Source organism: Bos indicus, chromosome 9 (assembly GCF_029378745.1).
Source record: "Bos indicus isolate NIAB-ARS_2022 breed Sahiwal x Tharparkar chromosome 9, NIAB-ARS_B.indTharparkar_mat_pri_1.0, whole genome shotgun sequence".
Lineage (NCBI taxonomy): Eukaryota > Metazoa > Chordata > Mammalia > Artiodactyla > Bovidae > Bos > Bos indicus.
The window spans coordinates 22,877,199-22,949,287 of record NC_091768.1 but is presented as its reverse complement, the minus strand read 5'-3'; the positions used below and the strand labels follow the sequence as shown (position 1 = coordinate 22,949,287).

The 72,089-nt window shown below is 41.1% G+C and overlaps 1 long non-coding RNA gene and 1 other non-coding gene across 3 annotated transcripts; one reads left to right on the top strand and one right to left on the bottom strand.

Annotated features, from left to right (window-relative positions):
- The first annotated feature begins 15,899 nt into the window (after window positions 1-15,899).
- Window positions 15,900-69,968, top strand: LOC139184885 (uncharacterized). Of its 2 annotated transcripts, XR_011568391.1 has the most exons (4): window positions 15,900-18,896; window positions 43,299-43,341; window positions 49,392-49,530; window positions 65,524-69,968. It is a non-coding gene; the product is annotated as an uncharacterized lncRNA (long non-coding RNA). The 2 variants fall into 2 exon arrangements; XR_011568390.1 differs by lacking the exon at window positions 15,900-18,896 and having other exon boundaries at window positions 41,674-43,341.
- On the bottom strand, window positions 56,658-56,730 carry TRNAV-UAC (transfer RNA valine (anticodon UAC)). Its single transcript has one exon. It is a non-coding gene; the product is annotated as a tRNA-Val (tRNA).
- Window positions 69,969-72,089: the final 2,121 nt, after the last annotated feature.

The following is a 72,089-nucleotide window of genomic DNA, read 5'->3' as shown; positions in this document are numbered from 1 at the left end:
TCCACTTTTCTTGATGGAGTTCTGCTTATTTGAACCATGAATTTGTGTTATTTTTGATGTTTAAATTATAAAATAAGGAAGTGCATAATGAAACTATTTTCCCTCCTCCACCTACTGCTCCCTAGTCTGACCTCTTGGTGTACATCTTTCCAGGCTTTTTATGCATAAACTCACATCTAAACGTATGCTTTTGTATTTAAATGATATTTTAACACAAAACTGATCATATTACATATTTACTCTCTGCAACTGAGAGGCCTTTTGCTTAGGACTCAGTCTTTGTATACAACTCCTAATGTAACTATATACTTCTTTCATTATTTAATTTTTAAATTATTATTATTTTATTTTGCCTGCATGGGCTCTTCACTGTGGTACATGGGCTTTCTCTAGTTGTGGTGCATGGGCTTAGTTGCCCCACAGCGTGTGGGATCTTACTTCCTCAGTCAGGTATTGAACCCATGTCCTGTGCATTGAAAGGTGGATTCTTAATCACTGGACCATCAGAGAAGCTCCTATACATATATTTCTAAGTTTATCTTCCCTACCAGACTGTCAGTCCCTTAAGAACTGTTACTCTCCAATGTACACTCACATGGTACTTAGCACAATTCTAGGCCCATCAGAGTCCCTTGACTAATATTGATTGAGTAAGTGAATGAAAAACATTGTCACTGTCATCACATTATGGACATCCTTTTATGAGTGCCTTGAACTCCCCTCTGTCCTTCTGACATCCTCCAGGATCCCGTTGCACAGACACGTTACTGCCTATTGGAGAAGATACTTTCAATTCTCTGTGGTGAGCACCCATCTTCATCTCTTCTCAGTTTAAACTAGGGCTTCCCTGGTGGCTCAGAGGTTAAAGCGTCTTCCTGCAATGCGAGAGACTGGGGTTCGATCCCTGGGTTGGGAAGATCCCCTGGAGAAGGAAATGGCAACCCACTCTAGTATTCTTGCCTGGAGAATCCCGTGGATGGAGGAGCCTGGTGGGCTACAGTCCATGGAGTCTCAAAGAGTTGGACACGACTGAGCGACTTCACTGACTTCACTTCACCTTATAAAAGTTAAAATTTTATTTAGGCATGTCGTGGTCCATTCAGACTGCTGTAACAACCTGTGTAGTTTATAAAAAACAAATTAATTTTTCACAGTTCTGGAGGCTGGAAGTCCAAGGCCAGGTTGAGATTATGGTCTGGTGAGGGCCCTTTTTGGGTTGCAGGCTTCTCACTGCGTCCTCATGTGGCTGAAGGGCTAGGGAGCTCTGTGGGATCTCTTTTGTAAGAGCACTAATCCCATTCGTGAGGGCTCCACCCTCATGACATATTCACCTTCTGAAGATCTCACTTCCCAATAATAATAAATAAACCCCTACCTTTGAGAGTTAGGATTTCAACACATGAATTTTGGAGGGGATACAAACATTCAGACCATAGCAACATAGTAAAAACTTATTCAAAGCTTATGCTTTGAATTTAATTCTCTTTCTCAAAGAGAATACTAGTGCTACTTTTGACTACTTTTGTTTTATATTTATTGTTTTATATATTTATTTTATATTTATTATTTTTATATATTTATTTTTTATATTTTATACTTTTGTTTATATCTTTTGGTTCATCCTTTATAATTTAAATAAGGTATTATGGTTCATAGCTCATAATTCACAATTTGGATGGCACCTTTTAATTCTCAACTATGGAATATGAGGAAGTTATTATATATGTACCTCAACCACAATCCCCTCAACTTTCTACTTTCAAAAAGTTTTATTCTTATTTTTTATGATGAACGTATACATTTACAATATGATCGATAGCTAGAAATCAACATTCCCTGATTTATCTTTAGATTGACCTAAAATTTGAAACTCAAATAAAAATAGCATTTACAATATTAAAATATACTTTATTGCCAAGTTTTCTTTTTGCTCTAGAAAAACAAAATCTGTGTCTCTGAACTCTTAACTACTGGGAAAAGAATACCCAAATTGACCCTCCAAAAAATGGATTTGAATCTTCAGTTTTATTTTCATTGTTTAGGAAATACTCAGTTGCCATGATTTCTTGGATCTCATGTCATATTCTTTCTTGTATCCCTTTCTTGTTTTGCTAAAGTTTTCCTATTTATTTACTTTTGGCTGCGCCAGTCTTTGTTGCTTTATGAGGGTTTTCTCTAGTTGTGTTGAGTGGAGGCTACTCTTCCCTGCAGTGCAGCAAGCTTCTCACTGCAGTGGCTCCTCTCGTCGTGGAGCACAGTCTCTAGGCACATGGACTTCAGTAGTTGTGGCACACAGGCTTCATTGCTCTTTGGCAGGTGGAATCTTCCCAAACCAGGGATCCAACCCACGTCCTCTCCATTGGCAGGTAGATTCTTACCCACTTTGCCACCAAGGGGGTCCTGAAGTTTTCATATGAGATATCTGAATGTAAACTTTCTGAACCTGTATACAGTTGAAAACTTTTTATTCTCATCAAATTTGATAACTCATATAGGTATAAAATTCCAGGTTGAAAATTATTTTTTTCTTGACCTTTGGAGTTGTTGCAACTTGGTACTCTAGTAACCAATGTTGCCAGTTTATTTCTCATTTCTTTGTAGGTAGGTGTGCATCTTAAAAAAAAATTTTTTTTATTAAAGTAGTTCATGATTTCCTCCAAATTATTGCTGTTGATTGAGAGTCAAGTAGCTCTAAAAATCTTATTAAGTAACATGTTTTACTGCCACTTCTTGTTTTTTGTTTGGGGAATTATCTATTAACTTTTTATCATGGAAATTGAAGATCAATCATTCTTTCATTAATTCTACATGCAGTCTCCCATTCCTCTTGTCTTTCTGATGAACTTAAGCACAATTTTGTTTCAATCAATTCTATATTTTTATGATTATGCCCATGTTAACTTTATTTTAAAATATTGCACATATTTTTGCTCTCACTGGACTTATTCATTCCTTTTTCATTTTAGTTTTAAAAATACATTTATCCTTAATTTAAGCTCAAACTTTTTGCAAATTATTTAAATATCCTTTATACATAGATTTGTGTGCATGTGGTATACTATCAATTTTGTCTCTTTGGAGAATTCTTTACTGGAAATTTCTGAACTTCTCTAATTTGGACCTATGTCTTCCCAGGCTTGTTGCCTAGCTGGTTCTCCTCTCACCATCACTTTGGGAATTTCCTCACCTCACTTAGGTTCAGTTTCCTGTTCCAGGATCTCACTGACTTGTTTCACATATTCATTCTGGAGGAATACCTCCTCCAGTAGCTTCCTGAGAAACAGTACATCATGCATTGAATACACATTTTGACATGTTACATTTCTGAAAACATCTTCATTCTGTCCTCACACTTAATTGAGTATTAGCTAGATTTGAAATTAATCCTGTGTTGGAATCCATTTCTTGCAGACTTTTTGAAGGCATTTCTTTATTCTCTTTAAGTTTCCACTTTGCCTTTGAGAAAGCTGATGCAATTTTGATTACTATTATTATTATTACTTTGTACACAACCATTTCTACCCTCTGAAAGTTTTTAGAATCATCTTTGTTCCCAGTGTTTTGACATTTATCCATCATATATGTAATTTTTAATATATGCCTTTTTGCTCTGGAACTCCTTATTAAAGCATCCTAATCTTATTCTATGGATGTAACATTTTGTTATTTCTGCAAGAATATTCATGACAGTATTTTTTTAAAGTTTTCTTTAAAACAGACTGTTTCTCCCAACTTTATTCATTCTGGATGTAGCTTTGCTCTTTCCTATTAGGCTTTCCTCAGATGTATATTGATCCCTGGTTCTATGTTCTTTTAAGAATGGGGCATTTTAGTGATATTGATCAGACAGTTCAATTCCTAGGTCTGTTCTTTGGGGCTGTTCTAATTTCCCAGAGGATCTCCTAGGTTTTTGTCTGAGGATTAAAACATTACTGAAAACATTCTGAGATCCGTTTGGGAACAGGGCAAGTAGTCTCAAGATTCTGCATGCACCTCGAATTTCACTCATTCCTCTGTTTTTCATGGAGTAACCCATCCCTCAGCTGAATCTTGTTCCTCTCAATAAAGAGACTGTTTTAGCCTCAGGTATGCTAAGTCATAGGAAATAGATGGGGAAACAGTGGAAATAGTGTCAGACTTTATTTTTCTGGGCTCCAAAATCACTACAGATGGAGACTGCAGCCATGAAATTCAAAGACGCTTACTCCTTGGAAGCAAAGTTATGACCAACCTAGATAGCATATTCAAAAGTAGAGACATTACTTTGCCAACAAAGGTTCGTCTAGTCAAGGCTATGGTTTTTCCTGTGGTCATGTATGGATGTGAGAGTTGGACTGTGAAGAAGGCTGAGTGCTGAAGAATTGATGCTTTTGAACTGTGGTGTTGGAGAAGACTCTTGAGAGTCCGTTGGACTGCAAGGAGATCCAACCAGTCCATTCTGAAGGAGAACAGCCCTGGGATTTCTTTGGCAGGAATGATGCTAAAGCTGAAACTTCAGTACTTTGGCCACCTCACGCGAAGAGCTGACTCATTGGAAAAGACTCTGATGCTGGTAGGGATTGGGGGCAGGAGGAGAAGGGGACGACAGAGGATGAGATGGCTGGATGGCATCACTGACTCGATGGACGTGAGTCTGAGTGAACTCTGGGAGTTGGTGATGGACAGGGAGGCCTGGCGTGCTGCAATTCATGGGATCGCAAAGAGTTGGACAGACTGAGCGACTGAACTGAACTGAACTGAAAGCAAATTCAGCAGGTAGGAAACCTAACACTATTTTGGGGCAGATGGTGGTGAAAGTCAAAGTGAATAAAGAAATAAAGAAACTTTTTGGCAAAGTGATGCCTCTGCTTCTTAATGCACTGTCTAGGTTTGTCATCAGAGAAGGCAATGGCACCCCACTCCAGTACTCTTGCCTGAAAATCCCATGGACAGAGGAGCCTGGTAGGCTGCAGTCCATGGAGTTACTAAGAGTTGGGCACGACTGAGCGACTTCACTTTCACTCTTCACTTTCATGCATTGGAGAAGGAAATGGCAACCCACTCCAGTATTCTTGCCTGGAGAATCCCAGGGACAGAGGAGCCTGGTGGCTGCCATCTATGGGGTTGCACAGAGTCAGACTTAGCTGAAGCGACTTAGCAGCAGCAGCAGCAGCAGCAGCAGGAGGTTTGTCATAACTTTTCTCCAAAGGAGCAACAATTTCAATTTCATGGTTGTAGTCACCATCTGCAGTGATTTTGGAGCCTAAGAAAATAAAGGCTGCTATTGTTTCCATTGTTTCCCCATCTATGTGCCATGAAGTGATGGGACTGGAGCCATGATCTTCATTTTTTGAATGTTGAGTTTTATGTCAGTTTTTTCACTCTCTTCTGTCACCTTCATCAAGAGCCTCTTTAGATACTCTTCATTTTCTGCCATAAGAGTGGTGTCATCTGCATATCTGAAGTTATTGATATTTCTCCTGGCAATCCTCATTCCAGCTTGCAATCCATCCAGCCTGGCATTCCCTGTCCATAACCAATGCCCGGAGCTTTCTCAAATTTGTGTCCATTGAATTGGTGATGCCATCCAACCATCTCATGCTCTGTTGTCCCCTTCTCCTCCTGACTTCAGTCTTCTGGAGGCACCAGGGTCTTTGACAGTGAGTCAGTTCTTCACATCAGATAGCCAGAGGATTGGAGCTTCGGCTTCAACATCAGTCCTTCAGGATTGATTTCCTTTAGGATTGACTAGTTTGATCTCTTTGCAGTCCAAGGGACTCTCAAGAGTCTTCTCCAACACCACAGTTCAATAGCATCAGTTCTTCAGCACTCAGTTTTCTTTATGGTCCAACTCTCACATCCATACATGACTACTGGGAAAACCATTGCTTTGATTATATCAACCTTTGTTGGTAAAGTAATGTCTCTGCTTTTTAATATGCTGTCTAGATTGGTCATAGTTTTTCTTCCAAGGAGCAAGCATCTTTTAATTTCATGGCTGCAGTCACCATCTGCAGTGATTTTGGAGTCCAAGAAGATAAAGTCTGTCACTATTTCCAATGTTTCCCCATCTATTTGCCATGATGTGATAGGACTGGATGCCATGATCTTTGTTTTTCTAATGTTGAGTTTTAAGCCAACTTTTTCACTCTCCTCTTTCACTTTCATCAAGAGGCTTTTTAGTTCTTCTTCACTTTCTGCCATATAAGGCTGGTGTTATTTGCATATCTGAGGTCACTGATATTTCTCCCAGCAATCTTGATTCCAGCTTGTGCCTCTTCCAGCCTGGCATTTCTCATGATGTACTCTGCATATAAGTTAAATAAGCATGGTGACAATACACAGCCTTGATGTTTTCCTTTTCCAATTTGGAACCAGTCCATCGTTCCATGTCTGGTTCTAACTATTGCTTCTTGATCTGCATACAGATTTCTCAAGAGGCAGGTAAAGTGGTCTGGTATTCCCACCTCTTCAGGAATGTTCCACATTTTGTTGTGATCCACACAGTTAAAGCCTTTGGCGTAGTCAAAGAAGCAGAAATAGATGTTTTTCTGGAACTCCTTTGCTTTTTCTATGATCCAACGGATGTTGGCAATTTGATGTCTGGTTCCTCTACCTTTTCTAAATCCAGCTGGAACATCTGGGAGTTCTCAGTTCACATACTGTTAAGGCCTCGCTTGGAAAATTTTGAGCACTACTAGTGTGTGAGATAGTGCAACTGTGTGGTAGTTTGGACCTTCTTTGGCATTGCCTTTCTTTGGGGTTGGAATGAAAACTGACTGTTTCCAGTCTTGTGGCCATTGCTGAGTTTTCCAAATTTGCTAGTGTGTTGAGTGCAGCACTTTCACAGCATCATCTTTCAGGATTTGAAATAGCTAAGCTGGAATCCCATGACCTCTTTTACCTTTATTCATAGTGATGCTTCCTAAGGCCCACTTGACTTTGTACTCCAGGATGTCTGGCTCTAGGTGAGTGATCACACCATAGTCTTTATCTGGGTCATTAAGAATTTTTTTGGTAAAGCTCTGCTGTGTATTCTTGCCACCTTTTCTTAATATCTTCTGAATGGATTTAGTGCTCTCTAGATATGAGGAGATGCAAGGATTGAGATCATAAAATCTGTTCCCGAAAACATTCAACTATCTAAAGACCTGTGCCACCAGATTCCCTGGTGAAGAGAGTGCCTCACTCCACCCTGAATTCCCTCAGAGGTTGTTGAAGGTCAGCACCATGGGGTTCAAGCTCCATAGAGACAGATGGCAGATACCTTTGTTGTTCAGTCATTGGCAATGTTCTTCTCAAGGGCCAATTTGTAGTTGACAGTCTTTTAGGATTTGAAGTAGCTCAGCTGGGATTCTGTCACCTCCACTAGCTTTGTTCCTAATGATGCTTCCTAAGGCCCATTTGACTTTGTACTCCAGGATGTCTGGCTCTAGGTGAGTGATCACATCATCATGGTTATCTGGGTCATGAAGATCTTTTTTGTATAGTTCTTCTGTGTATTCTTGCCACCTCTTCTTAATATCTCCTGTTTCTGTAAGGTCCATACCATTTCTGTTCTTTATTGTGCCCATCTTTGGATGCAATGTCCCTTGGTATCTCTAATTTTCTTGAAGAGACCTTTAGTCTTTCCCCTTCTATTGATTTCCTCTATTTCTTTGCACTGTTCACTTAGGAGGACTAAGTGAATGCGAATCAGACAGTGTCAGCCAAGGAGACTTAATGAAGCCCATTTCCTACAAGGTGTGCAGGCAGTGGGTGGGGATGGGTGGGTGACTGGGGGTGAGTGGGGGACTGGGCAGACACAGGAAGGATTTGTCCCCAGGAGCCCCACAGAGTATCTTCTCGGCTTCATCAGTTGACATACCTTGAAGTTTTTACTGAGCACTACTTTTAGATGTTGTTTTCCCTACTTTTTCTTGTTTGTTTGGCCATATTTGCTTTCTTTCCTGCTGTTTCCTTCAGCCTTTCTGTTCTTCTGTTTGATTCCTTTCTTGCTAACACTGTTATAGGTCCATTTAAAAAACAACCAACTTTTCTTCCTTTGCAATAAGACACAAGAGGAGGAAAGGTAGTCTGGTGTGTGTCTTTCATCTTGAATCCAAGTGCTATTCTGTGAATTGCCACACTTTTCAGCAAATGTCGGAGTGTTATTTGTGGCCATTGGCAACAACACAGCATTTTATCCCTGCCTATGGCACTGAATCACAGCTTTGTTATTTTGGGGGGGGGGGTTCATTTATTTGTTTGTTTTAATTTGCTCACATTTCTGTGACTCACAGTTTCTTTTTTCTGTGGCTAATCACACAACAGAGTGGATATTTATGAAACTCAGCCACACATTCAGACCAGAATATTGGCACTTCCCAAACTTCTGCCATAAGGGTGAGCAGCGGGTTCTGTTTCCAAGCTAGGCTGCTCGGTGTCTCACAACGCTGCACATCCTGTTTCTCTCCAGTTCATAACTAGGAAAACATGATTCTTTCAGGAAATTTTTCTTGTGTCTCTCCAAGAGCAAATACAAAGTCTAGGATTAAATAAATCTCTTTAGTTCAAGCTAAGATGGAAAAGAGCAAAAAGAGAGAGAGTGTAAAAAATTCAGACTGATCTCATTTATTAGATTAGAGCCACTCACTGATTTGAAAAGGCCCATTTTAGAAGAGAGTGAAGCAAGCTCTATTAATGGATAGCATTCTGTGTAGTAAATACTGCAGCCTGTGTATTATTAACGCTTGCCTTTTATAAATAGAGTTTGCATAGAAGTGAACTTATGACTGAAAATAGTTGTGTAGTCACTTTTACTCAATAGTTAAAAGGGTTTGGCTATTATGTGTCGAGCTGGGGAAGATTTGGGGGGCTACAGAGGATTCGTGCAGATATATTCTGTCTGCTTCCAACCAAGTAAAGAGGGTCTTTCTCTTGCCTGAAATGTCATAATCTTAGATTAATCAATGTGGAGCACATTTCTATAAGTAAAGATAGTCAATCTGAAGAGAAATATAAATAGCTCCTGGAAAGCTATTATCCAGATTCTTAAAACTATAGTTTCAGCTCTAACTTTTTTTACAAAAGACATTGATTTCACATCTGTAATTATGAAGGTGTATAAATAGCCCCCAAATTAAAGCATAGTACTTTCTTTATTCCTTCCGCTTGGGAGATTGAAGTAAACTTAACCCCAGGGCAAGGCCTCATCTATAATACACTCATGTCACTGTGCCTGCTTGGCTCAATATAGATCCAAAAGAATTGAATCTGTCTTTATAGTCTTCTGGAAGATGTCTGCAGCTAGGTGCTAACCATTAGATGAATTTAAACCTACAGAATATTGAATCTGGCAGTTTTGCTCTCTCTTTTTTTTAAATTGAAGTATAGTTAATTTACAAACTTGTGCTAATTTCTGCTATACAGCAAAATGATTCAGCTTTACATAAATACATTATTTTTTCATATTCTTTTCCATTATGCTTTATCATAGGGTACTGAATATGGTTGCCTGTGCTATACAGTAGGACCTTATTTTTTTTTTATCCATTCTATATGTAATAGTTAGTATCTGCTAATCTTAAACTCCCAATTCATCCCTCCCCCAGAGTTGTGAAAACCACAACTGCGTTCTCTATGTCTGAGAGTCTGTTTCTGTTTCATAGACAAGTTTGTTTCTGTCATAGTTTTGACTCCACATATAAGTGATATCATATATTCATCTTTCTCTGTGTTATTTACTTGACTCAATATGATAATCTCTTGTTCCACCCATGTCGCTGCAAATGGCATTATTTCACTCCTTCTTTATCCATTCATCTGTCAGTGGTCATTTAGGGTGCTTCCAGTAGTCATGTATGGATGTGAGAGTTGGACTATAAAGAAAGCTGAGTGCTAAAGAATTGATACTTTTGAACTGTGGTGTTGGAGAAGACTCTTGAGAGTCCTTTGGACTGCGAGGAAATCCAACCAGTCAATCCTAAAGGAGATAAGTCCTGAATATTCATTGGAAGGACTGATGCTGAAGCTGAAACTCAAATACTTTGGCCACCTGATGCAAAGAACTGACTCATTTGAAAAGACCCTGATGCTGGGAAAGATTGAGGGCAGGAGGAGAAGGGGATGACAGAGGATGAGATGGCTGGATGGCATCACTGACTCAATGGATATGACTTTGAGTAAACTCTGGGAGTTGGTGATGGACAGGGAGGCCTGGCATGCTGCAGTCATGGGGGTCACAGAATCAGACACAACTGAGCAACTGAACTGATGTTGTGGCTCTTCTGAATAGCACTGCTATGAACATAGTGGATGCCTATATCTTTTCAAAGATAAGATTCCTATGTCTTTTATAGTTCCCCCCCCCTCAGGAGTGGGATTACTGGATCATATGAAAACTCTGTTTTTAGGTTTTTTTTTCTTTGAGGAACCTCACACTGATTGCTGGGAGAAATATCAATAACCTCAGATATGCAGATGACACCACCCTATGGAAGAAAGTGAAGAGGAACTCAAAAGCCTCTTGATGAAAGTGAAAGAGGAGAGTGAAAAAGTTGGCTTAAAGCTCAACATTCAGAAAACAAAGATCATGGCATCCGGTCCCATCACTTCATGGGAAATAGATGGGGAAACAGTGGAAACAGTGTCAGACTTTACTTTTTGGGCTCCAAAATCACTGAAGATGGTGATTGCAGCCATGAAATTAAAAGATGCTTACTCCTTGGAAGGAAAGTTATGACCAACCTAGATAGCATATTCAAAAGCAGAGATATTACTTTGCCAACAAAGGTTCGTCTAGTCAAGGCTATGGTTTTTCCTGTGGTCATGTATGGATGTGAGAGTTGGACTATGAAGAAGGCTGAGTGCCGAAGAATTGATGGTTTTGAACTGTGGTGTTGGAGAAGACTCTTGAGAGTCCGTTGGACTGCAAGGAGATCCAACCAGTCCATTCTGAAGGAGATCAGCCCTGGGATTTCTTTGGAAGGACTGATGCTAAAGCTGAAACTTCAGTACTTTGGCCACCTCATGCAAAGTGTTGACTCATTGGAAAAGACTCTGATGCTGGTAGGGATTGGGGGCAGGAGGAGAAGGGGACGACAGAGGATGAGATGGCTGGATGGCATCACCAACTCGATGGACATGAGTCTGAGTGAACTCTGGGAGTTGGTGATGGACAGGGAGGCCTGGTGTGCTGCGATTCATGGGGTCTCAAAGAGTCGGACACGACTGAGCGACTGAACTGGACTGAACACTGTTTTCCATAGTGAGAGTACCAACTTACATTCCCATCCACTTTTTCTCTCCTGTGCTCAAATCAGAAATACCCTATGTGACCTCCATTTATGTCACTCACCACCAAACCAATACTAAGGATGGGCTACCAAGTCAGGTTAAAATAAATCCCACCTTGAGCCTTTTTAAATTAACTGACCCAAGACAGTATTAAAGATCACAAGAATTTGAAATAAAATAAGGGGGCAGATCTCTGTTTGGTTGTGACTTCTCAATAGACAGTGGTCCTATTGGTTTTTAATGTCCTGATTTTCCCAGGATTTTATGTATTTTCATTTGGCTGATGAAAGAACAAGATCACAGTCATGAGTACTGTGGCAGAATATTCCTGGCAGCTCTCCTACCATAGAATGGAAAGGCTTGTTTGTCTCTTTAAGAACACAAGTTTTCAAACAAACGTAGGGATTTCTGGGAGTTATCTGAGGGGATTTAGGGGAATATGGAGCAGGTTGGTCATTGGAGAGAAGACAAACTGGCTGGAGGCCAGACCCTATCTCGTCCCAAACTCACAAGCCTTCATCATCATGTACACCCAAATTTTACTGAGAGACTATGCTTCAACATAAGATTTCAGTTTAATAAAGCTTGTCTTCCTTAGTACAAAATAACTAAACCCCTTTATGTTTGGAAACTGGTGCTTTCAAAGAAAATGTGTGGTTCTTTGCTTTCTGAGAATGAAGTTATGTCTAAAAATTTTGAGATCTTCTAAAGGAAAGATCAGTCAGATGAACTGAAAACACCCATTCTCTGAATGTGACTCCAGGGATATGGGGTGGCATGAGGGCTGTGAGGAAATTGGAAGCCACGTGTCTTGCCTTCAAGAAGTGGACACGTCTGCCTTCAGATTCAATTCAGATTCAGATTCAACCATCAGTTACATTTACATGCATCTTGTTGTACATCTTGCTGTGAGTTTTTATGCATTGCATTTTATCCTTTCCTCATAGCACTTTAGAGGTATGTATTATTATCCTTATAATTGAGGAAACAAAGGCTCATGGAGGATAAATGTTTTGTGCAAAAATGCATAGCTCATAAGTAACAGAGCCAAGATTTAAACCTATCTCTTGATAGTTTTCTAGTTTAATATGATTTAGCTCTTAGACTTTAAAACTCTGAGGGTTTATATAGTCCATCCTATTTCCATATTATTTGCACTGTTTGTGATTAGAATTATATTATTATCCTTCAGTAGGTGAATGGATAAACTGTGATACATTGAAATCCAAACAATGGAATATTATTTGATGCTAAAAAGAAATGAGCTATTAATTCATGAAAATACATGGAGGAAACTTAAATGGATATTACTAAGTGAAAAAATGGGCTTCCCTGGTGGCTCAGCTGGTAAAGAATCTGCCTGCAATGCGGGAGACCTGGGTTCAATCCCTGGATTTGGAAGATCCCCTGGAGAAGGGAACAGCTACCCACTCCAGAATTCTGGCCTGGAGAATTCCATGAACTATATAGTCTGTGGGATCACAAAGAGTTGGACATGACTGAGCAACTTAAAGTTGCTACTCAAAGGGTCCTACTCTTTGCGACCCCATAGACTATACAGTCCTTGGGATTCTCCAGGCCAGAATACCGGAGTGAAAGAAGCCAGTCTGAAATGGCTATGTACTGCATTGTTCCAAGGCAAAACCGTGAAGACACTGAAAAGATCAGTTGTTGCCAGAAGTTGGAGGTGGGGAGTAGGCGGGATAAGGATCAATAGGCAGAGCACTAAGGCAGTGGAAATACTCTGTATGATGCCATGACGGTGGATATATATACATATACATACATGTGTTTGTCCAAACCCATAGAACATACAAGCCCTAGTGTGAACTATAGTGCAAATATAGACTTTGAGTGATTGTGACTTGTCAATGTAGGTTTATCCATTGTAAACAATCTACCACTCTCAGGGGGAATGTTGATCAGTGGGGAGGAAATAAAATTCTATGTACTTTGAGTAAGTCACTTATATAGTGATTCCACAAGGATGCCTTTGGATTTCCAAGGCCTTCCTTTCCTTACAGCAACAAGGCATTAAAACCTGGGCATTTCTGGGAAGTCAAAATATAAGGATACCCAGGTTTGAGAATTCAAGGGAATATTCTAGGGGATCCAAGAAACTACTTGTAACTCCTCTCCCTCAACTTCTTCATTTTAGGAGTTTTCAAATGGGTCCAGTATAAGTTAATGCATTTTAAAAGGGCTGATTTTAACCTGAAAGCAGTTGTCTATCTAGTTTGTAAGCAAGTTGTAATAAAAGATAATTTTTATTTATGAGTGTTTTGTTTAGCTTCTTGAACGTTTTCTGATTTCTCAATATGATTATATTTGATAATGTCTTTGTGTGTATTTTCTCAAGTGCTAAGATAATAACTAGCCAGACTGTATTCAGAAAAGTTATACATCAAATATATTGTACCAAATGATGGTGCTTTCTCAGCACTATTCAGTATTATCGTGTGTTCTTGCATCTTTTAAAAAAAGTATTCTTATTTTGTATTCTTATTTTGAATTTATGAAACACTGAGCACAAGCTGGCTTGTGAAATATAAGAGATACTGCAAACATTTCTTTGAAGAAATGAAAAGCCTGACTCAGCAATGGTGCAGCAGAGTTGGAATCACATGGAGGCTGAATTTATTTTCTCTCTCCTCTACCATTATTGAATAGTCTGTGCTTTGTTCTTGAATGTCCCTGAATGTCACTGCAGATTTTTTATCCCTAACCTACCTACAATTTTCTTAGACAAAAAGATTATAGTTTAATATACATACATACATATGTGTATGTTACATATGTACGTATTGTATAAAAATATGAATTGTTCAAATCAGACAATAGTTTCCTGGGCAGCATGTGATGGTGGGAATCATGTCAGTTCTTAGCTACCAGATCCAGAAAAATAAAGCCCATATCATGGAATCATTATCTGTATTACTAAGAAATACGTATCTTGGGTTGGTAAAAAGTGCCTTGGGTTTAAGGTTCTGTTTCTTATTAATTGAATGGCCTCGGGCAATTCCATCCTCCCTTTATGCCGTAATTTCCTCTTATGTAAAATGGTAGTATTAGTCCATAACTTAGAGGGACCTAATACTGCGGCTAAATGAGTGCTTTCTCCATGCCAGTCCCAGTGGAAAAGCCTCTAATCTGTTAGAACGTTTAATCTTCCCAACAGTTCTGCAAGGTAGTGTTCTTAGCTGACTTTCATGGGTCTCAGAGAAGTTAGTCAGCTTTGTCCAATGGCACATGGCAGGGAGTCCTGACTGAGATTCAAACACAGACTCCTCTCTCTGGGCTCCCAAGCCCATGTGTCAGGGCAGCTGTGGAATTGCCTTAGAAACTGGAAAGGTTTTCATGGATAAGTTATTTTCTTTGGGGGAAGGAGGGTAAGGAAGGTGGAACAGGGGTGGACAGGACAGGAGATAAGAGAAGAGATCAAGGAGCAGGCAGACCTGAGCAGGGGCTCCCGTTTCTGAGTTCACGTTCTGCAAATGAGCCTGCCGGAGGACTAGGGGATGGACAGTCCGGGGGCTGGCTGCTGCTCATGTATCAAGTGCCCACAGTGTCTTAGGACAGTTTCTCTCAGCACATTGTGTGCACCTCGGTAGGCAGTTAGCCCCTTTGGAAAGGATGCTAAACTCTAGGTGCCTGGATCCCACCCTGCTGGGCCCCAATCTGCCAGCTTTAAGCTGAGGGTGTCAACTGCTTCCTCTGAGAGTCCAGACAGGAAACAGGACCCATGGAAAAGGAAACATTCACAAAGGTCCTGCTCACATGGGAAAGTTATTCATCAGAGCCTGTGTATGAGGAGAGAGTGTTCACTGCTGCTTCCAGAAGGCCAGGCCTGGCCCAGTGTGGAATCTTCACACAGTGGATAATTTCCAAGGGCCTTTTCCCATGGATATTTGAAGTTCTAATGTATAGCTAGAAACTGGTCACCTGAGCAAAATATTCTAAAGATCCTTGCTGCTGCTACTGCTGCTGCTAAGTTGCTTCAGTCGTGTCCGACTCTGTGCGACCCCATAGACGGCAGCCCACTAGGCTTCCCCGTCCCTGGGATTCTCCAGGCAAGAACACTGGAGTGGGTTGCCATTTCCTTCTCCAGTGCATGAAAGTGAAAAGTGAAAGTGAAGTCGCTCAGTCGTGTCCGACTCCAGCGACCCCATGGACTGCAGCCCACCAGGCTCCTCCATCCATGGGATTTTCCAGGCAAAAGTACTGGAGTGGGGTGCCATTGCCTTCTCCGAAAGATCCTTGAGGACTACTATATTAAAACTTTCCTATACAAGAGGCCAGGGCGGAGCGGGGAGAGCCGGTGGTGAGCGCAGCTGCCCTGCGACATGGACGGCCCCTCGCGCTGCTGCCGCTGGTCCAGGACACAGGGGTCGTGACGGCAGCTCTTGGGCAGTGTCCTCTGCACCCCGGCCCCTTCGGCTCTCCACGCACCCAGGCGGGGCCACCTCCTCCAGGCTCTGCTGGGACACTGCTCTTGGTTCTGCAGACAAAGTATTTAAAAAAAAAAAAAAAAACTTTCCTATGATCTGCATTAATATTCTTAGTTTTCTTATACTTTATTGATTATAAATAAATAATGAATATTCTTGGAAGTTTTCTGATTTCTTAATATGATCATATTTGATAATGTCTTTGTGTGTATTTTCTCAAGTGCTAAGTTAATAACTAGCTGGACGTATTCAGAAAAGTTCTTTTCTGGATACACCCAAGTGCTCCAAAAGGAAGTGACTTCTTGAAAAATAATTTCCATTTATAGAGGGGGAAGAGGAGGACTTTTGTCTCTTTCCATTGCAGGTCAGGGCTTGTCTCTTTCCGTTGCAGGTCAGGGCTGCATGAATAAGGAAGCCTTAACAAGCTGAGTGATCAGTCACCAACAACTGGGTACTTTAGTGTTCCAAGAAAACTATACCTGAAACTGTGGCACTTTACAGAGACCAGGAAGTGTCCTATAAAAACAGTAACCAATCACTGATATTTACATAGTGTTATTGGGTTAATGTTTTCACAAGTCTCATGTAATTCTACCTTCAGCATTTAATATGATTTTTTAAAGGTAATAGCTAGCAAAGAAAGGCAATGCCAAAGAATGCTCAAACTACTGTACAATTGCACTCATCTCACATGTTAGTAAAGTAATGCTCAAAATTCTCCAAGCCAGGCTTCAGCAACGCGTGAACCATGAACTTCCTGATGTTCAAGCTGGTTTTAGAAAAGGCAGAGGAACCAGAGATCAAATTGCCAATATCCACTGGATCATGGAAAAAGCAAGAGAGTTCCAGAAAAACATCTATTTCTGCTTTATTGACTATGCCAAAGCCTTTGATTGTGTGGATCACAATAAACTGTTGAAAAATTCTGAAAGAGATGGGAATACCAGACCACCTGACCTGCCTCTTGAGAAATCTGTATGCAGGTCAGGAAGCAACAGTTAGAACTGGACATGGAACAACACATTGGTTCCAGATAGGAAAAGGAGTACGTCAAGGCTGTATATTGTCACCTTGCTTATTTAACTTCTATGCAGAGTACATCATGAGAAACGCTGGACTGGAAGAAACACAAGCTGGAATCAAGGTTGCCGGGAGAAATATCAATAACCTCAGATATGCAGATGACACCACCCTTATGGCAGAAAGTGAAGAGGAACTCAAAAGCCTCTTGATGAAAGTGAAAGAGGAGAGTGAAAAAGTTGGCTTAAAGCTCAACATTCAGGAAACAAAGATCATGGCATCCGGTCCCATCACTTCATGGGAAATAGATGGGGAAAAAGTGGAAACAGTGTCAGACTTTATTTTTGGGGGCTCCAAAATCATTGCAGATGGTGACCGCAGCCATGAACTTAAAAGATGCTTACTCCTTGGAAGGAAAGTTATGACCAACCTAGATAGCATATTCAAAAGCAGAGACATTACTTTGCCAACAAAGGTCCGTCTAGTCAAGGCTATGGTTTTTCCTGTGGTCATGTATGGATGTGAGAGTTGGACTGTGAAGAAGGCTGAGCACCAAAGAATTGATGCTTTTGAACTGTGGTGCTGGAGAAGACTCTTGAGAGTCCGTTGGACTGCAAGGAGATCCAACCAGTCCATTCTGAAGGAGATCAGCCCTGGGATTTCTTTGGAAGGAATGAGGCTAAAGCTGAAACTCCAGTACTTTGGCCACCTCATGTGAAGAGTTGGCTCATTGGAAAAGACTCTGATGCTGGGAGGGATTGGGGGCAAGAGGAGAAGGGGACGACAGAGGATGAGATGGCTGGATGGCATCACTGACTTGAGGGACGTGAGTCTGAGTGAACTCTGGGAGTTGGTGTTGGACAGGGAGGCCTGGCGTGCCGCGATTCATGGGGTCACAAAGAGTCGGACACAACTGAGTGACTGAACTGAACTGAGCATTCTTTGAGTCATATTATGTGTCAGGCAGTTATAAACCCAATAATCAATTATCTCATTCATCCCCGAGACAACGTTATGCTGCTTCCATTTCACAGATGAGAAACTGAGGCTCAAAGCTGTTCATGATTCCCCAGGTAAGACATCAGAACATGGCGACTTTCTAGCTCTTCACATCCACAGCAGGAGGCTCTGGTGGAATCATCACCCAAGAGACTAATGCACACTTCTGTACTAGGCTTGTCTTGGAGGATATTGCTCTTTAACCTGCACCACCCTATGTTCTGGAAACTGTCGGTTCTGTGGGGTGCCAGGTGTTGCAAGGAAAAAATGCTCTGTGGTCAAGTGAGTTTTTGCACTGTTGCATTACACAAGCTTTGTGGGCTTCCCAGGTGGTGCTAGTGGTAAAGAATACAGCTGCAATGCAGGGGATGAGGGTTCCATCCCTGGGTCTGGAAGAACCCCTGGAGAAGGGAGTGGCAATCCATTCTAGTATTCTTGCCTGGAGAATCCCAAGGACAGAGGAGTCTGGCGGGCTACAGTCCATGGGGTCACAAAGAGTCAGACATGACTGAAGTGACTTAGCATGCACATCAGCAAGCTTTTTACATTTTGAAAAAAAAAAATACTTTCTAGGAGGCTTATTTCCCTAAACATAGTTTGGGTGGATGCTGATCTGGGTTATGCTCCCCAGGAAAGATGTTCCAGGGACTTCCCTGGGAGTCCAGTGGTTATGATCTCACTTCCAAAGCAAGGGGTGCAGCTTCAGTCCCTGGTTGTGGAGCTAAGACCCCCACAGGCCAAGGGGCCAAAAAACCCCAAAACATAAAACAGAAGCAAGATTGTAACAAATTCAATAAAGACTTAAGAAAAAAACAAAGGCTCTAAAGGCAGAGTTAGAAGGTGAGTCTCTTTGGTCTCTTAGGTTCTATAACCCATTCCTCTTTCTATCCTGAAAGATAGTTGGAAAAATCCTGAAATGAAAGCTGCTTCACATAGAAAAAGCAGATTAAAAAATATTGCTGCTCAGAGCCACCCCATGTATCTGTTGTCTTCCCCAGCTCCAACATCAGCTTCCATGTTCTGGGTCAGAGCACCACTCAGAGCTCACCTGACCTCCCCAAGGTGGTGCCATCGTGGGACAAGATGTGGGAAGGGGGAGATAACCCACAGATGGAGTCTGAAGGGGTTTCAGACTCCATCCCACCCCTGCCACCCTCCAGCACTGGGACTTGGGTAAGTTATTTACCCTCTGGGCTTCTATTTCAATATCTACAAAATAGAAATAGTAATACTTTCTTCATGTGGTGTTTGTGCAGATTAAGATTTATTTAGCAAGGCAGCTAGTATGAAGTCTGGCACAGAGCCCCGTGATCAATAAAGGTAGCAACCCTGGCAGGCTAGAACAAGAGCCTTCAAAATAAAAGCTGAACTGTGCTGTGGTCTTGGCCCTGGCATTTAAAAGGGGCTTAGTAAATATTTGCTTTGCTGGCTCCTTCTTGCGTGCAATGTACATTGAGTGATATTCAGCAGTTTTTATATTAGCCACCAATCTCCATGTTGTCGCTTAGCCAAAAAAGTTAAAAACATAGTGTATTTTTCACAGACAGCAGTGGGTTTGTATAGGGCAGTCCTTAGGGGAATCCTTTTGTAGGTCCTTGTATGTGATTCTAAGTGGATTTAGGAGAAACATGAACTAGAACAACCATCCCCTCTAATTCCACAGCCTGGCACCACTTGTACGCACCTTGCATCTTCACTGCCAAACCACCTGTCAAGGTGAAATCTCACTCGCACATGGAGCTTCATCCCACTCAGCGGCTTTAGAGAAGGGGCCCAAGCCCTTCTCCTCAGGACACACCTTCCAGTCTCTGACAGCAGCTGTCATGTCCTCCCCATGACCTCTTTCCCGTGTGTGTGTGTGTGTGTGTGTGTGTGTGTGTGTGTGTTAGTCGTTCAGTCGCATCCAACTCTTTGTGACTCCATGGATTGTAACCCACCAGGCTCCTCAGTTCATGGAATTCTCCAAGCAAAAATACTGGAGTGGGTACCCATTCCCTTCTCCAGGGGATCTTCCTGGCCCAGGGATTGAACCCTTGTCTCCCGCATTGCAGGCAGATTCTTTACTATCTGAGCCATCACAGAAGCCCTCCTCCCCATGCGTAGATACAGATGACAAGAGAAAGACATCTGGATTGTTAGAATGAGCTTCTATTTACTCTACTGCCAGTACTTAGGTCTGTATCAGAGGGATTTTTCCAAAATACAGAGAAAAACTCCTGGCTCTACTGTATCCCAAAGCCTGCTGAATGAACCAAATTCCTTGGCAAGGCCCTCAGAGCAGTCACAACCTATCTTTCAAGTTATTCTCTCTGGTCTCTCCTCCCCTATCAGCTCTAGTAGATCCACTCTCTCATCAGAGTAAATTCACTCTCTCTTTTCTCATATGATATCTGGTTTTATATCTTCGTGTCTTGTTCAAAGTATTTCTTTGGCATGAGTATTTGATTCCCCTGGTCTTTCATGCATGCTCCCTCCATTCTCAAGGCTCAGCTGAAATGTCACATCCTGCAACTTCTCTAGGCAGTTATTTACTTCTTGCTGTGCCTGCCCATGGCCTGTGAGTACATTACTGCAAATGTAGGACTTATGACACTCTGAATCAGTAATTCTGTTTATAATTGGTCTATCTCACCTGCAAGGTATGGGTCGGGACTTACTCATCTTTGTGCCCCCAAGCCCTTGGTGCAGTGTCTGAGGCAATTGGTAGATGCTTGATAAATGTCTGTCAAATAAATGAATGGAGCATAGAGGAGTGAAAGAATCTTTCTGCCTTGTGAATTGACCACCAGCCAGGGGCTCATTGGAGTTGGGAGAGGCTGGTAATTTGAGACTCTCCTGTTCTGAGTGGAGTCATTCATGTTGGAATAGTCGTGTCCCAGATCCAGCAATACCAGGAGAACCTGTGGATGAAAGTGAAATCGCCAGCTGAAACCGCACACCTCAGACTGAGACTTGCACCAAGTCATACCTCAGATTGGGGCCTGAAACAAGTTACACCTCAGATGGGATTGGAACCCAGCCCAAACTCAGATTGGAATTTGAGCCTGCAGGCTAAGACTCAACCTACTCTCTTTTAATTAAAATTACACACCCAGTCTCAGAACTTAACTGAAGATCAGATTCTTTATGTCTCAGCACAGAAGGGATTGAGCAGAGGCAAAGTAATAGGCAGGAAGTAGATTTATTGAGAGAGATACATACTCCACAGACAGAATTCAGTCCATCCCAAAAGGCAAGAGTGGTCCCCAAATATGAGGTGGTTAGTTTTTATGAGCTAGGTAATTTCATAGGCTGAGTGGGAGGATCGTTCCCAGTATTTTGGGAAGGGATGAAGTTCTCTAGGAATTGGCCCACCACCCACTTTTTTGGCCTTTTATTCTCATCCTCAGAACTGTCATTGCATCTGTGAGTGTCTCATTTAGCATATCCTAAGGCTTCAGCAATATGTGAACCGTGAACTTCCTGATGTTCAAGCTGGTTTTAGAAAAGGCAGAGGAACCAGAGATCAAATTGCCAACATCCACTAGATCATGGAAAAAGCAAGAGAGTTCCAGAAAAGCATCTATTTCTGCTTTATTGACTATGCCAAAGCCTTTGACTGTGTGGATCACAATAAACTGTGGAAAATTCTGAAAGAGATGGGAATACCAGATCACCTGATCTGCCTCTTGAGAAATTTGTATGCAGGTCAAGAAGCAACAGTTAGAACTGGACATGGAACAACAGACTGGTTCCAAATAGGAAAAGGAGTTTGTCAAGGCTGTATGTTATCACTCTGTTTATTTAACTTCTATGCAGAGTACATCATGAGAAACGCTGGACTGGAAGAAACACAAGCTGGAATCAAGATTGCTGGGAGATATATCAATAACCTCAGATATGCAGATGACACCACCCTTATGGCAGAAAGTGAAGAGGAACTCAAAAGCCTCTTGATGAAAGTGAAAGAGGAGAGTGAAAAAGTTGGCTTAAAGCTCAACATTCAGAAAATGAAGATCATGGCATCCGGTCCCATCACTTCATGGGAAATAGATGGGGAAACAGTGGAAACAGTGTCAGACTTTATTTTGGGGGGCTCCAGAATCACTACAGATGGTGACTGCAGCCATGAAATTAAAAGACACTTACTCCTTGGAAGGAAAGTTATGACCAACCTAGATAGCATATTCAAAAGCAGAGACATTACTTTGCCAACAAAGGTCCGTCTAGTCAAGGCTATGGTTTTTCCTGTGGTCATGTATGGATGTGAGAGTTGGACTATGAAGAAGGCTGAGTGCCGAAGAATTGATGGTTTTGAACTGTGGTGTTGGAGAAGACTCTTGAGAGTCCGTTGGACTGCAAGGAGATCCAACCAGTCCATTCTGAAGGAGATCAGCCCTGGGATTTCTTTGGAAGGAATGATGCTAAAGCTGAAACTCCAGTACTTTGGCCACTTCGTGCAAAGAGTTGACTCACTGGAGAAGACTCTGATGCTGGGAGGGATTGGGGGCAGGAGGAGAAGGAGATGACAGAGGATGAGATGGCTGGATGGCATCACTGACTCTATGGACGTGAGTCTCAGTGAACTCCGGGAGCTGATGATGGACAGGGAGGCCTGGTGTGCTGTGATTCATGGGGTGGCAAAGAGTCAGACACGACTGAGCTACTGATCTGATCTGATCTGATCTGAATATATTATAATGAGTGTACAGTGAGGCTCAAGGTCTACAGGAAGTTGAATCTTCCGCCATCTTGGACCTAGGAGGTTCCCACCAGTTTTTGTCATGTCCTCAATGGGTATATCATGTTTTTTAATGGTTATGCCCCACCCCCTTCCCTCCTGTCTCATTAGTATGAAATGAAAGGAGGGAATGATTGTGTCCTCTGCTCCTCACCTTGCTGGTAGGAGGAGGTAGAGGGCCCAGCTCTGTGACCTGAGGATGTGCGCAAGAGTGTTCACCTCAAGAGTCTGGAAACCTCTTGCCACTCAGATTTTGGGGCTCTCTTACCCAGTGTAGCTCATTCCTGTGAGTTTTCAAGGACTTGAAAAGTGAAGTGAGTCCCCCAAAATATGAACCAGTCAGAGCAGACAGTTCAGCTGAGGAAGGTGGAGGATTTACAGGGAGGCAAACCTCCTAGGTTGATGCAACCTTGGATCTATCTATATGTCTGTCCCGGTTTTTGGTCAGGAAGAACATCACTTTTCAGCAGGACCAGCTTCCTGTAGGGCTTCCCTGGTGGCTCAGCTGGTAAAAAATCTGCCTGCATTGCAGGAGACCTGGGTTCGATTCCTGGGTTGGGAAGATCCCCTGCAGGAGGGCATGGCAACCCAATCCATTATTCTGGCCTGGAGAATTCCATGGATTGTACAGTCCATGGGGTCGCAAAGAGTCAGACATGACTGAACAATTTTCACTTTATTTCACTTTAACTTCGTTTAAGTCTCCTCAGCTGAGTCTGCTAACTTCAGCAAGTTTCCTTGGTGGTGGAGGAGTCAGGGACCAGAAAACAGGTTCACAACCCAATTAAAGGATCATGGAATAAGCCGGCGCCAGCTGCTGGGGAACAAAGCAGGTTTGCAGGGACCTGAGGGCCCCGGAAGAAATCAGGACAAAGCCATTTCATTGCAAGTCTGTAAATAAACGTTTTCATTTGATGAATAGGCATGACTCCAAGGGGTCAAGCCCAGGGATTTGTTACCTTGGGGGTGGCTGTGGAATTTTCTTTCCTGGAGATTTTCACAGCAGGTTACATTTTTGTCTGTCTAGAGTCGTTCAGCTCTGAGCCATCCTGGGAGTGGGGCGGGAGTGGCAGCTTCCAGAGATTAGCCTCCCTTAATTATGGACGCTCCTCTAGAGAAGGGATGAGGGGAATTGTGCGTGATCTATAGGTTTATTTTTATCACCAGCAAGTATTCCTCTTGTTAGCCATAGAGGAACAACTTGTTCTCCATGGTGATTCAGAGATCTTGGGATTCAGTGTGTTAAATGAGCCCCTTAATCAGTATCCAGAATAGCATAAGAGTTCCGGAAGATGAACAGATAGATATAAACCCCAGAAGTTGAACTCATCCAGTAGGCTAAAAACAGCTTTTAAAAAGCCTGAATAAGTAAGGTTATAAACAGGTTGTTAGAATAAGTAACTGCACGTTTAATGTGAGAAGCAGCATGCTGTGGCAAATTCACTCTGGAGCCAGATTTTAAGTTCTCATCTTAACTCTCCCACTCACTAGCTGTGTGGCCTTGGGAAAGTTCCTTAACTTCTCTGTGCCTCAGTTTCCTTCTATGAAAAGAAGAAAATAGCAGTTCCTGCTTCATATGGACATCGTAAGTATTAAATGAGTTCATTCACGTAAAGCACTTAGTATAGTGCCTGCATATGAATAGTATGAATTAAAGTATGTTAACGGTTACTGTGTTTGCAAAAATATTCATATATACTATACCTCTAGTTGTTCTTGTTCTAGTTGTTTGAGCTATAACTGATATATGTAACATTGTATACACTTAAGGGATACAGCATAATGGTCTGACTTACATGTATGGTGAAGTAATTACTACAGTAAGTTTAGTTAACATCTATCATCTCCTAAAGCTATAATAAGGAAAAAGAAGACAAAAAAGAAAAAAAAAAAAAGATTTTCCCTTGTGATGGGAACTCTTAGGATTTACTCTCTTAACAACTTGCATATACATCACATAGCAGTGTTAGCGTCAGTCACCTTCAGGTACATTGCATCCCTAGTATTTATCTTTTAACTAGAAGTTTGTATCATTTGATACATTCTTCCTATTCCTACACCCTTCACCTGCTGCTTGTGATCACAAATCTGACCTCTTTTTCTATGAGTTTTGTTTTTAGATTCTACATATAAGAGATATCACGTAGTATTTGTCTTTTTCTGCCTAACATTTCATTTACCATGACGCCCTCAAGGTCCATCCAGTTCAGTCCAGTCACTCAGTCACGTCCAACTCTTTGTGACTCCATGGACTGCAGCGCGCCAGGCTTCCCTTTCCATCACCAACTCCCAGAGCTTGCTCAAACTCGTGTCTGTCAAGTTGGTGATGCCATCCACCATCTTATCCTCTGTCGTCCCCTTCTCCTCCTGCCTTCAATCTTTCCCAGCATCAGGGTCTTTTCTAGTGAGTCAGCTCTTCACATCACATGGCCAAAGGATTGGAGCTTCAGCTTCAGCATCAGTCCTTCCAATGAATATTCAGGACTGATTTCCTTTAGGATTGATTGGTTTGATCTCCTTGCAGTTCAAGGGACTCTCAAGAGTCTTCTACAACACTACAGTTAAAAGCATCACTTCTTTGGCACTCAGCTTTCTTTATGGTCCAGCTCTCACATCCATACGTGACTATTGGAAAAACCATAGATTTGACTATATGGACCTTTGTTAGCAAAGTAATGGCTCTGCTTTTTAATATGCTGTCTAGGTTGGTCATAGTTTTTCTTCCAAGGAGCAAGCATCTTTTAATTTCATGGCTGCAGTCACCATGGGCAGTGATTTTGGAGCCCAAGAAAAGTCTGTCACTGTTTGCATTGTTTCCCCATCTATTTGCTGTGAAGTGATGGGACTAGATGCCATGATCTTTATTTTTTGAATGTTGAGTTTTAAGCCAGCTTTTTCACTCTCCTCTTTCACTTTCATCAAGAGACTCTAATTCTTCTTTGCTTTCTGCCATAAGGGTAGTATCATCTGCATATCTGAGGTTATTGATATTTCTGTCTGCAATCTTAATTCCAGCTTGTGCCTCTTCCATCCCTGCAGTTCACATGATGTACTTTGCATATAAGTTAAATAAGCATGGTGACAATATACAGCCTTGACATACTTCTTTTCCAATTTGGAACCAGTCCACTGTTCCATGTTCTAATCCAGTTCTAATTGTTGCTTCTTGACCTGCATACAGATTTCTCAAGACGGAGGTAAAGTGGTCTGGAATCCCATCTTTTGAAGAATTTTCCACAGTTTGTGTTATCAACACAGCCAAAGGCTTTGGCATAATCAATGAAGCAGATGTTTTTCTGGAATTCTCTTGCTCTTTCTATGATTCAATGGATGTTGGCAATTTGACCTGTGGTTTCTCTGCCTTTTCTAAATCCAGCTTGAACATCTGGAAGTTCTCAGTTCACATACTGTGGAAGCCTTGTTTGGAGAATTTTGAGCATCACTTTGCTAACCTGTGACATGAATGCAATTGTGTGGTAGTTTGAACCTTCTTTGGGCTTCCCTTTCTTTGGGATTGGAATGAAAACTGACTGTTTCCAGTCCTGTGACCACTGCTGAGTTTTCCAAATTTGCTGGAATTTGAGTGCAGAATTCCGCTTCATTGAATGCAACACTTAAACAGCATCATCTTTCAGGATTTGAAATAGCTCAACTGGAATTCCATCACCTCCACTAGCTTATTAGTAGTGATGCTTCCTAAGGCCCACTTGACTTCACACTCCAGGATGTCTGGCTCTAGATGAGTGATCACACATCATGATTATCTGGGTCATTAAGATCTTTTTTGTATAGTTAGTTCTTCTGTGTATTCTTGCCACCTCTTCTTAATCTCTTCTGCTTTTCTAGTATCTCTTATGCTTCTCTAAGGTCCATGCCATTTCTGTCCTTTATTGTGTCCATATTTGCATGAAATGTTCCCTGGTATGTCTAATTTTCTTGAAGAGATCTCTAGTCTTTCCCTTTCTATTGTTTCCCTCTGTTCCTTTGCATTAATCACTTGGGAGGGTAAAGCGTCTGCCTGCAATGCAGGAGACCCGGCTTCAATCCCTGGGTCCAGGATATCCCCTGGAGAAGGAAATGGCAATCCACTCCAGCACTCTTGCTTGGAAAATCCCATGGATGGAGGAGCCTGATAGGCTATAGTCCATGGGGTCGCAAAGAGTTGGACATGACTGAGCGACTTCACTTTCACTTTCTTATCTCTCCTTGCTATTCTTTGGAACTCTGCATTCTGATGGATATATCTTTCCTTTTCTCCTTTATCTTTCACATCTCTTCTTTTCATAGCTATTTGTAAGGCTTCCACAGACGGCCATTTCGCCTTTTGGCAATTCTTTTTCTTGGGGATGGTTTTTGGTCACTGCCTCCTGTACAGTGTTACAAGCCTCTGTCAATTAGTTCTTCAGCAGTCTATCAGATCTAATCCCTGGAATCTATTTGTTGCTTCCACTGTATAATCATAAGGGATTTGATTTAGGTCACATCTAAATCAATGGTCTAGTTGTGTCCCCTATGTTCTTCAATTTAAGTATGAATTTTTCAATAAGGGGTTCATGATCTGAGCCACAGTCAACTCCCAGTCTTGTTTTGCCTTACTATGTAGAACTTCTCCATCTTTGGCTTCAGAATATAATCAGTCTGATTTCGGTATTGACCATCTGGTGATGTCCATGTGTAGAGTTTTCTCTTGTGTTGTTGGAAGAGGGTGTTTGCTATGACCAGTGCATTCTCTTGGCAAAACTCTGTTAGTCTTTGCTCTACTTCATTTTTTACTCCAGTGCCAAACTTGCCTGTTATTCCAGATATCTCTGTGGTTGCATATAGCAGAATTTCCTCTTTTTTTGCCTATATATACATGAAACAACAGACTGGTTCCAAATAGGAAAAGGAGTACATCAAGGCTGTATATTGTCACCCTGCTTATTTAACTTATATGCAGAGTACATCATGAGAAACTCTGGACTGGAAGAAACACAAGCTGGAATCAAGATTGCTGGGAGATATATCAATAACCTCAGATATGCAGATGACACCACCCTTATGGCAGAAAGTGAAGAGGAACTAAAAAGCCTCTTGATGAAAGTGAAAGTGGAGAGTGAAAAAGTTGGCTTAAAGCTCAACATTCAGAAAACAAAGATCATGGCATCCGGTCCCATCACTTCATGGGAAATAGATGGGGAAACAGTGGAGACAGTGTCAGACTTTATTTTGGGGGGCTCCAAAATCACTACAGATGGTGACTGCAGCCATGAAATTAAAAGACACTTACTCTTTGGAAGGAAAGTTATGACCAACCTAGATAGCATATTCAAAAGCAGAGACATTACTTTGCCAGCAAAGATCCGTCTAGTCAAGGCTATGATTTTTCCTGTGATCATGTATGGATGTGAGAGTTGGACTGTGAAGAAGGCTGAGCGCCGAAGGATTGATGCTTTTGAACTGTGGTGTTGGAGAAGACTCTTGAGAGTCCGTTGGACTGCAAGGAGATCCAACCAGTCCATTCTGAAGGAGATCAGCCCTGGGATTTCTTTGGAAGGAATGATGCTAAAGCTGAAACTCCAGTACTTTGGCCACCTCATGCAAAGAGTTGACTCATTGGAAAAGACTCTGATGCTGGGAGGGATTGGGGGCAGGAGGAGAAGGGGACGACAGAGGATGAAATGGATGGATGGCATCACTGACTCGATGGACGTGAGTCTGAGTGAACTCCGGGAGTTGGTGATGGACAGGTAGGCCTGGAGTGCTGCGTTTCATGGGGTCGCTAAGAGTCAGACACGACTGAGCGACTGATCTGATCTGATCTGATCTGATGAACTTGAGGGTTCAGATTTTTTTTCAAGTGTATTCTATTTGTTTCCTTTGGCTATATTCCCAGAGGTAGGATTTTTGGATTGGATGGTGCTCCTACTTTTTGTTTTTTGAGGTGACTGTATTCTGTTTTCCATAATGGCTGCACCAATTTGCATTTCCACCAATACGGCAGAAGGGTTCCCTTTCTCCACACCCTCACCTGCATCTGTTATCTCTCATCTTTTTCTTGATAGCCATTGTAATTGTTTTTGTGTGGCCAAATTTTATTTGACTGTTAAACGTATGGAAATGAATATCTTACAGATTCCCACCCTGAGTAAAAAAGTCCTAGCCATGACTAGGTGATTTGTCAAGTTAATATAATTAGCATAATCAGTAAGAATTTGTTCAGATACATCCAACTTCTTCAGATAGATTCTGAAGCTTTACATACCATTTCTTCCCTTTTTGCCTCACACAGCCTCAATTGTCTGTTCTATCTGGAATCCCTCACTCTCCTGACATGTTTCTCTGCTTATCTAACTCTCGGCTATCCCTTGTGCCATGCTTTCCTCAGTAGCTCAGTTGTGTCTGCCTCTCTGTGTCCCCATGGACTGTTGCCCATCAGGCTGCTCTGTCCTGGGATTTTACAGACAAGAAGCTGGAGTGGGTTGCCATCTCCATCTTCAGGGATCATCCTGACCCAGGAGTTGAACCTGCATCTCTTGAATCTCCTGCACTGGCAGGCAGATTCTTTACCACTATGTCACTTGAGACACCTCTCCTATCCTTCAAGAGCCTGTCAAATCCTGTTTCTTTGAACATGGATTTTTCTTCTTTTTTTGGACAGAGCAGCATGACTTGTTGGACCTTATTTCCCCAACCAAGGATGGAGCCCAAGCCCCGGCAGTGAAAGCATTGAGTCCACCAGGGAATTCCCTCCTCCTCCTTTATCTCTAATAATCTGCCACACACCTTTTAGGGTACTTATCTCTTTCTGTATTGTTTCATAACTTATTTGTGCTTTTTTTCTGATTTTTTCCCCTACTTTTGTAAATGTCTTATATTTTCCATATCCCCTAGCATAAAGCTTTCTGTATCATGAGTGCTTGAAACCATGTATAGAACTAAACTGAAATAAATCTTATAATATAATGTTTGCTGTGAAAAACTTCTGTTCTGGGGACATCCATGTTGAGTCCAACCACCTATGCTTCTGGTATTACTAGGTATCCCTAGGCATTACTAGGAATAGTGGTTGAACAAAATATTTATTCTCGTGTGAAAAGTGAATGTTCATGGAAGAGGGCAGAAAGCTTTGCACTGAGGCACAAATGTGATACTGTATCACATTCTGGTCAGTGTATTTTAACAGATACTCTCCAAGTAGGATATAGTAAAGGCTGGTGTCTTGGGGGAGTGAGGGGTTTATCTCTAAATGAAGAGGTGTGATAACCAAGGATGTACAGCCTGGGTCTTCAACCAGGTTCTCATTGCCTATTTGAAGAGTTGTCATGGTGATAATGAGGGAGTTAGACTCTGAAATGCTTCAGAGGACAAAACTAGGACCAGTGGGTGGAAATTACCAGGAGGCAGATTTCAGCCTGATATTAGAACATTCTAATAACTGTCACTCTTCATCAGTGGAAGGGGCTGCCTGAAACAGTGGTAAGCTCCCCATGTGGAGGTTTTTGAACACAGGCTGAATAAACCCCTGGCTGTGGGAGTGTTGCGGGGAGTGGAGGGGAGGGGTGGTGTTGACCTCCAAGACCCCTTCAGCTCCCAAGATTAATTGATTTTATGGAAATCTGTATTTGTGCAAAGGATGGTGGGTTAAATATCCTGCATTGCACTGCATTTTAGAGGCTGGCTGAGTTAGGAATGAAAAAAAAAAGTTAATGGCTTATTTCTTTGCTTTTCCCAAGGAAAGGGATATAAGCTTTCATTTAGGGATTTTATAAAATCTGTTCAGTTTGAATTTCTTGTCTCAAGGCTTAAGTGCAAGAAGGTGCTTGTCCAGCTTTCTATTTGGTAACAGGCTAAACTATATTGCCACGGATTCTTTCCTATGAATCTTGTTTTGAGTCCATTCTTATAGGCTGCCCTTGATGCCAGGACTGTATTTCTGTGGCTTGATAATTCCTGCAAAGATGCTTATGCTCTGATGTTGGGGGAGGGAAGAGGTATTTGTAATCTCATACTAACCTGAGTTTCCTGAGTGACTCAATATTTTCACACACTTTCTACACTCCTGTGAATAACGGCATTGCTGGCTTGCTCCCATGATGTTAATATATTCATGTGTATTCTGTTTAGGACGAAAATAAAAGTGTAGTGTGTTGGCTGAAGAGGTCCCTTCATTTCCTCCTCTGTCTCTCCCGGGCAGAACCAACTCTTTCCTGCCCTTGATAAAGACTACGCTTGCATTTTCCAAGTAATTAGCAAGGAATTCTTTCTGCGTTTTTTTGGGTGCTTGCAGTTTGTAGTCACACCATCTGATGCAGAGCTTGGGTTTATACCTCATATTGACTGTTTCCTTCTTAACAAGTCATTCATCCTGGAGACTTCTCTTAGCCTTTTTAACATGGTACCTCATTTTGGTGATGGAGTCTTCTGCCTTGTGAAACTCAGGCTGCTGGGAGACTGTACTATGGTCAGAAAAAAAGGGGAGAGCTTGGGGGACAGTGGGAGGAGAATGCTTCCTCTGGAATCACTGGCATACCTTTATAATGCCATTCTCTCTGATTGTCATTGCCATGAAAGGACAAGTGGTTCAATACGGCTGTTTGTGATACAGGTGATATTTGGACTTCAGTTATTCCAATGATCGCTTCCTTAAGGTCAATGCAACATACATGAGAGTTTTACAGCTCATAGCATCTGCCCATTGACACTATCCAGGTCACATTTATTCTGTTTATCCTATGAGCATTCGCCAAGAGAGACTGTCATCAATTGCTGGAGTCTGAATTATTGCTTGGGGTGGGGTGGGTGTAGGATTTTGAGGAAACAACAATGGTGTCAAGGTGTAGAGTCCCACTTGGAGTGTGGGTCTTCCTCTGGGTGTGATTCCCAGTGGGAGCTCCCGGTTGCCCAGCTCAGGAAACTTCCCTAAAAACACTTTACCCTGCAGGGTCAGGCTGCTGGGGTGGGTGGGGGGTGTGGTGGGGATGGAAGACCTGCCCCCACCCCTGTTGGTCTCTGGAGGATTCTTTCTCATACATGTTCTCTCTCTCCCTCCCTCTTTGTCCTCTGCCAGCCCTTTTTTTTTTTTTTTCCTGTTCCTCTGTTTTGTGTGATGATTTGGAGAGATTCACAGACTTCTCCAGCAAGACACCATTTTGTCCCTCTCAGAAAGCTCCTTGCATTGGTCAGAGTTGCAATATGTATGGTTGTAATATACATACAAACCAATACATGTATATTAATAAATGTGTATTTATAGGGTTGGCCAAAAAGTTGGCGTTTTCCCATAAGATTGAATAAACCTGAATGAACTTTTTGGCCAACCCATTAATATTATGTGTATGTATGTTTATATTTATATAATGATTATATATCATGTGAATATATATATGTATGTGTGTGTGTATATATGCTTCCCTGGTGGCTCAGTGGTAAAGAATCTGCCTGCCAGTGAAAGAGACCCAGGGTGTCTTTGATTTCTGGGTCAGGAAGATCCCCTGGAGAAGGAAATGGCAACCCACTCCAGTATTCTTGTCTGGGAAATCCCATAGACAGAGGAGCCTGGTGAGCTACAGTCCATGGGGTTGCAGAGTCAGACATGACTTAGCGACTAAGAAACAACAACAATAACAACAACATATATATATGTTATATAAGATTTATTATAGGAATTGGGTTCTGCAATTACAGAGGTTGAGAAGGCCCAGGTCTGCGGACAGCCCTCTGGGGAACTAGGAACTCTGTGGTGTGATTCAGCATGTTACAAGGCCTGAAAACCAGGACTCCCTTCCTAGGTCTGAGGGCAGGAGGATATGGAGTTTAAACAAAGAGCTCTTTGTTCCATTCAGACCCTCAGTGGGTGGAATGATGTCCTCCTGCCTTGGAGAGCTGTCTCCTTTTCTCAGCCTACCATTTCAAATACTACTCATTGCTGGAAATACCCTCACAGACAAATCCAGAAATAATATTTTACCAGTTATCCAGGCATTCTTTAGCCTAGTGGAGTTGACATAAAATTAAACATCACACCATTCTTCCCCTCTAGGTTGAAATCATTCCTTCTTTGGATTCTTTCTTTGGGTTCCAGGGTTTCAGATCATAATTTTCTTTGGGCAGACTACTTCTTTGATGACTCCAGTACATTTTTATAGTTTGTTCATCTAATCTCCCCTTCTTATGTGGTCTTCAAGTGCTGTATCCTTAGCCTTTTTGTCCATATTTTTCTGGGCAATCTTTACTCACTATTTTAAAATATTTTTGTCTTTGGTTAAGATTTCTCTGATAAAAATCAAATTCCTAGAACTCTGCTAGACATCAGACCTTTGTTTCTGGTTGATAGTCATATATACAACAGGTGAATTATATTTGGAAAATTTCAAAATAAATCTCTTCAATTTTCCATGAAAAACTATTTTACCCTAATTCAACTGGCCAGAACCAGTTTCTCAAAACCCACAAAGTTATTCTGACTTCTTCCCTAGACTCCTGTATTCTGAGCCTCAAACTTCTGTAAATTCTAGCATTGCTATGATCTGAATGTTTGTGTTCCCCCCAAATTCATATGTTGAAAACCTGATCCCAAGTGTGTAATACTATTAGGAGGTGGGGATTTGAAGAGGTGATTAGGTAATGAGGGTAAGACCCTCACCAAAGGGATCAGTGCCCTTATAACAGAAATCAAGAGGATGTAACACACAGCGTGGTGACTATAGTTTACAATACTGTATAGTAAATCTGAAAGCTGCTGAGTGAGTAAATCTTAAAAATTCTCATCACAAAAATTGTTTTTTGTAACTTTGAGGTGATGGATGCCAACTAAACTTATTGTGCTAATCATTTCACAATATATACATACCAAATTGTTACATGGTATACCTTAAACTGGGCTTCCCTGGCAGCTCAGATGATAAAGAATCTGTCTGCAATGCAGGGGCCTGGGTTCAATCCCTGGGTCAGGAAGATCCCCTGAAGAAGGGAATGGCTACCCACTTCAGTACTCTTGCCTGAAGAATTCCATGGACAGAGGAGCACTAATACAATGTTACATGTCAATTAAATCTCAATAAAATTGGGAAAATGATTTTTTAATTAAAGTGTAACAGAAAAAAAATCTTCTGTTCAAATTAGTATTATGTAAACAATCAAGTTAATATTGCCTAAACACCATTAGGATAAATTAGACCTTTATGTGTTTTGAATAAATGTATTTATAAGAAAAGTTTAGTAAGCTGTTACATTTTTATAAAAAATTGAGCTTGTCCCAGTGTATAGCAACATAATTTTATAAACATCATTAATTTTTCACATTAACAATTGCTTTTGCAACTTATGTAATTGAGCAATGCTTCAAAAGCATTGAAACAACCAAAGGCAAAGGAATTTAGCAGAAAAATAAAGCAGTAAATTTATTAGCACAAGATGAATTCTTGTCTTCAAGAAAATTGCTATATATATATGGGATCAGTCTACTCTATAACATTCCTGGGAAATTTTTTGTCACTTTGAAATGCTTTTTCCTGTGCTTTCAATTTTTCTGGCAAGGAAAACACTGTTCAGAAACTCACTCACACCAAAGGAAAAATACATTTCTGATCTTTTTGTTTCCTGAGTCAAGAGGAGCTTATATGTTCCTCTTTGACTTTCTCTTTTCTTGAAGATTTATTTGTAGCCCCAACTTCCTCATATCTGAATCAGTTTTTCTAAGGCAGACCTTGTTTTCTTTTTTCCCCATTACATACATACAATACTTTTTAAATATATGAACTTCTTTCTTTCATCAATGTTATTGCTGTTATTCAGTCGCTAAGTCTTGTCCAACTCTGTGACCCCATGAACTGCAACACACCAGGCTCCCCTGTACTTCACCATCTCCCAGAGTTTGCTTATGTTCATTGAGTCAGTGATGCCATCCAACCATCTCGTCCTCTGTCACCACTTTCTCCTGCCCTCAATCTTTTCCAACAACAAGGTCTTTTCCAATGAGTTGACTCTTCACATCAGGTGGCCAAAGTATTGGAGCTTCAGCTTCAGCATCAGTCCTTCCAGTGAAATATTTCATCAGTATTTTGGTATATAAAAGCAAACTTTGATCACTAGCATTGTTATGACACTTCATTTATTTTTTCCCACTACATTTTTCCAGTAAGTTAAAAATTCAGACTGGTGGGCTCTGGCTTTATTCTGAAATAATTTAGTCCAATTATTGCTCATGATTCCTCTATTTTCTATTGTTTAACTAAGAAGGTTTGTGCTCAAGTATGGGCTCGGTTGCTCAATCGTGTCCGACTTTGCAACCCCATGGACTGTAGCCTGCCAGGCTCCTCTGTCCCATGGAATTTTCCAGGCAAGAATAGTGAAATGAGTTGCCATTTCCTCCTCCAAGGGATCTTCCTAGTCCAGGGATTGGATCTGCATCTCTTGCGTCTCTTGCATTAGCAGGGGGATTCTTTACCACTATCGCTACCTGGGAAGCCTGAGAAGGTTTGATTTGTACCATCTTTGGAACATGAAAAATGATATTTACAGGCTAGTTGTCCTGTTATATATCTTTAAAATGATTTTAATCTTCATTGTCTTTATGTGTTATTATTTAAAATTTTCTTTAAGTCTTTCTTTTATTTATCAACTTTAAACTATTTTATTTTTTTTGTTAAAGAAAATTTGATAAAGGTATAAACCATTTTCTCTTTAAAGTTGTAATCTAGTGCCATTTTGAAGTTAAGGAAAGGAAAGTTATTCTAAAATGTTTTGCAGAGAGAAGAGTATTTTCAAATAGATAAGCCAAATTAATTCCAGAATGCAAATCAGCCACTAGAAAAATTTAAACATTCAATATTGCTTTTTTAGAAATCTGAAAGCCTAATGTTAAAATGAGAAGTGGGGTCAGAAGTTCAAATCTTCTCTTAAAAAAATGGGGATATTTAACATTTTTTTTAAAATGAAAGGAACATCTAATGAGCCTTGTTTATAATATATACATAAAGAAATGCATCAAATTTTTGCAAAATCTAAGTCATGCAATCATTTTATATGCAAGAATGCTAATAGAGAAGATTGGCTACTTCTTCAAATTCAGTTAGCCTGACCCTTAAAAGCTTCAGGGCCCGCTCCTTCTCAGAAACTTGACTAAACCAAATTTTAAATGCCAGCTTGCACTCAGGAGAGAGCAACTGACCTTGTGGATATGCTTGTAATTTCTTTTCTAGTAGTTGTAGGCATAGCCAGATGTGCCTTTCTTCAGATCTTTAGAATATCTGTATCAGATCAGATTAGATCAGTCGCTCAGTCATGTACAACTCTTTGCGACCCCATGAATCGAAGCACGCCAGGCCTTCCTGTCCATCACCAACTCCCGGAGTTCACTCAGACTCATGTTCATCGAGTCAGTGATGCCATCCAGCCATCTCATCCTCTGTCGTCCCCTTCTCCTCTTGCCCTCAATCCCTCCCAGCATCAGAGTCTTTTCCAATGAGTCAACTCTTTGCATGAGGTGGCCAAAGTACTGGAGTTTCAGCTTTAGCATCATTCCTTCCAAAGAAATCCCAGGGCCGATCTCTTTCAGAATGGACTGGTTGGATCTCCTTGCAGTCCAATGGACTCTCAGGAGTCTTCTCCAACACCACAGTTTAAAAGCATCAATTCTTCGGTGCTCAGCCTTCTTCACAGTCCAACTCTCACATCCATACATGACCACAGGAAAAACCATAGCCTTGACTAGACGGACCTTTGTTGGCAAAGTAATGTCTCTGTTTTTGAATGTGCTATCTAGGTTGGTCATAACTTTCCTTCCAAGGAGTAAGCGTCTTCTAATTTCATGGCTGCAGTGATTTTGGAGTCATATATACATATATACAACATATAGTCATATATACAACAGGTGAATTATATTTGGAAAAATTTCAAAATAAACCTCTTCAATTTTCCATGAAAAACTATTTTACCCTTATTCAACTGGCCAGAATCAGTTTCTCAAAACCCCAAATTTTGGGTTATTCTGACTTCTTCCCTAGACTCCTGTATTCTGAGCCTCAAACTTCTGTAAATTCTATTGCAGTGATTTTGGAGCCCAGAAAAATAAAGTCTGACACTGTTTCCACTGTTTCCCCATCTATTTCCCATGAAGTGATGGGACCAGATGCCATGATCTTTGTTTTCTGAATGTTGAGCTTTAAGCCAACTTTTTCACTCTCCACTTTCACCTTCATCAAGAGGCTCTTTAGTTCCTCTTCACTTTCTTCCATAAGGGTGGTGTCATCTGCATATCTGAGGTTATTGATATTTCTCCTGGCAATCTTGATTCCAGCTTGTGTTTCTTCCAGTCCAGCGTTTCTCATGATGTACTCTGCATATAAGTTAAATAAACAGGGTGACAATATACAGCCTTGACGTACTCCTTTTCCTATTTGGAACCAGTCCAGGTACATTATTTTATACTGATATATTACTATAGGGAAACTTTTTATTATTAACTTAGGTATAGTTGATTTTCCTCCAGTATTGTGTTATTTCTTGTGTATAGCAAGTGATTCAGTTATACATCACTATACATATTCTTTTTCATATATATTCCATTATGGTTTATTACAGGATATTGAATATAGTTCCCTGTGCCATATAGTAGGACCTTGTTCTTTATCTGTTTTATATATAGTAGTTTGTATCTGCAAACTCCAAACTCCTAATTTATCCCTCCCCACCCCTTTTCCTCTTTGGTGACCACAAGTTTGTTTTATATGTCTGTGAATCTGTTCCTGTTTCATAAATAAGTTTGTGTCACATATAGATTCCACGTATAAGTGATATCATATGGTGTTTGTCTTTCTCTTTCTGACTTCACTTAGTGTGATAATTTTGGGGTCTGTCTGTGTTGCTGCAGATGGCATTTTTGCATTCTTTTTTATAGCTAAGTCATATTCCATTGTATATATACCACATCTTCTTTATCAATTCATCTGTCGATGGGTACTTAAGTTGCTTTCATGTCTTGGCTACTGTAAATCATGCAGTTATGATCACTGAGGTACATGTGTCTTTTTGAATTAGAGTTTTGTCCAGATATATGTCCAAGAGTGTGATTGCTGGTTCATTTGTGCATGCTAAGCCACTTTAGTAGTGTCCTACTCTTTGGGACCCTACAGACCGTATCCTGCCAGGCTTCTCTGTCCATGGAATTCTCCAGGCAAAAATACTGGAGTGGGTTGCCGTGCCCTCCTCCAGGGGCTCTTTCCAACCCAGGGATTGAACCGCCATCTCTTACATCTCCTGCACTGGCAGGCAGGTTTTCACCATTAGAGCCACCTGGGAAGCCCGCTGGATCGTATAGTAGCTCTGTTTTTGTTTTTTAAGGAACTTCCATGTTGTTCTCCACAGTGGCTGCACCAATTGACATTCCCACCATCAGTGCAGGAAAGTTTGTAGGCAAACATTGTGAGCTTTGGATTCACAAAAGAGATGAGACAATATGTAGTTTAGACAGGGGGGGAGTCATGATGGGGCCACAGCTGCTGCTGCTGCTGCTAAGTCGCTTCAGTCGTGTCCGACTCTGTGCGACCCCATAGACGGCAGCCCACCAGGCTCCCCCGTCCCTGGGGTTCTCCAGGCAAGAACACTGGAGTGGGTTGCCATTTTCTTCTCCAATGCATGAAAGGAAAAGTGAAAGTGAAGTTGCTCAGTCGTGTCCGACTCTTAGCGACCCCGTGGACTGCAGCCTACAAGGCTCCTCTGCCCATGGGATTTTCCAGGCAAGAGTACTGGAGTGGGGTGCCATTGCCTTCTCCTGGGGCCACAGAAAGCTAAGTAAAAAAGAAGGCAGTGATGTAGAAAAGTGTTGATAACACTGTTTTTAGAATTATTTTTACACAGACTCCTGATTTCTCCCCCAAACTTACTCCTTTCTTTCCATCCCCTCACTGATGGACTCTGCTTCACTAACATTTGATTCCTCAGGCCCAAAACTTTTCTGAGCCATCATTTAAAGCATTCTTTCTTTCATATCCCACATGCAATTCACCAGCAAATCCGGTCAGCGTTACATTCATATCACAGATTTGACCACTTCTCAACATGTTCACCTCCACCACCCTCATCACCAAAATCTTTTTCGCCAGGACTGTTAAATTGCCTCCTAAGTAGTATTCCCTATTTCTGCTCTTGTTCACTTATTGCTTTCTTGTGCCACGCAGCAGCCAGAATGATCATTTAAAAAGGTAAATCAGATTATTCCCCTCCCTTGTTCAAATCTAATACACCTTCCCATCACACTTGGTATGAGGCCCCACATCAGCGGTTCTAAAGCAAGTCTGCACATTAGAATCACCTGGGGAGTGTTGACAAATCACTGTTGATTGGGTACCACCATGAGTCAACAAGCTCAGACCTCTGGGGTCAGGACCTAGAATCTGTGAGGTGTTTTTGTTTGTTTATTTTTATTCATTTATGTGCTGTGCCAAGTCTTAGTTGTGGCACTCAGGATCTTCAATCTTCGTTGCAGTATGTGGTATTTTTTTTTTTTAAATCTCGGCATGAGGGATCTAGTTCCTGGACCAGGGATCAAACTACTCTGCATTGGGAGTCTGCAGGGTTAGCCATTTAGACCACCAGGGAAGTCCCTCTGTGCGATTTTAAAGCTCCCCAGGTGTTTCAGAGGTGAGGGGTTGCAAGTCTTCTCTGGCTACCTCGCCAACCCCATTGTCTGCCACCCTCCCCGCTGCATGCCCACTTTGACTTCCTTGTTGCTCCTCAAGCCTGCCAAGGATATCTAGGACTCAAAGCATTTGCAGCTGCTGCTGTTCCCTCAGCTGGCTACAATCATAACCTCACCCCATTCAGATCTCTTCTCAATAACACCTTCTCAAAGGGGTCTTTCCTGACCCTCATCTTGCTCTATACCATTGCCCTCTTTAGTTCTCTTAAAGGAAATTATATTACAACTACTTGTTTGTTGATTTTCTCCCCCTGCTGTCTCACTGCTAGATTGTAAAATCCAGGAGGCAAAGACTGTCTTGTTTGTTCACTGCTGTGTTTCAAGTTCATAGCACAGTTCATAAACCAGTTCCTAGACATTGTAGGGACTTAATAAATATGAATTATTGCAGCCATGAAATTAAAAGATGCTTACTCCTTGGTAGGAAAGTTATGACCAACCTAGATAGCATATTCAAAAGCAGAGACATTACTTTGCCAACAAAGGTCCATCTATTCAAGGCTATGGTTTTTCCAGTGATCATGTATGGATGTGAGGGTTGGACTGTGAAGAAAGCTGAGCGCCGAAGAATTGATGCTTTTGAACTGTGGTGTTGGAGAAGACTCTTGAGAGTCCCTTGGACTGCAAGGAGATCCAACCAGTTCATTTTAAAAGAAATCAGTCCTGGGTGTTCTTTGGAAGGAATAATGCTAAAGCTGAAACTCCAGTACTTTGGCCATCTCATGCGAAGAGTTGACTCATTGGAAAAGACTATTCTGGGAGGGATTGGGGGCAGGAGGAGAAGGAGATGACAGAGGATGAGATGGCTGGATGGCATCACTGACTCGATGGACGTGAGTCTGAGTGAACTCCGGGAGTTGGTGATGGACAGGGAGTCCTGGCGTGCTGAGATTCATGGGGTCTCAAAGAGTCGGACACGACCGAGCGACTGAACTGAACTGAACTGATTGTTCTTTAAAAAAAATTTTTTTAAACTTATTTTAGTGTGCTTGGCCAATGGCCAAAAGGATGTCACTGCCCAGGATCTGTGGTTGGAAAATCTGGAGATTTGGCTTTTCCTCCTACTGGTTTTTTTTTTTTTTCTTTTTTTTTCTGTAGCTCAGACTTTAAAAGCAAGTTGAAAATACATTCTTTAGAATATTTATCATTTGCTGTTTCTTTTTCTTTTTTTTTAAATTTTATTTTATTTTTAAACTTTACATAATTGTATTAGTTTTGCCAAATATCAAAATGAATCCATCACAGGTATACATGTGTTCCCCATCCTGAACCCTCCTCCCTCCTCCCTCCCCATACCATCCCTCTGGGTCGTCCCAGTGCACCAGCCCCAAGCATCCAGTATCGTGCATCGAACCTGGACTGGCATCTCGTCTCATACATGATATTTTACATGTTTCAATGCCATTCTCCCAAATCTTCCCACCCTCTCCCTCTCCCACAGAGTCCATAAGACTGTTCTATACATCAGTGTCTCTTTTGCTGTCTTGTACACAGGGTTATTGTTACCATCTTTCTAAATTCCATATATATGCGTTAGTATACTGTATTGGTGTTTTTCCTTCTGGCTTACTTCACTCTGTATAATAGGCTCCAGTTTCATCCACCTCATTAGAACTGATTCAAATGAATTCTTTTTAATGGCTGAGTAATACTCCATTGTGTATATGTACCACAGCTTTTTTATCCATTCATCTGCTGATGGACATCTAGGTTGCTTCCATGTCCTGGCTATTATAAACAGTGCTGTGATGAACATTGGGGTACACGTGTCTCTTTCCCTTCTGGTTTCCTCAGTGTGTATGTCCAGCAGTGGGATTGCTGGATCATAAGGCAGTTCTATTTCCAGTTTTTTAAGGAATCTCCACACTGTTCTCCATAGTGGCTGTACTAGTTTGCATTCCCACCAACAGTGTAAGAGGGTTCCCTTTTCTCCACACCCTCTCCAACATTTATTATTTGTAGACTTTTGGATCGCAGCCATTCTGACTGGTGTGAAATGGTACCTCATAGTGGTTTTGATTTGCATTTCTCTGACAATGAGTGATGTTGAGCATCTTTTCATGAGTTTGTTAGCCATCTGTATGTCTTCTTTGGAGAAATGTCTATTTAGTTCTTTGGCCCATTTTTTGATTGGGTCATTTATTTTTCTGGAGTTGAGCTGTAGGAGTTGCTTGTATATTTTTGAGATTAGTTGTTTGTCAGTTGCTTCATTTGCTATTATTTTCTCCCATTCTGAAGGCTATCTTTGGTTTGGTTTTGACTTTGAAATTTCCCTGCAGTTGTTTGGCCATGGAGCCTGCCAGTCAGCATAGACGGCACACTCTAGGGCCTGATGAATGGCCGGATGACCTGGTTCAGCAGGCTTTGGTTGGAAAATTCCAACAAATCTCAGGCTTGTTGGGGCGGGGCAGGGGCGGAGAGTCAGATTAGCCTGAAATCAGCCCAGTTGGGCAGGATCTATGAGGCCAGTAGTTGCTGCCGCCGCCTCTGCCATAGTTTTTCCAGAACTTATGCAGGAGTCGCCAGCCCCAGCGAGGCTGTAGGGAGGACCGGAGAGAAAAAACATGAAGCTTTAAATCTGCTCGTTGCCCAGTTATTTCAAGATTGTGTTCAAAATGCAGATGAGGTAAAATAGAAATTAGTTATATTTGTTTGTTCATATTGAGACATTATTGACATAACATTGTATTCTTTCACGTGTACAAAGTAATGATTTGGTATATGTAATATTGCAAAAGATCACCACAATAAGCCCAGTTAACCTGCATTACCACACATGGTTACACATTTTTTTTGTTTCTTGTGATGAAAACTTTCAGCAACTTTCAAATATGTGATACAGTACTATTAACTGTAATCACCAGATTGGTCGTTAAATCTCCGGGAGTTACATGTTTTCTCACTGGAAGTCTGTGCCTTCTTAAGACCCTCCTTCACCCATTTTGCACCCCTCTACCCCCTCAACCACAAATCTGTTCTCTGTATCTATGAGTTCTATTTTTTATTTTTTAAAGTTTCACATATGCATGAGGTATATGGTATTTGCTTTTTCTGACTTACTTCTCTTAACATAATGCCCTCAGGGTCCATCCATGTTGTCAAAAATAGCAAGATTTCCTCATTTTTTATGGCTGAATAATATTCCATTTTGTGTATACATAACACACTTTATCAAGATTGACAGGAGAAATATCAATAACCTCAAATATGCAGATGACACAGAAAGTGAAGAGGAACTAAAAAGCCTCTTGATGAAAGTGAAAGAGGAGAGTGAAAAAGTTGGCTTAAAGCTCAACATTCAGAAAATGAAGATCATGGCTTCTGGTCCCATCACTTCATGGGAAATAGATGGGGAAACAGTAGAAACAGTGTCAGACTTTATTTTTTTGGGCTCCAAAATCACTGCAGATGGTGACTGCAGCCATGAAATTCAAAGACACTTACTCCTTGGAAGGAAAGTTATAGCCAACCTAGACAGCATATTGAAAAGCAGAGACATTACTTTGCCAACAAAGGTCCATCTAGTCAAGGCTATGGTTTTTCCAGTGGTCATGTATGGATGTGAGAGTTTGGATGGTGAAGAAAGCTGAGCGCCGAAGAACTGATGCTTTTGAACTGTGGTGTTGGAGAAGACTCTTGAGAGTCCCTTGGACTGCAAGGAGATCCAACTAGTCCATTTTAAAGGAGATCAGTCCTGGGTGTTCTTTGGAAGGAATGATGCTAAAGGTGGCCAGTACTTTGGCCACCTCATGCGAAGAGTTGACTCATTGGAAAAGACTCTGATGCTGGGAGGGATTGGGGGCAGGAGGTGAAGGAGACGACAGAGGATGAGATGGCTGGATGGTATCACCAACTTGATGGACATGAGTTTGGGTGAATTCCGGGAGTTGATGATGGACAGGGAGGCCTGGCGTGCTGCAATTCATGGGGTCACAAAGAGTTGGACACGACTGAGCAACTGAACCTAACTGAACACACTTTATCCATTTATCCATGGATGAACACTTAGCCCTATTGTGAATAATGCTGCAGTGAAAGTGAGGGTAAATATACCTTTTTAAATAACTTTGATTGGAGTATAGTTGCTTTACAATGTTGTGTTAATTTCTTCTGTACAGCAAAGCGAATCAGCTTTCCATATATACAACACCCCTTCTTTTTTGAATTTCGTTTCCAGGTCGGTCACCATAGAGCTTGAATGGAGTTCCCTGTGCTATACGGTAAGTTCTCATTAGTTATCTATTTTATATATAGTAGTGTATATATGTGGAGAAGGCACTGGCGACCCACTCCAGTACTCTTGCCTGGAAACTCCCATGGACGGAGGAACCTGGTAGGCTGCAGTCCATGGGATCGTTAAGAGTCAGACACAACTGAGCGACTTCACTTGCACTTCTCACTTTCATGCACTGGAGAAGGAAATGGCAACCCACTCCAGTGAACTTGCCTGGAGAATCCCAGGGACGGGGGAGCCTGGTGGGCTGCCGTCTATGGGGTCGCATAGAGTCGGACACGACTGACGTGACTTAGCAGCAGCAGCAGTGTATATATGTCAATCCCAGTCTCCCAATTCCTCCCACCACCACCCCTTTTTCCCTTTTGGTGTCCGTACACTTTTTTCTCTGCATCTATATATCTGTTCCTTCTTTGCAAAAAAAGTTTATACCGTTTTTCTAGATTCCACACATATGCATTAATATACCATATTTGTTTTTCTAACTTCACCCTGTATGACACTCTATAGGTCCATCCACGTCTCTACAAATGACCCAGTTTCATTCCTTTCTATGGCTGAGTAATATTCCATTATGTATTTAATATTCCACATGTACCACAACTTCTTTATCCATTTCTTTGTTGATGGACATTTAGGTTGTTTCTATATCCTGGCTATTGTAAATATTGCTGCAAGGAACACTGGGATGCATGTGTCTTTTGAATTATAATTTTCTTTGGTTATATGCCCAGTAATGGGATTATTGGGTCATATAGTAGTTCTGTTTTTAGTTTTTTAAGAAAATTCCATACTGTTCTCCATAGTGGTTGTATTAATTTACATTCCCAGCAGTAGTGCAAAAGGGTTTCCTTTTCTCCACACCCTCTCCGGCATCTATTGTTTGTAGACTTCTTGATGGTGGGCATTCTGACAGATGTGAGGTGATTTCTCTTTGTGGTCTTGATTTGCATTTCACTAATGATTAGTGATATTGAGCATCTTTTCATGTACTTGTTGGCCATGTGAATGCTTTCTTTTGAGAAATGTTTATTTAGATCATCTTCCCATTTTAAAAATTGGATTATTTGTCTTCTTGCTATTGAATTATATGAGTTCTTTATACATTTTGAATATCAGCCTCTTATCTGATACATAATTTGGAAATATTTTCTCCCACTTGGAAGGTTACCTTTTCATTTTGTTGATGACTCCCTTTACCGTGCGACCTTTTTGTTTGCTGTGGTCTTATTTGTTTATTTTTGCTTTTGTTGCCTTTGCTTTTAGTGTCAAATCCAAAAAAATCATTGCCAGGAAAGATGTCAAGGAATTTAAAGCCTGTTTCCTTGCAAGAGTTTTATGGTTTCAGGTCTTACGTACGAGTTTAATCCATTTTGAGTTAATTTTTATACATAGTGGTCTAGTAGCACGTGGCTCTCCAGTTCTTCCATAACAATTTATTGAAGAGATAGCCCTTTTCCCAGTACATTCTTGAGACTTCTGTTATAAATTAATTTACCATGTGTGTATGGGCTGATTTCTGGCTTTCTGTTCTATTCCATTAATCTATGTGTCTGTTTTTATGCCAGTATCATACTGTATTGATTACTATCAGATCAGATCAGATCAGTCGCTCAGTCATGTCTGACTCTTTGCGACCCCATGAATCGCAGCACGCCAGGCCTCCCTGTCCATCACCAACTCCCGGAGTTCACTCAGACTCACGTCCATTGAGTCAGTGATGCCATCCAGCCATCTCATCCTCTGTCATCCCCTTCTCCTCTTGCCCCCAATCCCTCCCAGCATCAGAGTCTTTTCCAATGAGTCAACTCTTTGCACGAGGTAGCCAAAGTACTGGAGTTTCGACTTTAGCATCATCCCTTCCAAAGAAATCCCAGGGCTGATCTCCTTCAGAATGGACTGGTTGGATCTCCTTGCAGTCCAACGGACTCTCAAGAGTCTTCTCCAACACCACAGTTCAAAAGCATCAATTCTTTGGTGCTCAGCCTTCTTCACAGTCCAACTCTCACATCCATACATGACCACAGGAAAAACCATAGCCTTGACTAGATGAAACTTTGTTGGCAAAGTAGTGTCTCTGCTTTTGAACATGCTACCTAGGTTGGTCATAACTTTCCTTCCAAGGAGTAAGTGTCTTTTAATTTCATGGCTGCAGTCACCATCTGCAGTGATTTTGGAGCCCAGAAAAATAAAGTCTGAGACTGTTTCCCCATCTATTTCCCATGAAGTGATGGGACCGGATGCCATGATCTTCGTTTTCTGAATGTTGAGCTTTAAGCCAACTTTTTCCCTCTCCTCTTTCACTTTCATCAAGAGGCTTTTGAGTTCCTCTTCACTTTCTGCCATAAGGGTGGTGTCATCTGCATATCTGAGGTTATTGATATTTCTCCTGGCAATCTTGATTCCAGCTTGTGTTTCTTCCAGTCCAGCGTTTCTCATGAGGTACTCTGCATGTAAGTTAAATAAACAGGGTGACAATATACAGCCTTGACGAACTCCTTTCCCTATTTGGAACCAGTCTGTTGTTCTGTGTCCAGTTCTAACTGTTGCTTCCTGACCTGCATACAAATTTCTCAAGAGGCAGATCAGGTGGTCTGGTATTCCCATCTCTTTCAGAATTTTTCAACAGTTTATTTTGATCCACACAGTCAAAGGCTTTGGCATAGTCAATAAAGCAGAAATAGATGTTTTTCTGGAACTCTCTTGCTTTTTCTATGATCCAGCGGATGTTGGCAATTTGATTACTATAGCTTTGTAATATATTTTAAAATCAGAAAATGTAATTTTTGCAGCTTTGTCATTCTTTCTCAAGATTACTTTGTCTATTTGAGTTCTTTTGTGATTTTATATGAATTGTAGGATTGTTTTATTTCTGTGGAAAAATACCTTTGGAATTTTGATAGAAATTGCATTGAATCTATAAATTTCTCTGATAATATGGATATTTAAATAATACTAATTATTCCAAGCCATGAGCATGGAATATCTTACAATTTATTTGTTTCTTCTTCAGTTCTTTTAATCAGTGTCTTATACTTTTCAGTGTATAGTCTTTTACCTCCTTGATTAAATTTATTTGTAGATACTCTATTCTTTTTGATGCAGTTGTAAATGGGGTTGTTTTCTTGATCTCTGAGATTTCATTATTAGTGTATTGACACACAGCTGATTTTTTAAAACTTTTAATTTTGCATTGGGCATAGCCAATTAACAAAGAGTGTTTTAATGGTTTCAGGTGAACAGTGAAGGGATTCAGCCATGGATTTACATGATACATGGATCCGTCCTCCCCCAAACTGTCCTCCCATCCAGGCAGCCACATAACACTGAGCAGACTGCCGTGAGCTAAACGATAGATCCTTGTTGGTGACACACAACTATTTTTTGTCTATTGATATTGTATCTGGCAACTTTGCCAAATTTGCTTACTTTCACAGTTTTTTGATGGAGTATTTTGAGCTTTCCATACGTAATATCATGCCATCTGCAAATGGAGACAGTTTTACTTTTTTCCTTTCTGATTCTAATGTGTTTTATTTCTTTTTCTTGACAAATTTATTTGGCTAGGACTTCCAATACTGTGTTGGGTAAAAGTGGTGAGAGTGGGCATCTTATCTTATTTCTGACCTTACAGAAGAAAAGCTTTTAGCTTTTCACTATTGAGTATAATGTTAGCTATGGACTTGCCTTTATTATGTTGAAGTAAGTTTCCTCTGTATTTACTTAATTGAGAAGTTTTTAACCATACATGGAATTGAATTCCATGTATGAATTTTGTCAAATGCTTTTTTTGTATCTATTCCATGTATGAATGGATGTATCTATTCCATGTATGAATTTTGTCAAATGCTTTTTCTGTATCTATTGAGATGATTATATAGTTTGCGTTCTTCAGTTTGTTCATGTGGTATATCACATTGATTTATCTGAGAATATTGATCCATCCTTTCATCCCTGAGGTAAATCAGACTTCACTATGGTGTATGAAACTGTTGGCCTTAAAAAGTCACAACCTAAAAGTTGAGAGTTTTATTTTATTTGGTGGGAATTTTTAGGACTTTAGGCCCAGGAGACAGCATCTCGAGTAACCCTAAGAGAACTGCTCTGAGGAGGCAGGGGAAGGAGTCAGGTTATATAGAAGTTTGTAACAAAGGGCAGATAGTTTGAACCTCAAAAGATTATTGTTAATTAAGGAAAACCAGATTTTGCAAATTAAGGGATTTAGTGCTTTTTATATATGGGAAGGTACGAGAGTCTGGGCTCACTGAAATCATTCCTTTCGTACGTATCTCAGCTATATGTGCCCAGTGTCCTGCATTTTTCATATCCCCTCCACGCTCTGTGGGAAGTGGCTGCAGCCTGATGGCTATGGTTAGCAGGTATTATTCTCTTTACTGGGTGCCCTCTGGGGCATTTACATTTGGATGGCCAGAAGCGGTGATGGCTGTGACATCCTTGCTTATGGATATGGCAGGAAATATGTCATTTCTCAATCCCTTTAATGTATCATTGAATTCAGTTTGCTAATATTTTGTTAAGGATTTTTACATCTGTGTTCATCAGTGATATTGGCCTGTAGTTTTCTCTTTTTTGTGATCTTTGGATGTGGCATCAGGGTAATGCTGGCCTTGTAGAATGACTTCACAAGTTTTCCTTCCTTTGCAATTTTTGGGAATAGTTTAAGATGAATAAGTATTAATTCTTGATTGTTTGATGATGAATGTTTGATAGAATTCACCTTTGAAGCCATCTGTACTAGGCTTTTGTCTGCAGGTTTCTGATGACTGACTGAATCTCCTTAATAGTAGTCAGTCTGTTCAGATTTTCTGTTTCTTCATGGTTCCGTCTTGGTAGTTTGCATGTTTCCAGAAATTTATCCATTCTTTCTAGGGTGCCTAACTTTTTTGGTGTGTAATTGCTCATAGTAGTTTCTTATGATCCTTTGTATTTCTATGGTACTGGTTGTAATGTTTCTTTTTTTATTTCTCTTTTGATTTATTTGCATCTTCTTTCTTTTGTCTTGGTAAGTCCAGATAAAGGTTTGTCTGTTTTATCTTTTAAAAAGAAGCTCTTAGTTTCATTGATCTTGTTATACTGTTTTTCAATCTCTATTTTATTGATTTCTGCTCTGACTTTTGTTATTTCCTTCCTTCTGCTAACTTTAGGCTTAGTTTGTTTTTCTTTTTCTGGTTGCTTGAGGTGTAAAGTTGTTGTTGTTGTTTTCTTCTTTTTTTTATTTCAGGTCTCTCCCCAGCTTAGGGAAGTTTTCAGCCATTAATTGTTTCAGCAAATTTTCTGCCCCTTTCTTTTGCTCCTCTTTGGATCACTGTAGTGCAATTATTGGTTTCCTTGGTATTGTCCTATAAGTCCTTTAAGCTATCTTCATGCTTTTTCTTTCTTCTTTTTGCTCCTCTAATTGGATGAATTCCATTGCCCTGTCTTAAAGTTTACTGATCCTTTTCTCATTTCAGCTTGTCTACTATTGAAACTCGCTATTGAAGTTTTCCGTTCAGTTATTGTAATCTTTAATTCTATGTGTCTGTTTGGTACTTTTAAATATTTTCTATCTCTTTTTTGAAATTCTTATTTTATTCATGCATTACTTTCCTGATCTCGGCAATTTTTGTGATCGTTATCTTAAGCTCCATCAGCTAAATCTTCATTAACTTTTTTTTTTTTTGAAGTTTTGTCTTATTCTCTCATTTGGAATATATTCCTTTGTTTCTTCATTTTTCTTGATTCTCTGTGCTGGTTTCTAGCATTAGATAAAACAACCACTTCTCCCAGTTTTGAAGTAGTGGTATTATGTAGGAAATGAATCTTACTGTTCAACCCTGTCTGAGCTCTTGGTTCTCTCTCAAACCTTTGTGATCGCCAAGCAGGCTCTTGCTTTTGACAGCTCCCAGTAGTTAAGGGTGCTCCAAGACCTGTCAGTGCCCTGATTGGGAGAATCTCAGTCAACAAGTGGCTTCAGGCTGATTGGAAGATGGAACCTCAGGTTGCAGCTTTTAAAGTATGCAAATATATCTCTTTCAGGGGAAGACAGGGAGATGGATGTTTCTGTCTGCTTTCTCTGTGCTGAGCCCTGGGATGATAACCAGTTCAGAACTAGTCTTTTGTTCACTACCATCCTGTTGAACCCGTGAATGTAAGCCCCACTGGACATCAGAGCCAGGTATGAAGGGATATGTCCTCCAGCTACACACTAGAAAACATACCTTATCATAGTATTGTAAGGCACAAATTAGTGTGTGTTATGTATTGTATACCACATTTATTTGCAAAATTATTTCTGTGCTGTTTTAACATCCAAGTAAAGAGACAATTTGAATCTGATGAAAGTGGTCATTAGTAGACATAGAAAGAAAGGCAAGTTTTAAGAATGATCAGGAGTTAGCAGTAAAGAGATAATGCAAAAAACAAACTGATAAGAAATGAAGAGGGCTATCGTAAAGACTGGTGAGGGAAGTGAATACTTTTGGAGGACAGTGTTTTTGGTTTTGTGCTTTTGGCTGCACAGTGCACCTTTGGGATCTTTCCCGAGCAGGGATCAAGCCCCGGCCCCCTCAGTGAAAGCACCAAGTTCTAACCACTGGACTGCCAGGGAATTACCGTGGAGGGCAGTTTTTGTCTGATGAATCTAGAGGGTGGGTAAGACTTTTGTTCTCTCTCTATTTAATTTATCTGTGTCCTTGTCCTACTCCTATCTACCACTTTCCTGCATGCATCTATAGGCATGTAGCCCTAAACAGAGGATAGTGATAAATGAGGACAGTCATTCATTCCTTAAACAAGTAATTTGTATTTGACATCTGTTCTAATCCAGGCACTGGGTTATAATAAAAGATGAATGTTTTCACCAAGCAGAAACAGTTCTTTGTTCCAGGAATGGTAGAGTCTAGCAAGGGGACAGACAATAGGCCATAACAACAGTTTGTTGCTAAGATAAGAGTAAATAGGGGACTAGGGGAACCACAAGAGGAAACAGAGGAACCACTAGGGGAACTCTCCCAGAGTTAGGGCAGGGATGCTCAAGGAAAGCGTCTCTGAGGTGATGTTTGAAGGAAGAAGAATTGGCCAAATCAAGGAGGAGGAAGAAGAAGGGAAAGGTGTACCAGGCAGAGAAAGCAACAAATCCAGCATCAGCAGAATGGTTTTGCAGAATGGCAAAGCTCACCATAGATTGAGTATGGACTGTAAAGGAACTTATTGGGAGATTTGCAGAATTTGGGGGTAGATTTGGCATGTTCCAAATGTATTGGTGTAAGTGGTGCCTAGAGACTGAAGAGCACCTAGGGATCCTTGATGAAATATTTCCTGGATATAGAAACCTGTCTGCCAAGAGGCACAGGTTAAGAGTCAAGGTTTCTCTGTTGATTGGTTTTCTGTGGTAAATCCCTCTCTCATCATTTTATATTATAACTTGGAAGGAACCTACTACAAGGAAAGACAAGAATTCTCGAAGACTTTGTCTGTGTATTGTGACAGATTGTAGAAACTCAAGAAAATGTTTCTATCTGTTCCAAATAGTTGGATTTGTTGCTTATGACTTCTACAAAACAAGAAATGAAGACTAGGCAGTGTGAAGCAATGGAAAGGTGGCTACATCTTGGCAGTCTTATTTTCAGAAGATTATCTGGTTTTCTTTATTGAGAACCAGGAAAAACAAGCTTCAAGGCAGGACAGTTGAATGTCCTGAGCACCTGTCCCTTGACCTGCGGACTTAAAGCGGGGATAAATACTGGCCAAGATGTAACAAGTAAGGATGTATTGTAGTGACTCACGTTTTGTCATTAATAATGTAAACTGAACAATTTTTTTTATTGTCTCAATATACAGAATTCAAGGAACAGGCTTAATTACCTTCTTTGATCACTTGAGCAATTATAAATCACTGATTAAATATTTGAGATATTTTTGTTATTTACAGAAGGCTGATAACTTTTAATTTGCATAATATCTCATAATAGTTCATTAAAAATGATGAACAATGTAGAAAGCAATATATCATTTAAATTACTTAAGAGGTAAAGCCATTTACCTCTCCCTAGACTTGTGTTTTATTAGAATAATTTTGATGGTAAAATAGCATCTTGTTTGTATGTGTGTATTTGTATGTTTTCCAAAGATAAGATGAGGGCCAGGAATACTATATCCCTTGGTGGCCAGTTCTCCTAGTGTGATGGGCTTTAGCTCCTGTCTGGCCTAGAATTCCAGCCCTACAACTGGAACTGTACAGCTTTGAACAGGTTATCCAAACTCTCTGAGCATCAGTTTGCTCACCTGTGATATAGGTATCTCAGTAATATTTTTATCAGAAGATTGCATTGAGATTAATTTAAAGATTGCAACATTAATTTAATGCATTCATGCTAAAACTAGGCACATATCAAAGGCTCAGTAAATGTTGGCAGTTACTAGCTTTTAGAATGGTGGAGCTAAATGTTTCAGTTGAGATTTTTATGAAAGTTATGGCTGTTTCCTCAGGCCCCAAAAAAAGCTTATACACAGGACATTTTGCATGTATTTTTAGGAGTCTCACCAACCCCTTGAGGTTCTTGCATAATTAAGAGCAGATGAGAGGGGCTGAGATTCTGTGTACAAGGGGAGGGTTTGGCTAGATAAGGACAAGCCTGGTTTTTATTTAAAATTAATTAATTTATTTTAATTAGAAGTTAATTACTTTAGAGTATTGTAGTGGTTTTTGCCATACATTGACATGAATTAGCAATGGATGTACCATGTGTCCCCCATCCTGATTCCCCCTCTACCTCCCTCCACATCCCATCGCTCAGGGTTGTCCCAGTGCACCGGCTTTGAGTGCCCAGTTTCATGCATTGAACTTGGACTGGTGATCTATTATTTCACATATGCTAATATACATGTTTCAATGCTATTCTCTCAAATCATCTCACCCTCACCTTCTTCCACAGAGTCCAAAAGTCTGTTCTTTATACCTGTGTCTCTTTTGCTGTCTCACATATAGGATCTTCAATTCCATCTTTCTAAATTCTATATATATGCGTTAATATACTGTATTGGTGTTTTTCTTTCTGACTTACTTCACTGTATAATAGGCTCCAGTTTCATCCACCTCATTAGAACTGACTCAAATGCATTCTTTTTAATATCTGAGTAATATTCCATTGTGTATATGTATCACAGCTTTTTTATCCATTCATCTGCCGATGGACATCAAGGTTGCTTCTGTGTCCTAGCTGTTGTAAACAGTGTTGTGATGAACATTGGGGTACACATGTCTCTTTCAATTCTGGTTTCCTCGGTGTGTATGCCCAACAGTCAGATTGCTGGGTCATGTGGCAGTTCTATTTCCAGTTTTTTAAGGAATCTCCACATTGTTCTCCATAGTGGCTGTACTAGTTTGCATTCCCACCAACAGTGTAAGAGGGTTCCCTTTTCTCTGCACCCTCTCCAGCATTCATTGTAGAGTTTTTGATAGCAGTCATTCCAACCGGCGACAAGCACGGTTGTTATATGAGGCTTCCCCGATGGAGCGGTAAAGAATCTGCCGGATTCAATGCAGGAGACATAAGAGACATGGATCAGGGAGATCCTCTGGAGGAGGAAATTGCAAGCCACCCCAGTATTCTTGCCTGGAGAATCCCATGGACGTAGGAGTCTGGCAGGCTACAGCCCACAGGGTTGCAGAGAGTCAGACACGACTGAAGCAATTTAGCACACATGCAATACGTGTTGTTGTTCAATCGCTAAGTCATGTCCGACTCTTTGCGACCCCATGAACTGCAGCACACCAGGCTTCCCTGTCCTTCACTATCTCCTGGAGTTTCCTCAAACTCATGTCCATTGAGTCAGTGATGCCATCCAACCATCTCATCCTCTGTCATCCCCTTCTCCTCTTGTCCTCAGTGTTTCTGAGCATCAGGGTCTTTTCCAATGAGTCAGCTTTTCCCATCACGTGGCCAAAGTATTGGAGCTTCAGCATCAGTCCTTCCAATAAATATTCAGGGTTGATTCCTTTAGGATTGACTGGTTGGATCTCCTTGCAGTCCAAGGGACTCTCAAGAGTCTTCTCCAACACCACAGTTCAAAAGCATCAGTTCTTCAGCGCTCAGCCTTCTTTATTGTCCAACTCTCACATCCATACGTGACTACTGGAAAAACCGTAGCTTTGACTATACGGACTTTTGTCAACAAAATTATGTCTCTGCTTTTTAATATACTGTCTAGGTTTGTCATAGCTATTCTTCCAAGGAACAAGCGTCTTTTAATTTTGTAGCTACAGTCATCATCTGCACTGATTTTGAAACTGTACAAGAAAATGAAATCTGACACTGTTTCCACATTTTCCCCATCTATTTGCCATGAAGTGATAGGACCAGATGCCATGATCTTTGTTTTTTGAATGTTGAGTTTTAAGCCAGTTTTTTCACTCTCCTCTTTCACCTTCATCGAGAGGCTTTTTAGATCCTCTTCACTTTCTGCCATTAAAGTGGTATTATATGCATATCTCAAGTTGTTGATATTTCCCTCAGCAATCTTGATTCCAACTCATCCAGTCCAGCATTTTGCATGATGCACTCTGCATATAAGTTACATAAAGAGGGTGACAATACAGCCTTGACATACTCCTTTCCGAATTTTGAACCAGTCTGTTATTCCATGTCTAGTTCTCTTGCTTCTTATCCTGCATACAGGTTTCTCAGGAGGCAGGTAATGTGGTCTGGTATTCCCATCTCATTAAGCATATTACACAGTTTGTTGTGATCCACACAGTCAAAGGCTTTAGCGTAGTCAGTGAAACAGAAGTAGGAATTTTTTGGAATTCCCTTGCTTTTCCTATGATCCAGTGTATGCTGGTAATTCGATCTCTGGTTCCTCTGTCTTTCCTAAATCTAGCTTGAACATCTGGATGTTCTCAGTTTACATACTGGTGAACCCTAGCTTGAAGGATTTTGAGCATAATCTTGCTGGCATTAGAAATGAGTGCACTTGTACAGTAATCTGTACATTCTTTGCGTTGCCTGTCTTTGGGATTGGAATGAAAACTGACCTTTTCCAGTCCTGTGGTCACTGCCGAGTTTTCCAGATTTGCTGGCATATTGAGTGCAGTGCTTTCACAGCATCATCTTTTAGGATTGGAAATAACTAAGCTGGAATTCCATCACTTCCACTAGCTTTGTTTGTAGTAGTGCTTCCTAAGACCTACCTGGTATATATGAAAAGTTGGTAAATCTGATCTTGGGAAGATATGGAATTCTCTTCTGTTTACATCTATTTTCTCACTGAAGTAAGAGGCAAAGCCATTGGTTGAGACTGAAGAGGGCAGGAAATGTTTGAGGCCTAAGGAGAGAAAAGGGAGTAATTGGAAGAGTGAATTGCATAGGGAATATATTTCACGATTGCCAGGCAGCATCGCACCCACGTTAGGTTTGTTATCACAAATTCACAGTAAGATCAGATAACTGTTGAGCACAAATGCAGATTAGGAGACTCAAGGAGGGAGAGTTCCCTGGTGACCCAGGAGTTAGGACTGTAGGCTTTCACTGCTGAGGCCATGGGTTCAATCATTCCCTTTTTGGGAAACTAAGACCAGGGGGTAAAAAAGATCGATGGGAATAACCAGGTTTGGGTATTTCCAGATGAGGGAGTTGTGGTGTCTGATACTATTTCTCATGTGACTTACCATCGAAGTTACAGACTTCAATGGAGAATCCTGGGCCATGTGGTGGCATGTAGACCTTCTGTTACTGGGAAGTGATGGGAGCGCCCTCATGGGAGGGGCAGCGTGCCCTCCCTTGCCTCCACCTCCCCATCAGGACCTGGAAGAATCAGAATCTGTCTTCCATTGCCCTGGGAGTAGGAAGTCCCCTTCTGAGCTGGGCAGGGAAAGAATCTATTCTAGAATAGATGATCTTACCTCTTCCACCTATTACTGTATCAAGTAACTGTATTACTTATGCTAACTCCATCATGGTGTTGTTGAGTCACTAAGTCATGTCCAGCTCTTTTGCGACCCCATGGACAGTAGCCTGCCAGGCTCCTCTGTCCATGGAATTTTCCAGGCAAGGGTACGGGAGTGGGTTGCCATTTCCTTCTCCAAGGAATCTTCGCAACCAGGGATTGAACTCACATCTCCTGTATTTGGCAGGTGGATTCTTTACCACTGAGCTGTCAGGGAAGCCATTAATTCCATCTTAGAGTGTTCTGTTGGATTATCAAAGTGTCTGTGTTAATCAAGTTATCTAGGAAGTTAATAAGCCATTTTCCAAGGAAAAAGTACATAGTGCCTAAAAAGGCATGTTCATACTGAATTTCCATGACTTACAGGGGGTAAATATATGCCTTATTTCACTTACCTTAAAGGGTAGGAAAATAAAAACAGATGAAGTTAAGGGTGTAACTTTCCTTGCTCTTTTACCAAAGTGTACTCAGTCAATTTCTCTACCAGTTTGACTTCACTTGTAGCATTTTATTTTCTCCATCGACTTGTTTCTGTTAAGGCCTTTAGAACAGGAGTTACAAGCAGTTTCTTTACCCTTCCTGCTTGGATATGCACTGTGGTGAAACATGACCCAGGGAAGCCAGAGAACAGAACGGAAGCCAGCAGTTTCTGCCTCTCCTGCCTCCACAGGATCTTGGTTTTTCTTTCAAGATTGAGTTCCAGGATTCCTGCTCTTTCCCTTGCTCTTATGTACAGCCCTTTGTCTCTCAAGCAAAAGCTATTTTTCCAGCTGATGTGGAGGTCCACGGCACACCCTACTGAGGCAGGCAGTGAAGAGTGTGCTTGTCTCTGCTCATCAGTGGAAAGGCAGTGTGAGATGAGAGTGGGCAGACAGGCTTCCAAAGTCAGCTGGATCTGGGCTGGAGTACTGATGTATTGCAAATTACAATAGTTTTTCTTTTTTTGAAAAGAAGCTTTTTATTTTATTTTTTTAGAGGAACTTTTTTTTTTTTTTTTTCTTTTTTTACTTTACGATATTGTATTGGTTTGGACATACATTGACATGAATCTGCCACGGGTGTACATGTGTTCCCCATCCTGAACCCCCCTCCCACCTCCCTCCCCATACGATCTCTCTGGGTCATCTCAGTGCACCAGCCCCAAGTGTCCTGTATCATGCATTGAACCTGGACTGGTGATTCATTTCACATATCCTAATATACATGTTTCAATGCCATTCTCCCAAACCTACAATAGTTTTTCTAAATCTTATATCTAAAAAAAAAATCTTTTATATCTAATTCTTCCTCCTTCTTCTCTTCCTCTTCCTTTTTTTTTTTTTTTTTTTTGGCACTGGCCTGAGGCATGTGGGGTCTTAGTTCCCTAGTCAGGGATCAAACCTGTATACCCTGCATCGTAAGTGCAGAGTCTTAACCACTGGACCACCAGGGATGTCCCTTTCTTTTATTCTAAGGTGTTCTATCACCTATAACATAAGCAGAGAAATCAAACTGGCTTCAGCCATAAGGATTTGATGGACTTGTGAAACTGGAAATCTTAGGCAAAATGACTTCTGAGGACCCTCATTCCATGGCCCTTGCTCCCTATGTATTTCTTCAGCTCTTCATCCCTGAGTGGACTGACTTCATTCCCAGGCTGGCAGCAGTTCTGGGCCTTTCATCAGACAGAACAGTCTTTGAGGAATGTCCAGAATGTCTTCTAGAAGATTGAGCAGAGCTTTAGCAGAAGCCCCAGGAAGCCTGTCCATGGTCTCAATGGGTCAAAGGACAATTTTCCAACCTCTGGAAAGGAGGATTGGATTGCTTTTAGACAGCTAAGACTCACCCTAGGACCTGGGGATGGGGTCAGCCTTCTCCAAGGCTGTGTAGGGGAAGAAAAAATCCAGAGAAAGAAACTGAGGTTTGGTTAGGAGGCATGAAGGAAGGAATGGATACAGGGCAGCCATCCAATAATCCAGTCTACCAGGGCCTGATGTACTGCTCTTTCCCAGTGCTTATGCTTCCTGAACAAGCAAGCTCCCTTCTCTATTTGGTTCCAGGTTAAAACTGTCTGGCAACTGGGCCCCAGAGGTCTCATTTATGTCCTCCAGTAGCATTTTCCTGAAGTTGACTTTCTGGGCACACTGTCTATGCTAAAATCTTAGATACTCCATTTGTTACTCAGTCTTTTTTTTTTTTTTCCTACTGTTTATTCACTCATTTATTTATTTATTTGGCTGTACCGGTCTTTGTTGTGGCATGCAGAGTCTTGTTGTGGCATGTGGGATCTAGTTCCCTGACCAGGGATCACACCTGGGCCCCTTGCCTTGGAGCCTGCAGTCCCAGCCACTGAACACCAGGGAAGTCCCTGTCTCTCAGTTTTTCTTGGTTCTTGGTGCTTTCTTGTGGCCTGGCTTTTCTGAGCAGGATTTGTCTTCTTCTTTTTTTTTTTTTTTAATAATTCATGAATCCTCTCCCTGGCACTCTAACCATCCAAGGCTTCTCAGCTCCCATTCAAGAGTCACCTTTCCTAGGAACTCATCCTCTGGTCTTGTTATTGACTTTGGCATCAACTTTTGAAAAGTCTAAAACCCAACCATGTTTGGTGATGCCCCATCAAATTATTTTCCAGTCCCATTTTAGTTTCATCGTCATCGCCCAGGAGCTTGAACTGAGTAGGGGAGATGGTGTGAGTGCAGAAGCAGATTGCTGCTGGAAGGAGCCACAGGTAGGGTTTTTTTAATGTGACCGGAATGGCTCCACTGGAGGGACGCCGTCCCAGCTAGAGCCTGGAAGCTGCGGCTCCACAGCGCCATGTACAACATGAAAAAAAAAAAAAGACCAGGCCTGCTCATTCTGTCTGAGGAAGTTGCTGCCACTGAGGAAAGGGAAAGCGTTGGGTCCCTGGAATCACATCCTCACCAGCAAATAATTGCAGAAAATTTTAAAGCATTTTCCCAATTTTGCAGAAATACAAATTAAAAACTGATTTACTGCAAGGTTGTTCTGCATTCCTGCTAACAACTGTGCATCAGTCCAGTTCAGTTCAGTTCAGTTGCTCAGTCGTGTCCGACTCTTTGCCACCCCATGAATTGTAGCACGCCAGGCCTCCCTGTCCATCACCAACTCCTGGAGTTCACTCAAACTCGCGTCCATCGAGTTGTTGATGCCATCCAGCCATCTCATCCTCTCTCGTCCCCTTTTCCTCCTGCCCCCAATCCCTCCCAGCATGAGTCTTTTCCAATGAGTCAGCTGTACATCACAATCTGTCCAACTCACTGCCTCCAGGAAGAAATATGTGCAATTGTGAATACAGAGGGTGAAACAGGCTCCTTTCCTATATTCTAATACTTTTTTTTTTTGTCCTTTGGGAACAAAAATGGTACTAACTTTGTGATTATAAATGCAAACTTTAGGATCTTTTACATTTGTCCATACACTTAGGAAAGGGTCAAGGACCAAGGAAAATTATTATCATGATATTAGCCAACTTTGAGAACATGCTGAGTGCCAGGTGTTATTTTGTTTTGTTTTGTTTTTTAATTGGAGTATAGTTGCTTTAAGATGTTGTGTTAGTTTCTGCTATACATCAGAGTGAATCAGTCATATGTCTACACATATCACCACCTCTTTGCATTTCCTTCCCATTTAGGTCACTACAGAGCACTGAGTAGAGTTCCCTGTGCTGTATAGTAGGTTCTCATTAGTTATATATTTTATACATAGTATCAATAGTGTATATATGCCAATCCCAATCTCCCAATACATCCCACTCCCCCTCCCCTCCACCACTGTGTCTGTATGTTTGTTTTCTACATCTGTGTCTCTATTTCTGCTTTGCAGATAGGTTCCTCTGTACCATTTTTCTAGATCCCACATATATGCATTAATAGATGGTATTTGTTTTTCACTTTTGACTTATTCCACCCGGTATGACACTCTCTAGGTCCATTCACATCTCTGCTAATGTATGTTGTTGTTGTTTACTCGCTAAGTCGTGTCTGACTCTTTTGAGACCCCATGGACTGTAGCCCACCAGTTTCCTCTGTCCATGGAAGTTTCAGCCCACTGCAGTGGGTTGCCATTTCCTCCTCCAGGGAATTTCGCCACCCAGGGATCAAACCTGCATTTTCTGCATTGGCAGGTGGATTTTTTACCACTGAGTCACCAGGGAAGCCCTGCAAATGTGTGTGCCAGATAGTAAATGTATTAACTTATTTAGTGGTCACAGACTGTCATGAGGGTAAGTGGTATTATTATTCATCTATGAATGCTAAGACTCAGATTAATAAATCCAAATTAGCCCATTTGGCAAACTGCAGAATTGCTTATCAGAAAGAGTCTCTAAAGTTCTTGTCCTTGACCCCTTGCACCCTGTGTGGATGTCTGCCCCCCACAACACATCCCTTGTGTGACAGCACATTGTGTTACTTCTACCTTTAAAACTATTCCTTTGTTATCTTTTGTGAGGGCTTCTTTTCTCTTCCCTATTCCTTTTTATGATTTCAGCATCCTTTCCCAGTGGAGGGAAGTTCACGCCAGTAAGGAGAGGTCTGACAAGGATGTTTGGGCCTGCGGGGATCCTGGGCCGAGTCAGAAAAGTGTATTAAACTAGACAAATTCAGTGAGTGATAAATAACTTCCAGAGGATCAGGATGATGCCAAGGGCTTAGAAGAGAGAGGTCCAGAATCTTAACAGGTAGAAAGTGACACACAGTGGCCTCAGTAAGCAGCCAGACACTGGGGGTGGGGCCACAGGCCTTCTGTTTCTTCCCTTGGCTTGTCTACCACTTGATTCTCTCTCTTTAATCAAAGTTAGAGTGACCAGAGCATCTATATGCCCTTTCCAGCAGGAGCCCTTTGACATACCTTCATTTTGGCTTTGTTGATCCTATGTCAGCTTTATTGTTTTAAAGGATTGTGGACCTTCCTGGATGAAATACAAAAAATAAGTCTTAGAGCAGAACATTTTTTGTAGTTTTTTTCATGCATCAAAGATTCATTGAATATTAACTATATTTCTGGTATTGCCTTAGGTTTGGGAAACTATTCAGAGTATAAAGACATTTTTAGCCCATCTATAATAGGGGCAAAAAAAATGGAAAAGGAAACTTTTTTTTTTTAACTTGGTTGCACTGGCTCTTAGGTGCTGCACTCGGGATCTTCTACTTTCATTCGTCATGTGGAATCTTAGTTATAGCAGGCAGGATCTTTAGTTACAGCATATGGGATCTAGTTCCCTGACTAGGGATCAAACCCAGTCCCCCTGCATTGGAGGCTCAGAGTCGTAGCCCCTGGACCACCAGGAAAGCCCCAAGAAAACATTTTAATCCTACAGATATATGTACATGTGTAAACTGTGGTTAACATCAGGTGGTAAGTTTGTCTTGACCTCCAGCCCAAACCAGGTGATAAAGTTTGTTTCAGTCTTTAATCCAGACCATTACTTTTCATGAGAAGATTTAGTTTTATTCAATTATCACTAGACTCAAAACTCTGTGGACTAGATTTGTGTCTTCACCTCTGTATTTCAGCACCCATCACGGAGCCTAAGATACAGCAGGAGCAGCAGGAAGCATTTATTAGAAAAGATCACTTCTCATAAACCAGTCTGTAATATTATTATGCCCTGTGTATGGATTTCTTTTGCCCTTTCTCCCAACTCGACTGTCAGCTCTTTCAAACTTTCTAAAGTCTTTGATTGCAAGAAGGATCCAGGAAATAAAGAGATTCTCAGGGAATTAAAAAAAAAAAAAAACTTTCTGGAGGAGAGAGGTTTGACCCAGATGTTGATATAGGAGACTCTTGAGCACCTCTCCTCCCACGGACACTCTGACTGCCAGACATTTACAGCCACACACAGAGCAATTACATCTGAAAGAAATCCAGAAACTAACTAGTGACTCCTACACAATGGAAAAATGAAAAAATACCCACATCAAGACGAGTAGGAAAAGCTGGAACATGCTCTTGCCATAAACCACACCCTTGGTACAGCACCATAGCATGTGGGGGTTGCTCCCAGCTCTCAGCTTCTCCCTCATAATTGAAGTTTGGAGCCCACGCTTAGCGACCCAACCTTTAAGACTCCTGTCTGAGATACAGGCCCCCATAGCATTGAGCCCTGAAAGCCAAAGAGTCCTTGTGTCTACAGGACCAGCAAGACTGTAGCAGGCAGAGGAGCAGCTGTTTACAGGGCACAAGCACTCATTGTGTCTGTTTCCCAGGACTCCCCACACTGAGGGAGCAGGCAAGAGCAACCTTCTCCCAGTGTTTTCCTGAAAGGGGTCCATCTGTGTACTTTGAAAACTGCTGTCTGAGGATCAGACTTCTAATTTAGCCCATGTCTAGGGGCTCCCAGCAACCTTCCTTGGAGACCAGGGAAAGTGATGGTTTCTTCTCTACTATCTCACTATAGACTGCTTCGTGTGTCTTCAGTTTCTCACTGGAAAGAGCTTGTATGCATGCCTGTATGCCCAGCTTTTGCTCTGTTGCCCAAGGGATGAGTCCCTGGATTGCAGGTTCTGAGAGCAATTGGGCTTGCATTCATGGTTCCACAGCACTATAGCAATCAAAGAAGCAGCTACAAATAAGTGCAAGAGCATCCCTCCTTCATGACTATATACATAAGCCTAACACAGAGAGACGGAGAAGGCAATGGCACCCCACTCCAATACTCTTGCCTGGCAAATCCCATGGGCGGAGGAGCCTGGTAGGCTGCAATCCATGGGGTTGCTAAGAGTCAGACACAACTGAGCGACTTCATTTTCACTTTTCACTTGCATGGATTGGAGAAGGAAATGGCAACCCACTCCAGTGTTCTTGCCTGGAGAATCTCAGGGATGGGGGAGACTGGTGGGGTGTGTCTATGGGGTGACACAGAGTCGGCCACGACTAAAGCGACTTAGCAGCAGCAGCAACACAGAGAGAAGAGGTAAAAAAACCCATCTCCCAGCTTCTCCCTGGAACGGGCTTAACTGCACACTTTCTCAGCTGCTTCCTGAGGATACAGCATCCAGTCAACCTGTGTCTAGGCACTGAATGTGACCCCCACCGTTAAGATATTGTTGGGTTTTGGTGTACCCTCAACGACTGGAACCTACTAACAACAAAAGAGGTGACACAAAGTGATAGACAAACAAGAGCCTGGGTGGGGCTGGAGGATAAAGGGCATTTCCTGTATGAAATCCCTCTGTTGAGGCTGGGAGAGGGGGCTGTTTTATCTAATGTGCAGAAGATGGATCATCAAGGAAAATGAAGAAACAGGTATATGTCCCAAACAAAAGAACAAAATAAATCTCCAGAAACAGATCTTAATGAAATGGAGATAAATGATTTAACTGATGGGAGTTCAAAATAATGGCTATGAGGATGCTCACTTAAGTCAGGGGAGCAATTCATAAACAAATTGAGAGTTTCAACAAAGATATAGAATATATAAAGTACCAGACAAAACACAGAACTGAAGAATGTAATAACTGAAAAATTCAATAGGGGAGCTCAACAGCAGAAGAGATGAAACGGAAGAAAGGATCAGAGATATCAAAGACAGGGTCATGGAATTCATCCAGTTAGAGGAACAAAAAGGAAAAAGAATGATGAACAGTGAGGACAGCTTGTGAGACTTATGGGACAGTGTCCAATGGACCACTGTGCATTACAGGGGTCCCAAAAGGGGAAGAGAAATATGGGCAGAAAGCTTATTCAGAGAAATAATGGCTGAAAACTTTCCTAGTACAGGGAAAGAAATGGACATCCAGTCCAGACCCAGGAAGCCCAGACAGTATCAAATAGGATATATCAAAAGAGACCCACAGCGAGACACATAATTAAAATACCAAGAATTAAAGACATAGTGAGAACTCTAGCAAGAGAAAAACAACCAGGAACTAACAACATTGGAAAGTAATTATCCTCCAATTAAAAATAAATTAAAAAAAACTTATAATAGCCAAGGTAATCTTGAGAAAGAAAACAAAGCTAGAGGCATCACATTTCCTGATTTCAAACTATATTACAGAGCTATAGTTATCACAAGAGTATAATACTGCAATAAAAACAAGCACATAGATCAATGGGACAGAATAGAGAGCCAAGAAATAAGCCCACACATATATGGCCAGTGAATTTACAATGAAGGAGCCACGAATATACAATGGGGAATCAACAGTCTCTTCAATAAATGATGTTAGGAAAACAACCAGATGCAAAAGAACGGAACTGGATCACTGCCATGCACACAAATAAACTCCAGATGGATTGGAAACTTGAATGTGAAATTGGAAACCACAGATCACCTAGAAGAAAACATGAGTAAGCTCCTCAACATTGATTTTGGCAATGATTTTTTTTTTTTTTTTTGCATTTGATCCCAAAAGCAGAGGCAACAAAAATAAAAATAAACAACTGAGCCTACATCAAACTATAACGCTTTCACTCTGTAAAGGAAACCATCAACAAAATGAAACCCGTGGAATAGAAGAAAATAATCTGCAAAGTGTGTATCCAGTAAGGGGTTAATATCTAAAATATATACCAAGGAACTCATACGATTCAATAGCAACAATAAAAATTAAAAAATCCAAAAAACAAATGAAAAAAACCAACCCAGGCCTGAAACCCACAAACAAAAAACAAAAAACCCACATGCGCACACACACACAATTTAAAATGAGCAAAGGACCTGAAGAGACGTTTTTTCAAAGAAGACATGCAAATAGTCAATAGATACATAAAAGGTGTTCACCATTACTAATCAAGAGGGAAATGCAAATCAAATCTACAATGAGATATCACCCCACAACTGTTAGAATAGTTATTATTAAGGAAAAAAAAAAAAAAAAAAACAAGAGAGACTTCTCTGGTGGTTCAGTGGTTGGGAATCCATGTTTCCAATGCAGGGGATGCAGGTTCAATTCCTGGTCAGAGAACTGAGTTCCCATGTACCGCACAGCCTAAAAATAAATAAAATTTGTTTTTTAAGAAGTTCTTAAAAAAAAGACAAGCAATAACAATTTTGGCAAGGATATGGAGAAAAGGGAAGCCTTGTATAATGTTGGTGGGAAATGTTTTCCACTATGGAAAATGGTACGATGTTCCTCAAGAAGTAAAAACAGATCCAGCCATCCCTTATGTGTATATATCCCCCAAACCCCATATTATTTTCTCTATAAGATATCTGTAGTCCCATGTTGATTGCAGCTTTAGTCACAATAGCCAAGATGTGGAAATAACCTAATTATCCACCAGTAGATGAATGGATCCAAAGATGTGATACATGCATGCAAACACACAGAGAAGAATATTATTCAGGCTTCAGAAAAAAAAAAAAAAAAAAAGGAGATCCTGTCATTTTCAACAAAATGAGTGAACCTGGAGAACATTATGTTGAATGAAATAAGCCAGACAGAGAGAGACAAATCATGCATGGTATTACTTATATGTAGAATCTTAAGAGAAATCAAACTCATGGAAACAGAGTAGAAAAGTAGTTGCCACTGGATGGCAGTTGGGGGGAATAGGGAGAGGCAGGTAATAGGGTATAAACTCTTCAAGTTATGAGATATGTAAGGGCTGAGGATCTAATATATAAAATGTGACTGTAATTGATAACACAGTATTGTATGATTGACATTTACTAATAGACTAATACTTCTATGTTGTTATCAAGAAAGAAAGAGGGTGAATGTGGGAGGTGATGGGTGTATTAATTACCTGGATGGAAGGAATCCTTTCACAATGTGTGTGTGTGTGTCTATATAGGATAAGGTGACACTTATGTATCACCTTATGTACTTTAGATATCTTACAATTTTATTTTTCAATTATATCTCAGTAACGAGGGAAAAATCCATTCTGCTGCTTTTGCCTATGATTGGGGTTCGTGGGAAGGTGAAAACACAGGAGCGAATTCTGTGTGAAACTTTTGCCTGGAATAAAGGTGGCGCTAGTGGTAAAGAAACTGCCTGCTGATGCAGGAGATGTAAGAGATGTGGGTTCAATCCCTGGGTCCGGAAGGTCACCTGGAGGAGGGCATTGCAATGCACTCCAGTATTCTTGACTGGAGAATCCCATAGACAGAGGAGCCTGGAGAGCTACAGTCTGGAGGATCACACAAAGTTGAACATGACCCAAGTGACTTAGCAAACATGCACAAATCTGAATTAAACTTTCATCACTGCATGTGATAGGATGTTGTGTTTGTCTAATGGGCCCTTATATTTTCTTATTTTCCTATCATCTTCAGATATAGGAGATCTGAGGCAGGAGAATGGGTGAGAACAGAGGTTTCAGAGCCTGAGAGATGAGCGAATCATGACTGAGAACACTGCCTGGCATCTTCGCAGCTGCCGCATGTGAGAAAAGGGTGGAGGGGGAACCAAGAGGTGGGCAACGAACGCGGCCACGGGAGCTTCGCTCTTTGGTCCTGCGTGTTTCCATATTCGGGTGAAAACGCACAATGACGTAGCAGGCTGATCTGTTTTAGCACCAGAGATAAAATGCTCAGAAGAAAGGTTATCAGCTTGCCTAGTTATTAAAAATCCAGCAAGCCGTGGTTGAAAACGTTTAGCTAAAGCTCGGACTCTTTGGGGGAAACAGCGATGAACTATATTTGCCTCAGGACCTTGTATGGGCTCCCCTTCATTGTCAGTGTGCTCACCCCACCAGTGTGACACCCCCTTGCTCCTCTGCCTTTTGCTTCACGGGCTTGTGGCCAGCCTCCATTCTCATGATTAAGCTATGGACAAAGAGTGTTGTCAGTTGGCACAAATGAACTTATCCAAGAAACAGAAGCAGACTCATATGCAAGAGAATAGAACTTGTGGTTGCCAAGGGGGACTGAGGGGCTGGGAGAGATGGGCTGGGAGTTTGGGATCAGCAGGTGCAAACGGATAAGGAACAGGTCCTACCATATGCACAGGGAGCTATTTGGTGTCCTATAATAAACCATAATGGAAAAGCATATGACAAAGGGTATGTGTAGGTATAGCTGAGCCATTTTGTTGTATACCAGAAACTAATGCAACCTGTATACCAGAATTCCAATTCAACTCTACTCCAAGAAAAAAGCAACTAAGGAAAAAAGAGTGTTGTCAGTTGGAAGCCTGGGAGTATATTTTCTTTCTCAGTCTGAATTCTGAATCATGTTCACAGGCAGTCCAACCCATAAAACCAGTGCGATTCTCATGCTTTCATTCTCTTCACCTTGTGGAGCCTCAGCTTCCTCATCTGTAAAATGGAGAAGCTTGATTTCAAAATTTCCTTCCAGCTCTGATATCCTATGGCATTTATGACCTGTCTCTGTTTAGGAGAGAAATGTGTGTGTGTGCTCAGTCGTGTCTGACTCTTTGTGACCCCATGGACTGTAGCTGCCAGGCTCCTCTGTCCATAAAATTTCCAGGCAAGAATATTGGAGCAAGTTGCCATTTCATACTCCAGAGGATCTTCCCAACTGAGGGATCGAGCTTTGTACATCCTGCATTGGCAGGTGGGTTCTTTACCACTGGGCCACCAGGGAAGCCCTAAGATAACTAAAGGTGTTCATCAATGGGGTACCTGATTTTAAATAGCAAGTGAGTGAATTTCTGACAAAGCATGTGTGTGGGAAATTGTATTTTAGCCATGCCAAAAATGATTTTTAAAGGACATTTTTAGTGACTTGCTTTGGAAAGTTCTTTTCTTCAGCTTCACCTAATTTGATGTGTGCTTGACCTAAGAAAAAGAAACCCACTTATCTGTTGTTTTCTGTCTATAAAGTATATCCTTGTTTTACCGTGTGCTTGTTAAAAAAAAAAAAAAAAAGCATCAATAAAATCCTCTGTCTCCATGGTGTTGTGTGGAAATCATCTGAAGAAAGTTAAATATACAGCGCTTGCTTCTGGGAGAGTGTCTGATGTAGCAGTTGTACATATAAACAAAAGCACAGAAAACAAGTTCTTAAGTACAGTATTTTAATTAAGTTCAAGGAGCAACAAATATATCAAGTGATACACTGAGTGAATTTTTATTCAGTGAAAGAAGGCACCAGGTCCTATAGTAAATTAAAGAACACAGCCTGAAGGACTTTGGGACTTATGAATTACAAGGGGAGAGGAAAATTCCTCATCACTTTGGGGAGAAGGCATGGGCCTCTGATGACGTCTGGATGACTTGAAGACAGCTGTGCGCTTAGCTCATTCTGATGAAGATCTGGTTTTCTTTCCCGTGGGAGGCGGAATAATGGCTCCCCAAGGAGGTTCATTTCGATTCCAGGAATATATGACAATATGACCTTACATGGCAAAAGACACTTTTGGAGGTGTGATTATCCATAAAGACCTAGAAATGGGGAGGTGAGCCCAGTCTAATCACGTGAGTCCTTAAAATCAGAGACCCTTTCCAGAGATGTGATCACAGGAAAAGGGTCAGAAGGATGGGATGTTGCTGGCTTTGAAAATGGAAGAAGGGGCCGTGAGCCAAAGAGTGCTGGCAGCCTCTAGAAGCCAGAAGAGTCAACAAAACCAATTCTCCCCTAGAGCCTCCAGGAAGGAAAACAGCCCTGCTGACCCCTTGGTGTCAGTTGATGAGACCTGTCCTGGATGAATAACCTACAGCACGGTGAGGTAATAAAGATAAGCTGTTTTAAGCAACTGAATCTGTGGTAATCTGTTACAGAGCAATAGAGCACTAATGTACTTATTCAAATTCATATCCGTGTAAATAAAAACCCCGACATTTCAATGCCAAGTGATTTTTACATTGAAAAAAAGATTCTTTTAAAGAAAAAAAAATTAAGGTTTTATCTTCCAAATCCCATATGTTATGCTCTGCCACGGAAGTGTTTATATCTTAGGAGGCTGAAACCAGATCAGAATAAAAACTGGATGCGTCCTTAATTTCTCTGACCACCTGCCTTGCCGTGTCTCATATGGGCTGACCGTTGTTTTTCTTGCCCTTCTTTGATGTACAGCCTGCTCTGTCTTGGGGATAGTTGTTCTCTACCTTTCACCACTAATCTGCCCTAAAAGCCGTTCAGTTTATACCTTATTTGAAATATTTTTTTAAAAAATCATTGGAATATAATTGCTTTATAATGTTGTGTTACTTTCTGCTGTACAGCAAAGTGAATCAGCCATATATATACATAGATCTCCTCTTTTTTGGATTTACTTCCCATTTAGGTCATCAAGTTATCTATTTTATACGTATGTGTGTTTAGTTGCTCAGTTGTGTCCTACTTTTTGGGACCCATGGAAAGTAGCCTGCCAGGCTCCTCTGTCCATGGAATTTCCAGGAAAGAATACTGGAGTGGGTTGCCATTTCTTACTCCAGGGCATCTTCAAGCACCAGGGATCAAACCTGGGTCTCTTGTGTCTCCTGCACTGGCAGACAAACTCTTTACCATTAGCGCCGCTTATATTTTATACATCAGTTCAGTTCAGTTCAGTTCAGTTGCGTCCCACTCTTCGCGACCCCGTGAATCGCAGCACGCCAGGCCTCCCTGTCCATCACCAACTCCCAGAATTCACTCAAACTCACATCCATCAAGTCGGTGATGCCATCCAGCCATCTCATCCACTGTCGTCCCTTCTCCTCCTGTCCCCAATCCCTCCCAGCATCAGAGTCTTTTCCAGTGAGTCAACTCTTTGCATGAGGTGGCCAAAGTACTGGAGTTTCAGCTTCAGCATCATTGCCTCCAAAGAAATCCCAGGGCTGATCTCCTTCAGAATGGACTGGTTAGATATCCTTGCAGTCCAAAGGACTCTCAAGAGTCTTCTCCAACACCACAGTTCAAAAGCATCAATTCTTCTGCGCTCAGCCTTCTTCACAGTCCAACTCTCACATCCATACATGACCACAGGAAAAACCGTTGGCAAAGTAATGTCTCTGCTTTTCAATATGCTGTCTAGGTTGGTCATAACTTTTCTTCCAAGGAGTAAGTGTCTTTTAATTTCATGGCTGCAATCACCATCTGCAGTGATTTTGGAGCCTCCAAAAATAAAGTCTGACACTGTTTCCACTGTTTCCCCATCTATTTCCCATGAAGTGATGGGACCGGATGCCATGATCTTCATTTTCTGAATGTTGAGCTTTAAGCCAACTTTTTTACTCTCCACTTTCACTTTCATCAAGAGGCTCTTTAGTTCCTCTTCACTTTCTGCCATAAGGGTGGTGTCATCTGCATATCTGAGGTTATTGATATTTCTCCCGGCAATCTTGATTCCAGCTTGTGCTTCTTCCAGCCCAGCGTTTCTCATGATGTACTCTGCATAGAAGTTAAATAAGCAGGGTGACAATATACAGCCTGATGTACTCCTTTTCCTATTTGGAACCAGTCTGTTGTTCCATGTCCAGTTCTAACTGTTGCTTCCTGACCTGCATACAGATTTCTCAAGAGGCAGGTCAGGTGGTCTGGTATTCCCGTCTCTTTCAGAATTTTCCACAGTTTATTGTGATCCACACAGTCAAAGGCTTTGGCATAGTCAATAAAGCAGAAATAGATGTTTTTCTGGAACTCTCTTACTTTTTCCATGATCCAGCGGATGTTGGCAATTTGATCTCTGGTTCCTCTGCCTTTTCTAAAACCAGATTGAACATCAGAAAGTTCACGGTTCACATATTGTTGAAGCCTGGCTTGGAGAATTTTGAGCAATACTTTACTAGCATGTGAGATGAGTGATTTGTGCGGTAATTTGAGCATTCTTTGGCATTGTCTTTCTTTGGGATTGGAATGAAAACTGACCTTTTCCAGTCCTGTGGCCGCTGCTGAGTTTCCCAAATTTGCTGGCATATTGAGTGCAGCACTTTCACAGCATCATCTTTCAGGATTTGAAATAGCTCAACTGGAATTCCATCACCTCCACTAGCTTTGTTCATAGTGCTGCTTTCTAAGGCCCACTTGACTTCACATTCCAGGATGTCTGGCTCTAGGTGAGTGATCACACCATCGTGATTATCTGGGTCGTGAAGATCTTTTTTGTACAGTTCTTCTGTGTATCTTGCCACTTCTTCTTAATATCTTCTGCTTCTGTTAGGTCCATACCATTTCTGTCCTTTATTGAGCCCATCTTTGCATGAAATATTCCCTTGGTATCTCTGATTTTCTTTTTTTTTTAATTTTATTTTTAAACTTCACATAATTGTATTAGTTTTGCCAAATATCAAAATGAATCTGCCACAGGTATACATGTGTTCCCCATCCTGAACCCTCCTCCCTCCTCCCTCCCCATACCATCCTTCTGGGTCGTCCCAGTGCACTAGCCCCAAGCGTCCAGTATCGTGCATTGAACCTGGACTGGCATCTCGTTTCTTACATGATATTTTACATGTTTCAATGTCATTCTCCCAAATCTTCCCACCCTCTCCCTCTCCCACAGAGTCCATAAGACTGTTCTATACATCAGTGTCTCTTTTGCTGTCTTGTACACCGGGTTATTGTTACCATCTTTCTAAATTCCATATATATGCGTTAGTATACTGTATTGGTGTTTTTCCTTCTGGCTTACTTCACTGTGTATAATAGGCTCCAGTTTCATCCACCTCACTAGAACTGATTCAAATGTATTCTTTTTAATGGCTGAGTAATACTCCATTGTGTATATGTACCACTGCTTTCTTATCCATTCATCTGCTGATGGACATCTAGGTTGCTTCCATGTCCTGGCTATTATAAACAGTGCTGTGATGAACATTGGGGTACACGTGTCTCTTTCCCTTCTGGTTTCCTCAGTGTGTATGTCCAGCAGTGGGATTGCTGGATCATAAGGCAGTTCTATTTCCAGTTTTCTAAGGAATCTCCACACTGTTCTCCATAGTGGCTGTACTAGTTTGCATTCCCACCAACAATGTAAGAGGGTTCCCTTTTCTCCACACCCTCTCCAGCATTTATTATTTGTAGACTTTTGGATCGCAGCCATTCTGACTGGTGTGAAATGGTACCTCATAGTGGTTTTGATTTGCATTTCTCTGACAATGAGTGATGTTGAGCATCTTTTCATGTGTTTGTTAGCCATCTGTATGTCTTCTTTGGAGAAATGTCTATTTAGTTCTTTGGCCCATTTTTTGATTGGGTCATTTATTTTTCTGGAGTTGAGCTGGAGGAGTTGCTTGTATATTTTTGAGATTAGTTGTTTGTCAGTTGCTTCATTTGCTATTATTTTCTCCCATTCTGAAGGCTGTCTTTTCACCTTGCTAATAGTTTCCTTTGATGTGCAGAAGCTTTTAAGGTTAATTAGGTCCCATTTGTTTATTTTTGCTTTTATTTCCAATATTCTGGGAGGTGGGTCATAGAGGATCCTGCTGTGATATATGTCAGAGAGTGTTTTGCCTATGTTCTCCTCTAGGAGTTTTATAGTTTCTGGTCTTACGTTGAGATCTTTAATCCATTTTGAATTTATTTTTGTGTATGGTGTTAGAAAGTGTTCTAGTCTCATTCTTTTACAAGTGGTTGACCAGATTTCCCAGCACCACTTGTTAACGAGATTGTCTTTAATCCATTGTATATTCTTGCCTCCTTTGTCAAAGATAAGATATGTGGGTGGATTTATCTCTGGGCTTTCTATTTTGTTCCATTGATCTATATTTCTGTCTTTGTGCCAGTACCATACTGTCTTGATAACTGTGGCTTTGTAGTAGAGCCTTAAGTCAGGTAGGTTGATTCCTCCAGTTCCATTCTTCTTTCTCAAGATAGCTTTGGCTATTTGAGGTTTTTTGTATTTCCATACAAATTGTGAAATTATTTGTTCTAGCTCTGTGAAGAATACCATTGGTAGCTTGATAGGGATTGCATTGAATCTATAGATTGCTTTGGGTAGTATACTCATTTTCACTATA